Source organism: Adiantum capillus-veneris, chromosome 3 (genome assembly GCF_014529385.1).
Source record: "Adiantum capillus-veneris isolate H3 chromosome 3, ASM1452938v2, whole genome shotgun sequence".
Lineage (NCBI taxonomy): Eukaryota > Viridiplantae > Streptophyta > Polypodiopsida > Polypodiales > Pteridaceae > Adiantum > Adiantum capillus-veneris.
Window position 1 is genome coordinate 137,454,683 of NC_140933.1, and position 72,089 is coordinate 137,526,771.

The following is a 72,089-nucleotide window of genomic DNA, read 5'->3' on the forward strand; positions in this document are numbered from 1 at the left end:
ATAATCATTTTCAAAACCAGCCATAGCCATAACGTCCATAACTATAACCAAAACCATGATCAAGACCTATATGTGCATGTCTATACAAGAAAGAAACACAGAGATGTGTCTATGTCTCACAAAACATATATAGAAAAACCACTGATGACTCGCCCATCACAACCTGCACATAAAGGGACAAGTCACAAAATTAGTATGATATTACTTCACATATACTTAATTAATTAAGTCAACTCACACATATTATTTGTCTCGATCAAACGTCTCACCTCAATCGATCAGCGAGACTCTAAGGCCTCCAGTCTACAGTCTCTCCTACGGTAGCAAGATCATTCAATACATCATAAATGCCTTTTCGATATCCATCTGTCTCCTCCTAGCGTGTCGGGGCTCGATGCATTGCAAGATTTTGCGTTTATTCAAAAACCAAAGTAATTAAGAATACATGATTCATCGCTCTTGAAAAAAAACGCCATAGCTAGGATTGGATTGGAAACTCACAAACTCATAGCAAAAGGTGTCGAAGCCTCCGTTGCCAAGATGAGATGTGCCCCTCGTCTCCTTATGGCTCGCCACGTCCAGACGTTGTTGTCTAAACCTCATGTCCGATGTCTCCTCCTCCTCCCTGATCTGCTGCCACTACTCATGTGAGATGCCCTTAGGCTTCGACGAGCCCTGTATGAAAGCTCGACGAGCTGCATCTCGACGATGTTTCACGGTGTCCCGTGCAACATTCGTGATCCACCTCCTCGGAACCTCTTCTAAACCCGGAGCAGGGCGATACTCTCTCAGGATGGTCTCCACTATATAATTGATTTTGCCGTGGTCCTGAGGTGCTAGAAAACTGCACCTCTGCGAGCTGGCAAACCTACTCTTTCATCTCACTCCCGACACTATCCATGTCAACCTGTCCATCTGGTTGTACAATATAGACCTTGAGGGCACTAGGATCGTGTGCCCCCCAAGGTGTCCGAGGTGTGCTAAGAGGTGTGTCTGCATTGGACGGGGATCGTGAGCGGGAGGGATCGAAGCATCCGTGGAACCTCCTCCACAGCAACCACCACCTCCACCTGACGATCATCGAGATCAACGAGTGTGCCTGTGAAGCGGAGATGCTGACGTACCCGCCTCTGTCGTACCCATAGGTGTCGAGGCGGTCATGATGGGAGATCTCGCAGGCGTCGTACCCATAGGCGTCCCCCCCTCCCATAGGCGTCGGACCCTCGGGTGTGAAGCCCCGAGGCGTGGTACCCGTACCTCTGGCTATCCAATACTGAGACGCCTGTGCCATCTGAGAGGGCGTCATCCGTGTGACGAAGACCATAAATGCATCTGCACTCATAGAACCGGGATCTGGCGACTGGTCTGCCATACTATAGTGTTGCACAAAGAAAGTAAAAGAAAGCGTAAGAACACCTTTGTTTAAATTAAGAAAGAGCTTGATTGTAAATCTTACAGGCCTCGACTAGTGAGGCATCATCGATAAGATCTTGCACCGTATCATCGTCTATCTCTAACTGCAGACATAACTCTGCCCCAACTCGTTCTGGCAGATTGTCTTCATCCATTGCATCTTCATCTACAAGTGTCATATCTGCCTCGTCTACGTCATCCCTCGTATATCTGTCAGCTTCCTCTGCCATACCTTCATCCATCTCATCTAATGTCACAATAGTATCTGCGTCGTTTGGCCGACTTTCCTCGAGGAGCTCTTGTCCTTCAAATACTTGTTTATTTCTTGGAGCAACCTGAACCACAAACCACCATTGTGGCTCTCGAGGGTCCGGTACAAAGAGCACTTGCTCGCAATGTTCGGGGAGCGCAAACGTGTCGCTTGCATCTGTCCAAACCTTTGTAGAATCTATCTGCACAAGCTTGTTTCCATCTCTGCGTACCGTTGCATTGCGACCAGAAGTAATCACCTTGAACCACTTCACATCCAACAAAAACATCTCAAACCGTCTAAAGCTGACTTTCAAGATAATTTTGACACCAGAATACGGTAATCCAGGTTGCTAGTGCTCTTGTTCGTGTCTCTGGCACTAGCCCAACTCTTTTGCATGAAACTAACCATTACCCCACTGTCAAACGTGTTTCTTCTGCTGTCAATTTGGTGTGTTCTAAAATGCTTTCCATGCGACCACAATGCCATGTATCTATGATACCTCCAGTCACATCCAATAGCTAGCTCTTCCTCTTCTGGAGATATGGGTTCTCCGATCTGTCGAGTTGCTCTCACTGTCTTGTCCAACCATGCCATTGTAGGGAATTCAGGTAGAGGAGTGAGATGGTCTGGCAAGGGTAAGCCTCTAGTTGCTCGGCTTCGCCTGAAATCGTGTCGCTCCTTATTGCGTCTCTCTTTCTCTTCTTCGTACATTTCAAGCCATTTTTGCATTGGCTCTGAATTTAGTATACAGAACTTCATGATCTTTTCTCGCATGGCGTCATCCATTTTCTTCAGCACCCCTTGCCCCTACGGCTCCGCTCCCACCAATCTTGCATCCTCCTCATCGCTCCATAGTCGAGGCATTTCTGGGTCAGAAATGGATAGAAATTCGGCCGTCAAGAAAGAGACTCTTGCACCAGCCATCCTTCTGCCATGCTCCCCTCTGGACGTGCTTTTTGGCGAACAAAACCCTTAAGTGTTTTCATGAACCGCTCTAGAAAAAAAATCCAACAGCTGTGGACTGTACCTCCCACTGCAACCTCATCTACTACATGGACGAGCAAGTGCATTTGGATAGTTAGGCAGCTCATGGGTAGATACTTCTCAATCATGCAAACTGCCTCAATGGAGTTAGCCCTTGAGACTGCAATGGATTCCTCTCGTATCTCCTTGGAAGAGATCCACCACACTAGCTCTGAAATCTTGTATATGCAGGACCGCACTTTCTCCGTTAAACACCCATTGATCGCAATTGGAAGAATAAATTGCAAGAACTTATGCCAGTCGTGCGATTTCAGTCCTGACAGTTGATCGTCACGGGTGAATGCTGTCTTGAGACACCGCATGCATCCTGTTGGCGTCCTGAACTCTGAAATTACCCTTTTGACTTGTCGTTCCTCGCTTTTTAGCAATACCCATGGCGCTCTTGGAAGCTTTGTTTGGCCTGTTGCATTGGTGAAAGGTCACAGCTCTGACATCTTTCCAACTGACTACAAATCATCTTGTGAAGCTCGATTGTCTTTCATTCCTATGATTGTCTCCCGGAGGAGCTCTCCCACATTCTTGAATATATGCATTGGATCCAGCAAATGGTTAATTAGTAGATCACCCCAGTACGGCAACGTATGGAGAATGGACAAACGCTTCATTCTTGGAACAGGTTGCCCCTCATGTTGCTCCCATCGGCGACGGCACTCTTGTACATGCATAGGACGACATTCGATGCGACCAAGCTAACCTTCACACAAGTGATGGCCATCTGGAAGACAACGATGGTGGCCTTGATAAATTGTCTTTCGAAGCGAGGCAGAATAGCGCACATCCAAAGAAGGCCCGCAAATTAGACATGCATTGTATCCCGAAGTTGTAAGCCCTGCATATATTAAAGCATGATTCAGTACTACAGAAGTGCTTGCGAATAGCGAGAATTTTGTAAATCATCCACCATTACCAGAAGCTTCACCGTATCTTGGCCAATCATGCATAGTCCACATAAGAAGTCCATGGATCCTTGCATGTTGTTGTCCTGCTGGTTCAACCGCATCTGCTATGTCGATCCCATGCCATAACTCTTGGAGCTCGTCCACTAGTGGTGCGAGATAAACATCCATGTTTTTCAAAAACAAAAAGATAACAAGCACCTTCTCGCCAAAGCAAAGGAGGCTGAGCACACTCTCACTACAAACATGACCAACCTTGCCACTCAAGTTCAAAAAGCAACCATCACGGTCTCTTCCAAAGTAGAAGAGTGCATGCAAGAACGTTGCCAACATGAAGGACTAGCACTATCTGTTCGAATTGGTGGCTTGCCCTCTACTTGGTGGGGAGAGAGCGACGAGTGCACTTCAACACTAATGAAGCTCAACCAAGCCATCCACCCAACCGAGTTGACCCCAACACAATCGAAAAGGTTCTCTACGACAATCGCACCAATCAAGGCATTTTGGTCTTCAAGACTAAATGGGCATGCATCGCACTTCTACAACAAGGACAACTTCTCAAGGGCACCAAAGTATGGATAAGCGACGCCTTGACGACCCCCCCCCCCCAACTCAAAGTCAAGAAACAAGAGCTCCAAAAGGTTTGAGAAGCACGAGAAGCCGGTAAATGGGCTGTCTACTAAGGCGGCAAAGCCATCATCGAGGAATTTTGGACTCCAAAGACTCCCAAGCCACCTTCCCCTTCTTCCCCTCATAAGTGACATCTGTCACAATTTTGTTGTATCCGCATTAGTCATGATTTTTCATGTACTCCTCTAGTAAGAGGCTCGACCATGTATGTTTTTGGTCCCATACGTCATATTTGACCTCCAAGGATGATAATGGAATCTCTCTCTCTCTCTCTCTCTCTCTCTCTCTCTCTCTCTCTCTCTCTCTCTCTCTCTCTCAATAGGTCTTCGATGCAAGACTCGTCGGATAAATCTTCGAGGTCTCTTGCGATTGTTGCTTCTGCCCTAAAATTGCACGATATGGACTCTTTATTGCACCACATATTTCCACAAATTTTGACCATCAAGAGCCACTTATCAGCTCCACACACCCCACATGATATGTTTGTTTTGGTCCATAGGTCATATTTTACCTTTAAGGATGATAATGAAATCTCTCTCTCTCTCTCTCTCTCTCTCTCTCTCTCTCTCTCTCTCTCTCTCTCTCTCTCTCTCTCTCATATGGAGTATCTTTTGACACATTGGCGACACCTGCTCTTCTTTATGGAGTTGAAGTGTTCGGCGGGAGCATCTCAAAGTCTACATGGAAAACTTTTGTGAATGCCCAAAAGAGTTCTCTTACAAACTTTCTCCAAGTTAAGACACAAACACCACACACACACACATATATGTCAAGATCTTGAGCACGAGATGGATGCAAGACATAAAGAAGTGGTTTTAGAGATGGGATGCATTACACTTGCTACATGATGCTTCAATAGACTCCCAAGTGAATGAAGCTTTTCTACAATGCCAATGTATTACAGCTTGGGAGGAATCTCGTGGGTCGTCGTGCTTCATACATTACACCACCCATATTGCCCTCAACTACAAAACCATGTTCTTCATGGAAAGAGGAAACCGTACTCACCCTTATATGCTTGAGCCTCTCCCTTTGTCAGTGATACACAGTGTCGTAGCCATTCGGCTTAGCTCCCACTCCCTTTAATACAAGACAGGGTGTCGGGTAATGGAGAAGAGTCAAATCGACTCTATACGTTATGCTCACTGCAAGTTCAAGGGTCTGAGTACCACACAGTTCTAGAGTGCTCAGCTTTTGCTCGCATCCGAACTTGCTTCCCTCATATTTTGAGCCATGACTTAGACCTACACACTTTCCTCTCCCAACCATAGTGTGGGCCCTCCATTGCGCCTCTCATCACCATAATGTTGGAGCATCGAGAATCACATAGTACATCATATGTATCTTTGGTCCCATAGGTCATATTTGGCCTCAAAGACAATAATAATCTCTCTCTCTCTCTCTCTCTCTCTCCCCCCCCCCCCCCCCCCCCCACCTTGGGAATGCAACTAACAAAAATGTGCTAATAAAGCTTTGGGTGGCCTCACCGCCCGTCCAAAACCAGTTTGCAACGCCAAATAATTGATCTCGGTAACATGGTACATTCTTTTGTTGCCTTGGGGCCTTTTTCCATATTATTGAAGTTTAGTGGGCACCTAATTGTAAAGCACCCGTGCTCATTTAACCTATGCGAGATGGTGGACGGGAAGCAATGCTCGTAACAAACCTAGGTTTAGACCTGTGTCACGTGCAGGCCGACGGACAAGCCAAAAAGAGCTTGTATGGGCGGCCATTGTGTCACACAATAGTGGAAAGTTTATTTAAAGTAAATAATTTTGCCATTTAGAGCAACGAATTTGCTAGGAGGTTGGAATAAGACACTTGTGATTGAAGAATGTCTTCAGCTCGAAACATGTGGGAGATCTTCACACGCCTTCTTTTGCATGTCTACGAAGTTGCTGAGATGGGCGAGGGGGTCAAGTCGCCCCACTTTGCTTAGTAACAAACATGTCAGTTGGTCAATACCAACTTGTCATGTCAACAACACACACGTCCGGGCGGATGCATGTGACAAGGGCCTTAGTGTGATCGTACCCACAAAGTTTTGAGATTTACCTCTAAATTTAAAATTTGAAATGTGGTGAGAAAATTAGTAAATGTATAAGGCTTCTCACTCCGGAACATGAGTTTGGGCTAGCTGCGAGGTAGACGACGCGAACACTGCAGCTTCACCTGCTGCTTGGACCATCACCATGATCTACATAGTTCCGTTTCACACCACGCTCAGCGTCCCCGTCACCATTAACGGCGTCACAACTCAGAGTGAACTCGGACATATCTATCTTCAACCCTACCCTCCATTCTGCTCAACCAGCTGATCTTCCATCTTCATCTTCTGCCCATGCATGATCTGTTCTTACAACTCTCGCAGAAGCTGCCTTGGTAAGATCAGTTGTTACTTCTTGCGTGCATTATATTATGTGCGGCCACTGCTTCTTTTGGGGGGCATGGTCGTACAAGCACTTCTGTTTCCATGGAGATTTTAATTTATGATCCTTTGAGGAACCTTATCTGATTGCCATTCTTGCTTGGCCACGTCCATCATCAGAGAGATTCGAACTCAAAGAATCAGAATAACTCAAATCGTCTGTCAGAGAGAGGTTAGAAATCATTGTGGTGTTTCTGGTATCCTCTTGAAAAGTTGAAGCTCTGTGGGTCTGTAACATCAATAATTGCTCAATAGTATTGTTCAAGATTTGAATGTTTCTCAGAATTGCTTGTGATGTGCTCAAATCTTCTCCACGACAGCTTTTCAGGACTCAGCATGTTGCAAATGCCCTTGGGAGATTTTACAATTGGAGGATACCTGTATGATACATATATACCGATTCATTTCATCAGTAAAATTCATTACCTGTGGTTCTGTCTCCAGCCCCGTATGTGCATCAATTAGATGCAGTAAAAGGAACTGATCGTACGATTTCTGTTTTCCTGAAAGTCATACATCATCAGCAATACTGAGGTGGCTTCATATATAAATTGTTTTCAGCTCTATACATTTTGTTGAGCATATATGTCATGTGCTAAAAATCTCTTGAGAAGAGGATTTGCGCACAAGGACACACAATACTTCACAAGGAACTGATAAAAGGACTGATCACCATGTTATTCATGACGTATCCATGAACTTTGATGGCCTTGTTCATAAAAGGCATGCGGTTACCATCAAGGGATCAATGCGCATGAATACCTAACATGCTCCCTCACTAGAGTGATTGATCAGGCTTTGTACGCTTCAATGGCTTTTGCAATTTGAGGGTATTTGTATAGAAAGTTCTCAGAGGACTTTGGTATTCTGGGAGGTTTGTTTAGGTTTAGACAGGACATTTTTAGTTCTTAATCTGTCTAGTCGAATCTTGGATGGCACTTTGTTTTCATTCTCAGAGGAAAGCCAGTTTTGAAAATCCCAAATTTCTATTTTTGGTGCTACAGATTTGCTTGTTTTTGGCAGAATTAATCATCATATACAAATTGGTGGTATTATCTCATCTAGGTTTCATTTACCCAAGCTGTTTGTTATTGTCTGGTTTGTCAGGGTCAATTCCTAATCTGATCAAACCCCACAATGAATTGGCGTTCTTTGCTTCTAAGGCTTTGACAAATTACAGCACATGCTTAGTGACGAATGGGGTTGGGTGCTAATCAATTTTTGAGAAAAACCTTTGAAGCTTTGATGGAAATGCTGTAGACTGGTGCAGCAGGTTTGTGATTTGCAGCACTTGACAAAATGGTTACATATCTCGAGTTTCATTTCTTTTTCTTCTGACCAGGATATCTATTCACTTATGGCAAAGCATTTCTTCGATACCATCACTAACCTGTCATTAGAGTTTACCAAAGATAAAATTGGGCATATGGCATCTTCTAGATTTCCCTCATCATTTTTACACACAGTTGACATCGTTGAACTCGCTTCTTCTTTGAGGTTTGTAATTGAGAGTAGTCATTTCTATTTCTCGAGTGTTTTGAATTTTGTGTAGTCCACTCCCTAGATAGGAAGCTCCTCGATCACTTTTCTCTCTGAAGTGCACCACATTTAGCGAATATGTCAACTGTGGCATGGCCAAGCACGACATCTTTTTTCAATAGCCCGTGACTAACAATATCAGCCTGAATTCTTATGCCCATCTTGCATACAGCCACATGCCTTCAAGATGCACGCCTACGTGCCTTCCTTGCCCTACTCTTGTCGCACACATCCCGATGAAAGTGCATTCCAAGAGACAATATTCCGGACAGGAAGCTCCTCAAGCACTTTTTGTGCTTTCTCAAGCACACCACAGTTGGCATACATATCAACCAAAACAGTGCCAAGCATGACATCTTTTTTCAATAGTCTTTGATTAAGAATAAAACCATGAATTTTTTCTGCCCATATTAGCATCTTACAGAGAGCCACATGCCTTCAAGATGCATGCGTATGAGATTGCATTTGGAGGGAGGCCCCTTCGCATCTGCTAAAAACATACTAGAGCTTACTGGTGGGGCAAATCTTGCAATCAGTGCATTCCAAGAGTCCACTCCCCATATACCTCCAGCACTTTTTTGTGCTCTCTGAAGTGCACCACATTCAGCAAATATGTCAACCATGGCATTGCCAAGTACAACATCTTTTTCCAATAGCCCGTCACTAACAATATCAGCCTGAATTCTTATGCCCATTTTGCATACAGCCACATGTCTTAAAGATGCACGTCTACGTGCCGTCCTTGCCCTACTCTTGTTGTGCACATCTCACAATAAGTGCATTCCATTCCGGACAGGAAGCTCCTCAAGCACTTTTTGTGCTTTCTCAAGCGCACCACATTTGGCATACATATCAACCAAGACAATGCCAAGCATGACATCTTTTTTCAACAGCCTTTGACTAAGAATAAAATTGTGAATTTTTTGTGCTCATATTAGCATCTTGCATAGAGCCACATGCCTTAAAGATGCATGCGTAGGTGATTAGATTTGGAGAGAGGCTCCTTGGCATTTGCTCAAAACATTCTAGAGCTTACTCCTGTGGTGCAAATCTTGTAATCAATGCATTCCAAGAGTCCACTCCCCAGATAGGAAGCTCCTTGAGCGCTTTTTGTGCTCTTTGAAGTGCACCACATTTAGCAAACATGTCAACCATGGCATTGCCAAGCACGACATCCTTTTTCAGTAGCCCATGACTAATAGTATCAGCCTGAATTTTCATGCCCATATCAACATCTTGCATAGAGCCAGATGCCTTCCAAGATATTGCACGTGTATGTGCCTTCCTTGCCACAAGCATGTTGGACATGTCTTGCAATGAACACACTTCAAGAGATGGCATTCTAAAGAGGATGCTTATCAAGAAATTCTTGTATTTGGTGAAAAAAGCCCAGCCCTCCTTACAACAGTCATGTCGGGCAAGTCTTACAATCAACACTCTCCAAGAGATGGAATTCCAAAGAGGATGCTTATCAAGAACTTCTTGTGTTTTTGTGAAAGGCAACACCTTCAGCGTTCATATCAATCAAAGCGTTGCAAAGCATTACATCTTTCTTCAAAAGCCTCTAAGTAGCATTGTCATCTTGAATTCTCATCCATGTGACGGTATTTGTGTAAGGCCAACACCCTTCAAGGTGCAAGCATAGGTAATTGAATTTAGAAAAAGGTCGTCTCTTCGCATCAAGTGAAAATAACCCAGCCTTGTGGAACAAAAACTGATTCAAGGTGCTCGCGCACTGCAAGATCTAAACCAAACATAATTTTCACATATACATACCATCACACAAATTTCATCACCCTCAAACTAAGCGCGATGGTAATGAAGCACGTGCTTGAAGGCTTGTTGGATGTAGTTTGATGCATAAAAGGCCGCATTCCTTTTGAATTCATTGTGGCGAGACAAAGGGGAAATGTCATGTCTCAAAAACTTACCCAAATGCCCCTTCCTCATGCCATGGAAGAGTTGCACAACCTCATCATTGCATCATTCGGATCATAAACTTCACGATGGCTATCACTAGCCAAACGATTATTTGCAAAGTTCATAGATCTAGCTGTCAAGAACGCTTCTCTGGCAATGTGTGCCATGGAAGAGTTGCACAACGCCAGATGTAATGATGGGTTGCAATGATGGGGTTGTGCAACTCTTCCATAACACACATTGCCAGAGAAGTGTTCTTGACAGCTAGATCTATGGACTTTGCAAATAATCATTTGGTTTGAAATAGTCATCGTGAACTTTATGATCCAGACATATGCAATGATGGGTTGTGCAACTCTTCCATGACACACATTGTCAGAGAAGCGTTCTTGCAGCTAGATCTATGGACTTTGCAAATAATCGTTAGTTCGAAATAGTCATCATGAAGTTTATGATCCGGACATATGCAATGATGGGGATGTTCACCTCTTCCATGGCACGAGGAAGTGGCACTTGGGTAAGTTTTTGAGACATGGCATTTTCTCTTTGCCTCGCCGCAATGAATTTAGTAGGAATGCGCCCTTTTATGCATCAAATTGCATCCAACAAGCCTTTTAGCACCCACTTCTTTACCACCGTGCTCAATTTGAAGGTGATGTAGTTTGTGTGATGGTAATTGTTGTAGATCTGAAAATTATGCTTGGTTTAGATCTTGTAGCGGACAAGAGCACCTTGTTTTTGGTTCGCCGATTGATGCATAAGAATACATCATTGAATGACAACGATTTTGTGAAGCCAATTTCATAGGAACTTATCCTTCACACAATTATGATATTGTGATTGGCCCCCATGCTTAATAAGAGAACCAAAGTATGAGAAACTTAAGAGTGCAATTTCTCCGTGATGCTCCATTTACACAAGTTGCATTTTGCACAACACGAGCCCCATCATGGATAGAGGAGTGCTTTCACCACTCTCTATGTGGAGCTAAAGGCCAACTAAACTTTAGTGTTAAATACAGTTTTGTGCATAGTATAATGAAAAAAACTTGATTCAAAGTAAACATTTAGTAGAAGCTATCCATAAACACGTATGCACACGTGCACACGTACACGTGAGATACATAGAGAGAGAGAGAGAGAGAGAGAGAGAGAGAGAGAGAGATTTTGCACAACACGAGACCCATCAGCTTTCACCACTCTCTATGTGGAGGAGGCCAACTAAACTTTATAGTTAAATAAAGTTTTGTGCATAGTATAACGAAAAAAACTTCATTCAAAGTAAACATTTAGTAGAAGATATCCGTAAACACGTACGAGAGAGAGAAATGAAATGATATATTAACGTCTACAAGAGGCCAAAATGACCTATGAGACCAACTGATTACAATGATGAGTCTAGTACCAAGTCTGGGTACAAACAAGAAAATTACAAACAAAGAACTGATAGGAGTGCTACCGACTCCTATGGGTGGCTGGTAGGCTGAGCAATGGTATCACCATAAAGGTACAAAATGGGGAGAAGTGTCACCATGATACAATATAGCAGTAGCATGAAGCCTATCCCGATCGACATTCTGGGTGTCGTGCTAGAATCCTGTGGATCCTCTGCCGCAATCTCCGCCGGTGCTGCGTGGCTCCCCTCCTCAGTCGCGGTCGTCTCGATCTCCCTAACTCTGTAGCTCGATCAATGAGAGTACCGCTGATGTGTGTATGGGTGGGACCCGAGCTCTCTGGTGGTGGTGTCCCCTCTGACTCTGTGGTACTCAGACTGAAAAAAATCTGAGATGCGTCTCTGGGACTGTCTCTGTCTTTGCCCATTCAATAGAGCGTCTCTATGTCTCTGAATCTCAAGTAGGAATAATCCGAGACATCTTTGATCCTGATATCTCATGACTCTGTCTAACGAGTCAAAACCATCTCTGAATAGACAATGAAAGCGTCCACGTATCTCACAGTAGACTGTGCAGTGACATATGTAGTGAAACTCTGTCTCTGGCTCTGCATGGCATAACTGACATATCCTACTGTCTGCTGGTATGCCTCTGAATCTACCTGTCTCAATCCCAAGCTGGTGTGAAGATGTGCGAATCTGGCCAATAGCACATCGTAACCTATGAGATAGATGTGTGTCCATGTAACTGGGCCGTGTGACAAATCCGTCTGTTGTGAGTTGAAGAAGATGTTCTCTATAGAAAGCCCTCTTCGTACCCAGCTCCCGTGATGGTTCTATCCATGTCCTCTTGCTATCAAGCTGGATAAGATCCTGCCGAATGAGTCTAGTAGTCTCCATCCGTGTAAGAGCCAAGGATGGTGCATCAAGAGAATACTGGAAAGGGGGCAGCCTGTCCATGCTGAAACCATGCCTCTGAAACCATGAGCTCATCTATGCATACCAACATGATGTATCTCCCTGTAATGCCAGCTGTCTGGATGACTCGAGAGCAAGCCTGGCATACCTCTCCCTGGTGGTGTCCCATAAGCTGTGTACAAATGATACTGATCTGGTGAGTGCCTCAACCTCCATAGGTGGGGCAGCCAGCTCCGCTCGTATGATGTCATGTGGGACTGAGGCCTTGGCTCTAATCAGCCTAGAAATCATAGATATCAGGGGTCTCTCCATATTACTCCATCCAGCACTGTCAATAGACGGTCCCCAAACCTGAACCGCGTAGTGCATAACTGAAGCGACCAAAGTATCGAAAAGCCAGAGCTTTGTTCGAGGTTCCTAGAACTGAACTTGCGAACAAATCCTCTCTAAACCACCTAGGGCTGCATAGGCACGAGTCAATCTAGTGTCTGCTGCCACTTTCAGTGTGAACCTTGGTCCACTAAAGACCACCCCAAGATATGTGTATGCATCAGTGTACTCCATACTGTCCTGTCCATATGTGAAAGTAGGTGCTGATCTCCTAACCCACTGTGGCGTGGTATTAAATACCATGACCTTGGTTTTACCAAGGTTGACAGACAATCCACTATCCTCTGCAAAACTATGCAATGCATCCAAATGTCTCTGCAAACCCTCTGGCGATTCTGATATCAACACGATATCGTCAGCATACAATAAAAGAGGGATCCATGTCCCTGCAAGCTGAGCACCTCTATCTCCTCCTCTGTCAATATAATCAGAGACCCCATCAACATACATACCAAATAAAGTAGAGGACAGTGGGCATCCCTGTTTCACTCCGATGGTGGAGTGAACTATGTCGGATATCCCCTCTGATGTGCGTACATGACCCATCACTGAACTGTACAATGCCATGATCCCCCACATCAGCTCTGTGGGTACCCCCAATTCCATAAGCCGGTGCATCAGTCTGGCCCTCGGTACTGTGTCAAAGGCTTTGCGAAAATCCACAAAGCTGCAGTATATCCGTCTACCATGTGCTCGACCCTCCTCAATGATAGCTCTGAGTGTAAAGACATGATCTAGTGTGGAGAAACCCCTTCTGAAACCAGCCTGCCCAGGTGCTCGTATGCCCATAGTCTCTGCCCAACTGCTCAGCCTATGCTCGAGGATGGATGCATATAACCGTGCCAATGTGTGTCTTGCAAAAGCTCTATGCTGTGGGAGAAAGCTTAGTGTCTTCACTACGTGGACTGTAGACCGTCTCACAAGATTTCTCATGGGAGTGAGTTATCTAGACGATTACTAAGTACTTATTGGGTTTTGGTTTCTACCCCTAACTTTTGGAAAGGGTTCATGATGCAGGTATAATTTTCCAAAAGAAACCTGTAAATTTCAATAGCCATAGGTCATGCCGATTTCTATCTCACCATGAGGCAGCTCACCAGCCATATCACCTTCCCAACTTCTCCTTTAAGTGCACACCTTCCATCTCCTCAGTATGGCTAAAAATGTTTAATATATTCCCTCTATAGGGACTTCATAGCAAGAAAGCAATATGCTCAACAACAAGGAGTTATTATTTTTTTGGTCTCCATGGAATTCTTGGGAGCTGTGAACGGTACGATACAGTTTGTTGATTAGTGCCAGATGCACGCTCATGATTAAAGGCATTTTTTCTTCTATTTCTTGTCAGAGCGACATTAAATAAGCATCGTCTTTATGTATACGTAGGACATGTAACATATGTTTCCCTATTTCTATAAACAGGGTCATGGAGTAGTGGGTCACACTCACTCTCTCTTAACTTCTTATGTAGGCCATTAGTAATTTTCACCTTGTTAATAGTTGCAAACAAGGAGTTCACAAATAAAAGTTGGATAGACATCCTTTTGACACTCAGGATCGATTAGCCAGCCTTGATAATTGTATAACTTTAGCAAAATTGTTATGTTGTTGTACAACAGCAAAGCATCGTAAGTGGAATTCAAGTAGTATGTGACCTCGATTTCACCACATTGGAGAAACTACACGCATGGTGGCATTGTCAAATGTACAAAAAAAATGGCCTGCTGCATATTTGACAGGGCCATCTGATCAGCTTGTCCGTGATATGTGTAATTACTTTCCCATTATGACATGCTATTTGTCTGTGAGATACTATGTCTTCTGTGTCACCATCAGCATCGTTTTCCTGTTAATCTAATAATAGACCATCAGCTTCCACCTACTGTTTCTTCAAAGCCTCTGTTAGTCCCTTGATGGTTTTGGGAGTTGTTCTGCAACAACCTCCTATCAGTGAGGCGCCTGCTTCTTTCCACTTCCACACATAAGAGACGAAGTCAACATCCGACACGCCAGTGGACGGCTGCAAATGGTAAGAAACAGATTACCAAGCGAGAAACTAAACAGAGGAGGGAGATGATTCGTACAAGCAAAAGAAGATACTTTGCATTCATCCAAACTTACATATATAAAGAACATAAGAGTCCAGCCACCCTATTTGCAAGTATTCCTAGCCTCTAAACAGATGCAAGAAATAAGGGATGAATCCCCATTTGATTATGAAACAATGAAACGGCTTCATGGTTGCCATGTTATGCTATTACATCCACTGATTCTTCACCTCAAGGCCGGCCACAGACACAAAGGTTACCAGGCACAGAGATGTACAAATACAAGGCACAAAGCAATAACACATTCCACAGGTATTCAGGCGATTAGCTTGTTCTAAGTACAGATCTCAATGACAAACAAAACCCAAATAACACTTAAAAGCAAGAAAACTACTTGGTAACACCTTCTTTTCCAGATAAGACCACACGAGTACTACTTGCAAAACCATTTTTTAGCAATTTTTGGTCCATAAGTATCACACAAACTACAAACATTTGTTGAGCAAGATTAAGTCCACTCACCACCCACTCTTTCTTGTCACCATCCCATGTCTCTCCACTGTTTGGATAAATCACAATAGGCTTTGTTGTCACCTGCATGGACGATGTAATGCAGATACACATATGACTCTCTCTCTCTCTCTCTCTCTCTCTCTCTCTCTCTCTCTCTCTCTCTCTCTCTCTCTCTCTCTCTCACACACACACACACACACATAATAAAAGTGAGGCTTGACCCTTCGCATTACCTAAAAATCAACCATCGGTCCATGTACAAGGAATATGGGAAAATTCCTGACGGATGTCATGGGGAAAAATCCCATAACAAACATCTGGGGATAAAGATACTAAGCAGGTGTTGAAGTGTAGCTATTTGGATAGTGATCAAGTCTACAAAAATCTGCCCAAAGCTCTCCCCACCTCAGGTGTAAAAACGAAAACCACCAAGTCTAATTTTGTTTATCTTACTGGTATAAAGGATTCACTGTAAAAATCTCCTGTATCGATCAGCTCACAAAAGCCAGGGGACTGTTAAACCGCTGGGCCGTGCCTCCAAAATCATCCATTCTAACATTTCCTGATGGTAAACTCCAAAAAAGGATGTGAATCTATGGCACAACCACTCACTATCCACCTCAAAAGCCAAGGGAAGGTACCAAAATGCATCTCTCTTTGACCCAACGAGCTTCCCTAAGGCCCCTCAGAACTGACTCAAACAAATCTGCACACTACCTAATATCCATAAAGTAATTGGCCCCAACCATTGCTCCTATAAGATATCATAGACAGCCTCCCTCATCCAGAAGGGCTCTCTCTGGGCTGAGGAAACTATGACGTCTTCCTGATAACTGCAGGAATAGTATGTCGACAGAGATCTCCATGGACCAATTGCGAAGAACGAGGTGGCAAGATCTCAAAAAGCGGGACATCTATTGGAGATGCAAAGCCTACAGAATAGTCAAAATCCTCTGCAAACTGTGTAGACTCGCTCTCTTGTGCCCCTTGAATAGGGCCCCCTGTGAGAGACACCTACGACTGCAACTCCAAGAGATCCAAAGCATGCTAGACTGGTCTATCCTGGGGCAACAGGCTGCTCTTGAACTGCCATTGCTGGCCCTCCTGTATCTCTCTATCCAATTTCCCTGGAACCTCCTCTCAATCCTGGTCTGGTAACCTCTCCTCCGCAGGTCTGTCTAGGAGTTGCTCTGCCTCTGCCAACCTCTATCTCACTACCCTCCTCTTAACAAGGATAGGCTATGCTTGTTCCTGTCTACCTACATGTCTCTGTCTCTATCTCTGTCACTGTGTCTGCTCTACACTGTGATGTTGTTGAGCACTTAGCTGCTACTGTCACAATCCTCTGCGAGTGCAACATCCCTCTCCACTCGAAAACTGTGGAAGGGATAGTAGCCACCTTTGTAGATGGCACAGATGTCTCGATCTGCACTGAGCGCATGAATGGTATGCCAAAGATAGAGCCCATCTGCCTCAACATGTCCGGTAACCTAAATTGTGTTGGTAGCTCTGGAAAAGCTATTTTTACTGGATACTTTGGAACCTAGCATCTGTCTTCAAAAGCAGCCAATGAAAAGTCCTCATACCACACATGCAAAAAACTAATCTATCCCCAAAGCTGAGAGGAGTGCGGCTAATGACCCTAGAGGCAAGTTCCTTTGATGAAAAAAAAGCAATGAAAGCACATCTGCCAAGCAAGATGATTTCCTCTACTTTGCCTTTGTCCGAACGAGTTAGTGCAAGAAATCCACTCTCAGATGATGACACGAGCATAGGAACACCCCACCAAGCGGCCAACATCCCCTCTTTGACAGAGAACATAAATTTGATCACCAATCTTGCGTTGTAGATCTTCTAAAATAACCATAGAAGGTGCCATAATACTTGAGAGATAGCCAATGAAAAATACTTCAAGCCGTATCCTAGACGCTTCCCCTCAGACCCAAAAGTGCAAGAACGGGGTGGACAGGTTGGGTAGTGGATGGTGGGGGTGAGTAGGTTGGGCAGCGTGAGCAGCAGGTAGGATCAGACAGATAGCTGACGGGCAAGTAAGGGTTGATAGGGCTGCATGCAGAGCGGACAGGATGGGTTTGTGTCACAAACTGATGACGTGGCATGCCAAATGGATTCGACCCAAACTAATAAACTAATAAGTTGGAACAACTTATAGGGTCGGGACATCAGATTAATATAAAAAAGCACTGGCAGACAGGTTGTACGGATCACCGCGATTGACAGTACTGACATGGCAGCGTACGGATTTCCATAAATTCCACCAACCGGCATCGGCTTTTTGGGAGAGATTGCTTTTGAGTTGAAAGCTTTTCATGTAACTGCTTTTCCATGGCCAAGGGCCTTTAAATAAGACTCCCGGGGCACTCTCTGGCTGAGTTGTGTACGAGTCGTTGAGTAGAGAGGATTGTACTTTGCTCAAGCATTAATATAAAAAGAAATACCGAAAGGGGCGCCAATCTTTGGGGCCAATCTCACTGGGCACGGAACTACGCCGGGCTGTGTCGACTCAATTGAATTGTGATTTAAGTGTGAAGTATTTTTAAAGTGATTCTCTCTCGTGTGTCGTGCTAGATTCTCCACTTGGGGTGTCCAAGTCTGTTTTACAGTGGTATCAAAGCTCAACAGATTTCTCTTCGGCCAAGAAACCCGATCCCTTTTCGCAGCACAATGGCACATGGATTCTGGTGATGATTGTCGCAAGAATCAGACGAACCCTCCTGCCACTTCTGGAACAGGAGGCAGCACAGAAATGTCAAATGGAACAGCAGATAAAGAATACGGGCCACCTCGGCTTATCGAGTATCAACTAATGGAGATGCAACGTCAACAGTAGATTGATGATTGCGCAAAGCAGATGCTCGAGTTTGCGAAGGATCCATAGTATGCCAAATTTTTGACCCGACACCCGATCGATGAAGTGCATACTCAATGGCAGAAAGCCATTAATACTCCACTAAAGTCAGCCCTCAAGAAACCTCATGTCCCAAGGATGCTTACCGAAGATGAACTTGATGACGTTGTCGAAAGACGAGTCAACCAACTTTTGGGGGCGAAGAAGAAATCGAAGCAACAAGGGAACTGACTACCCTGATTATTTGGACCGTCATTCGTCTTTTGCGAATGCAAGAAAACAAAAGAAGCATGTACACTTTGAAGGATTGTCGAGTTCGTCCTCATCTTCTTCTAACAGTTTGGATAGCTCTGCCTCTTTTGATTCGAGATATGAGGACAGGAAGGGCGAGAGACGAAGAAAGAACCAGAAATTTGGAAAGAACAAGAAGGCGGCCAAGAAAAGCAGACCCTACCGCAGATCTTGACATTTTTCTGACAATTTTGACGAGGATTCATCCTCTTCTCAGAGTTCGGACTCCGATGACCATATGTGTTATTCAAAGAAGAAGCGCTTTTACAGAGCCGACCAATATGATTTTCTCAAGGAGAAGGGCAAAAAGACCAAGGAATTCAAGGCTAAAAAGTTTGAAACCTTTTCAAGGTTTCGAGATGCTCCCAAGGCTTTAGCCTTTATTCAACAGTTTGACGTGTCTTTCTCTAGAGAGCACTACTCAAAGCACTCCAAAATTGTCACGTGCACATCTAACCCTATGTGCATGTGGACAAGCTACTTCAGGTCCAGGGTTCAGATCAGCTTAAGAAGTGTTTTGGCACCTTTGTGAGCCTATGCGCAGGCCGTGCATGTCCAGGCACGAGTAGTTGCATATTCTCTGGTTGCACACAGCATGATCATCAACATTACAGTCGATAGCCATCATGAGCATTTTACGGTGCACAGAACCCACTTTCCCTCTTTTAGCCATTTTTCACTTATTATTAGTAAGTGACTTTGTTGCGAAACTGGGTAGGGCAAATTTGCTAATCTCTATAAAAGAAAACTAGCGCTAGCACTTTCTGGCAAAAGAGGCAGAAGAAGTACCTACACTTGCAATGCACCTTCTCAGCAAGACCGGAGAACTCCCTAGCGTTTTCAACCATCAAGACCAACCTGGCATTTGTGGACATTGCAGATCACCCAACGTTTTCAGACTACAACAGCTAGCGTTTTCAGATTGCAGATTGCAGATCAGCATAGCGTTTTTGCTACAACCACCTAGCGTTTTGCAGTTCCTGGCGACGGTTCAGCCCAAGCACTTCAGCATTTTCAGTTTTCAGCACTTACACTCCGCAATAGCAGCCCCAAACCTCGCAGATCTCACCTACCCGCAGCAGATCCTCGCCGCACGGTCATATCAGCCAGCGTTTCCAATTTCAGCCCGCTGTTTGCAGATTTCAGCATCTGCGTTTTCAGCGCATCGTCATCGCGTCGTCGCCATCACCATCGCCGTCCTCGCTGACACAATGTCAGAATTCAGCAAATATCAGATTCGCAGATTTCAGCCCCTAGCGTTTTCAGTTTTCAGCCCGTCTCGTCGCCGTCGTCATTGTCGTTGACATCGTCCGCAAGTCCATTGCATCTAGACCATTGTACCAGATTTGTGCAATCAATAGCATATACCTCTCTCGCCATAGAGAGTGGGGCCCTTGGAGGAGGGCTCGACAACATTCTGGTGTCGTATTCTTCTCTCTCTCTCTCTCTCTCTCTCTCTCTCTCTCTCTCTCTCTCTCAACACCTTCATTCACAGTGTCATCCACTTGTTCGTGATCATTTACAATCTCTCATTAAAAGAACAGAAGGCTCTCCTTTCCGTAAGTAAAAGGAACCCTCGAGCACATTTTGGAGCACTCATCTTGAGCAAAGTTCAACATTCACTTCCACTGCACCTTACATTGGTATCAAAGCTTTGGCAGTGTTTCTGTATCACTCAAGGAAAGAACCACAGAAATGTTTTGCTTGTTGCGGTCGCACGTAACCCAAGTCCACTTGGGCGTGTTGATTCCTAATCATGTTTTTGAAGAGTGACAGTTAACCCAAGAAAGAAGGGCTTGTCCAGCCTCCCCTTGTTCCTCTTTTCACTCATTGAGAGCGGACCGTGCACTTCGCGGCCGGCCATCGACGTGAGGTGGGAAAAAGCAACCTTGGTGTGAGCGCAAGGCCGCCAAGGGGTGCGCGCGCAGGGAAGAGTAGAGCTCGGGTAAGAGAAGATCCTTCTCTAACACAGGTTGCAAACTAAAGAAAGACCTCAAGAACCTCCAGAACCCAAGGACTCAAGAACCCAAGTTCCTCGTGGACTTAAGTACCAAGAACTCAGTGTATGGTCATCACCGGAAGCGGAATGGATACTTTGTGTGAAGGTGATGAGCGACACCCACTTGGCCCGAGCCAAAGTAGCCTAGCAGGTCATCACTCTACCTTGTTCTCAGGGGGGGATGGGGATCATTGACCAAGCACAGCACATCAGAGCCCTTCTTGGGAAGTTTGTTCTCAAAGGACTGCTTCTAGGGGAGGAGACCTAGAAGGAGTTGTTGCTTCACCGACTTCGAGCTCGAGTGCCTCATGCAGGAGGCCCTTGGGGCCCTTCCATCAAGTGGATATTCACAGAGATGCGCAGAGTTTGTCTAAGAAAGAGGTTGGAGGATCGTTTTGCTGTGAGCCTGCTTCGGTTCTGGAAGCAACTAAGGAGTGGCTTGGAGCAGCACCAGCCCACCTGCACAGAGAAGCATTTGAGACAACCCCTTGTTTCGAACCCCATGGTTTGTACTCAGAGAGGCCACCTGGTTGGTAGTAGGCCTCATGTTTCTTGGGGTCCCATGGGCCATGGCAGAGGGCCCAGCCCGCACTCTCGGCGATTGGCTTCAATTTTCAAGTTTGCCAGAGGAGGTACAGAGCATCCATCTACGAGGCATGATGGGGGTGTAGAGCACGTGCCAGGACATTACAGAGGCTTTACCAACTGAGTGGCTCACCCCTCTAGAGACAGCAACTCCTAGATGGATGGGGACCTTCACGCAACTGGAGGTCCTCATCGCAGTTCGTGCTTGCTCAAAGTTCGTACCCCCACGGCAAGGGTCGACTACGCAGAGTCTCAATAGAGGCTCCACAGGTTGCAGAGTGTTGTTTTCAGAGGATACTAGTAGTGGGCATTTGTGGGAGGGCCTGTGTCACAGATCCTAACCCAACAGATCTTCAGACAAGCCACTGGAGGCTTTGGGCTTGGGACAGCTGCCCTCTAGCACGAGTGTAGTGGGACCCTGGAGAGTGGTTTTGGAGAGACCCCTTCTCTTCATCCGACCACCCGGGGATCCCTTTCTTTCAATACACTGTTCAACTGGCGTGTCACATACTGGCAGCACAGAGAGAGGCTCGTCCTGCTGCAGCACTTACATTGGCAGGAGGAGGGTCTCACAGCCGAGTTCTTGTCAGGCTTTTGGAGCGGTTGTGGGATTCCAGACAGCCGAGACGAGTCACTTTGTTCCACTAGCTGATTACACACAGAGCTACAGCAGTGGGGAGCTGACTAGAATAGTGGCCTTTCGGCAGCCTGTGCAACTTGTGACCATCCGTTAGAGAGTCAGTGTCGCTGTCTGTGGGACTACCCCATGGCACAACAAGTTTGGCTTCGGGTTCTCGCTGATGCTTGCTCTTTCCACAACGCGACAGTACACTTGGGGTGCTGTTGCCTCGTCCACCCTTACGTGCCCTCTGCGCTCCAGTTTGAGCTATCTTTCACCAGAAGGATGATAGTGATCCACGAGGGTCGACCTACACTTCAGCCTGCTATAGAGCTTACCCCCCAGGTGTGGTGCGGTGAGAGAAAGGTGTGTGTGTTGGGAGCTCGTCTGTGGCCTGACACTCCAGTTCATTTGGCAGGCCCGTTGCTTCCGCAACTTCGAGGCTCGCCCTGTACCACCGGCAGAGACTGTTTGTGACTTTTGGCTGGAGATGATCCATACTCTCAGGGGTCAATTCGAAAGACTTCAAGGAAGCTTCGACCGCATGCGGGAGCGCAGAGAGGCTCTCTCTGGCACCCAGGTCCCTTCTTCATTGTCCAAGGTGTGCCCACATGGCACTACCGGCCACCTGTGTGGCTCTTTCCTTCTCCCATTTTGTGATTTAGCCTCATTGTACATATTTTGTTTACTCACTCGGAGAGTCTCCCAATGCTTTTGATGTAGCCCTCTCTAGTAGAGGTGGTTTGTAGCCTTATGGGTAGCTTTTCTCAACTAATGGATCTTTTTCTCGGAAAAAAAAACTGCATACCAAAAACCAAGACCACCACCAGTGGCGATGTGGAAAACTGAAAACTGAAAAGCCAGGGGAAAACCCTCTCTAAAAAGAGTAAAAAGTGCCCTGGCAAGCTTAGGGGGAGAGGATGACAGCAGCCTCTGAAAGATGGCCACTCCCACCAAAAGCTTGCTCTAAAACTGCATACCAAACTAAGAGCGGTGATGTGGAGTAAGGAACGGCTGCCATGGCAGTAGCTTGATGTCAAGCAAGGCCTGCCAACTCGAAGGGGACCAAAAAGGATGGCCCATAGAGTGCTATTTTATCAACACCTAGGCCTCAGAGGCTTTTGTCACTAGTTTCACATACTCCTTTGACATCACCCTAACTATCTTGGGAGATAAAAACTTATCCCACTTCTGTAAGGCATCGCCTTGGAAGAACCATATGCTATGCACGAGCAGGGTGTGACAGCGACCAAGTATCTTTTGCTGGAACCCAGGTACTGCAAAACTTGCTTCAGTCATCTACTATCTCCCACCTAGAAGCTAACATCACCCTAACTATCTTGGAAGATAAAACTTATTCCACTTCTGTAAGGCATCGCCTTGGAAGACCCATACGCTATGCACGAGCAGGGTGTGACAGCGACCAAGTATCTTTTTCTGGGACCCAGAACTGCGAAACTTGCTTCAGTCATCTAACTATCTCCCACCTAGAGGCTAACTTATCGCTCACCACACTTAACTGCCTTTGAAACCCCCCATGATCCCGAAAAGGAATGCCATACCTATCCAAGGGCATTGGTTCACACCCTGTTTCCCATTCTCCAGGGACAATACCCCAAAAATCTTTCGCATTTACACCACAATTCCATTGAAACAGACACAACCTCCAGAAGAAACTGAAGAATTTGGAAATATTGTAATCTACCTCAACTTTCGCACAATTCAAGATGTCATAATATTATTGAAGGAGCATGCTGTCACTGTAGCTGATCAGGCAGGTTCTCGAGCTGGCCCTAACATTGATGCTATTCTTGCTCCTCATAGAAGGAGCAACGAACACAGGTCCACTAACAGGACAATAATAACAGAAGTGTGAGTAGATCGTCAGCTTTGCTTGATGATGTTCTCGATCCCACTGTAGACATGGAGGTTGCAGGTGCTTCTACAAAAGGTGATGCTCGAGCTTCGGGCGAATAAGCACCCACTAGTCCAAAGATAAAGCCTCAAGTCTTCAACCCCTACTACCGAATAAACCTGACTTATTTGACTCATCGTCAGAGGATACAAGAGGACAACGATGTAGTAGTAGTAGCAAGCACCCAGCCCATAGAAAGAGGCTCTGCAGACGAACTAGTTTACAGGTGCTAATTCGAGGATTACTTCTCTGACAGTACTTTACCCAAATTGGTCCAATCGCTTCCATATTAAATCCACATGTCTGCAATCCTTCTCCATGCTGCAATGCAGCTAAAATTAACCAAACTAATGTGAAACTACCACCCCTCCTTGATCCTGATAATGTATCTCTCGTTTGTCAAGAAAACTCTTAAGCACTAAAGTAGATTACTAGTTCAAAAGAAAGAATTTTTTACCTCCTTTGCAGCGAGAATCAAACCATGGATGAATCGTGGAGGGGTACAGTTAATACCAACAGCAATAACACCTGGTGATGAGGCTGCTAGCTTCACACATTCCTCAAAAGAGTCTCCGCTCACTACATTAATTCCATCTTTAGAATTGAAGGTAATCCAAGCTGGGATGTCGATGGATTCTTCTCTCAGCAAATCAACATAAGCCTGCATACAAGCTCCAAAGTCAATAAAAGCAACTTTCACTAGTAAAAAATAGCTACTCTTCTATTTATGTTTGTAACTGCTCTTGTAGTTTGGATATACCTGCGTCTCGAGCCTGTTTGGTGTTGTTTCAAAAGCTATTAGATCAGGTTTTGCTTCCACCAAAATCTGTAAACGACGTCGATGAAAGTCTTTAAGACTCTCTAGAGTGATCTCCGGACCATAGTTGCCACTACGTAAAAATAGCAACTTTACCAATGAATCCTTCCCTTACTTTAGAAAGAATGAGACAACCCCAGCAAAAAAGGATAGTCAATAAAATCAAATGTCACCCTGAGTAGTACCTGTACTCAGAGCCATCTGCTAGAAAGGCACCGTAGCTCCCTATTGATGCAGACACTAAAGCAGGCTGCAGTTTCACATCATTAATAACTGCTCCTTGACGATATTTCCAAAATGCATCCCTTGCCTCCAAAGCAAGCAGAACACTTCGTCGCAATAATTCCTCAGCTTCAGAAAGTGATAATCCCTTCGAGCAAAACCCTGGAATGGTTGCCTAGGTGTGCAGTAAATGTGTCTATAAGTCGCATGTGACCGCGAGAAGAAAACTTGGTTCATCAAATAAGAAATTCTTTGTGCCTAGGCAGCCATGAAGGCACAGAGATGGAAGCAAGATGATGCACAAATTCAAGGCAGACAGCAAAGGAAGATTTAAATCCTTGCAAAGACTTGGACAGGTGATGGCTTGAGAGCTGCACACATAACTGAAGCACTCAAAGAGTATGATTATTCAGAACTTGCAAACAAATCTGATGATACGCATTTCTCTTTCATATCGGCAAACATAGAACAATCAAACCGCATATAAAACAGTCAATATGCACTCTTCTTCCTACAACAACTTACGAGATTCTAGTCACCGTAAACTGACTTCTCTTTTTCAGTCATCTATTACCTGTGAGCATAAGTAATAGCATGAAACCTCTGTGTGAGGATTTAGGTCAATCCTATGTCTTGAGATCACACAGGACTGATCGATGCTACTCCAGAGAACCTCAAGACAAAAATTCCAAGACCTTGAAGACTATCTAACTGTCAATCCACACGTCTGCTCCGACAGATACTGCCAAAAATTGCTAAGGAAGAACATGAATATCTGCTCAAAGAGATAATTCAAAGCACCCCCATGCACCAGATTCCGTTCAGAATTTTAAGTGGACAAAAAGATAATTCCAACAGGCAATGGCAAGAAGATTGCATAGAACTCAAACCTTATACTCAGAGGATGAATGTACCTGATAAGATGCTGTGATAATAATTTGCGCCCCAGCTTCCAAAAACTCCCAATGCACCTGTTTCCAGAAAGTCACCTTTTTATAGACGAATCTGTACACGTTATCAGTCTTCACAATCATGGCAATTACTTCCCCTATTGAAACTGTTATTGCTAGGCAAACCCTAGTCAAGTGGATAAACCCCACACGCAAAGTAAGTGATCTGTGTCTCATATAGAAAGAGGCAGAGCAAGTCATGCGATTGTTCACTCATCAAGGTCCTCCCAACCTTCACCCCAAGTACACACTTCATTGGTAATCTTGTATTTTCCATTCAGTTATGTAACACCATAACAAAGCTCGGTCATTGAGGGTCAACATGGTATGAGAGTGAAACCAGCCCATGGGGCGGTAGGCTTTGGCTTTCACCCAAAATTCTTTACTTTAGACACACACAGAAATCACTTTGGAAAGGTAACCTGCGACGGGAATTAACACTTAAGAACACACATGGCTCGGAAGCTAGAAAGCTCCGAGCAGACGCCGACAACCTGTAGGCCCCAAAATTGGCGCCCCTTTCGGTATTTCTTTATTCTTTAAGAGGGTAATCACAAAGAAGAGTCTTGGGAATGTTTTGCCTGTATCCAGCTAGATACCACCTGTTCTCGCAAAATTTTGGCAACATAACAGCCCCAAAACTTGCCCAAAACCAATTCCCCTGTTGGAACTCACTTCCACTCACATAAACCCTCAGATTTCTGCCCAAAAACAGTAAATTCAGCACGCTGTATTTACTGGTTTTTGCCCTGTTTTCAGCCCTAAACAGTCCTTGAACTGTCCTCTAGCAGTGAGGCACTATTCCCAATGGTTCTTATGGCTGAAGAATAGTCCAATTTCAGCACATAACCAGCACTGAAAACGCATCTGTACGGTGAGGTTATCACCCTCACCGGTGCAGGCTTTTGGAGCAGCAGGCATCGGTGAGCTGCTCCCGTTCCTGCTCAGAGAGGCTCTTGCCTCAGCAAAAACGCATATAACCACACAGTTGTACATGAGTCAAATGAAGAGCCCTCTTGTGGGGCATCACATTACTGCATGTAGGGGGGAGAGAGAGAGCAGTGTGAAGTGTGCAGGACATGACTTCTTGCACCACACTATACATGAGAGGGAAAGCTTGCAGTCAATAGCTCTTAACCTGTGACAGCTTGCAATTGACCTCTCTCTTAGCTAGAAATCGAACGCCGAGTTTTCTGCATGAGGCAAGTACACCAAAAGGTGCCACTTGGCACATTTACAAGCATTTTCCCGTTTTGGGCTTCCCGTTTAAAAATATCCCGACAGGTTGCCCAGTTGACTTTGCAGCAGAGTTCTAAAATGTTCCCCTTGTCATTCCGGAGGTAATGACGCGAACAGATTTCGTGGCCCACAATAGCAATTCCCTAAATTTTAGGGGATGCTTCCGTTGGACTCCCACTGGTCATCTGACCATCTAAGATGACCATCTATCCCCATTGGGACCACATCCAAAAATGCAATGTGGCCCAGCTGTTGGATAGTTTCCCTTGGTGACTCCACCTTGGCACCATGCCTTTATTGAGTTCACTTCCTAGTAACCACCAACTTGCTAAGTGCGACGGGGGGACCTACATGACCTTGAACTGAGCCTAGACATCCTCTTACTATACGAATTCCAATGCCAACCAACTTCCCGTCTGTGTGGAAAGAAACCAACAACTAAGGTTAGCAATTGCCACGTCCTCGTGACATAGTTAACAGTTGCCATGTCCTCGTGTCACAAAGTGATGACGTGGCGGACAGCAGAAACCCTAAAATTCCTACAAACCCTAATTTCTGCCACAAACCCTAATTTCCAGATATCGCGGAGGCTATTAAAAAAATTATTTATTTATTTATTTTTTTGGAAAATGATGAGCGACGCGAATTTTGCTTTTTTTTATTTTAAAAAAAGAGAAAAGACTCTCTAAGAGAGAGAGAGAGAGATCTGATGCTTTTGATTTTAAAAGCTTTTGGGGCTCTGCTTTTGGGCATCCCTTGTAACCTTTAAATTAGTGGTGAGGGCCTGAAACCGGCCTATTCAATCCAAAAAGGGCGGTAGACTTTACTTCAAACCTTGATTTAGCTTTCACCCATTATTAGTCGTCTATTATACCTGCACTATAGTGACACAAGAGAGGGGAATGGGATACAGATGCTAGAATGCACCTGTATGAGAAGACCGACACCAGATTGGCCCCTAACTCAGGCGCCCCTTTCGGTATTTCTTTATTGTTTAAAAGAGGGAATAAACGCTGTGGTTCTTTCCAAGCTGCCCCGCACAACCTTGGCTGAATTTTGACTGTTCTGGCCTGATTTCGGCAACATAACTGTACTAGATCCCTTCACGGTCAGTATTCCCACGCATTAAATGATTTTCCCGACGCATACGGGCACTTTGCAAAACCTGGTGAGAATCTGCAGCACGCTGAATTCTCTGTTTTCAGCCCTGAAAATGCGCCAGATCACCTGTACAGCGATCCCCTTGCGTCCCGGAACCTCCTGGGGGTATTAGGGTCCGTTTAGGGCCAAAACCCTAAACCTGCAAAAATACACAGCAGGCTGTAATTCACTGTTTCGGGCTCCGTTTCGCGTGCCAGTCGCATCCGTAGCAAGTCCTCGAGCTCCCGCACCTGTAGGGCTACTTGCCCTTTGAATCGGACGAGATTTCTGGCGTGAAACCTCTCCGAATTCACCTGTACCTGCGGGGGGATTAGCCGCTAGCTAATCCAATACCTGTACAAGAGGCTCTTGCCTCTGCAATCGCGCATGAACCTACACAACTGTACATTGGTCAAATGAAGAGCCCACTAGTGGGGCATAACATACTGCCAAAGGGGGGAGAGAGAACAGTGCGTAGCGTGCAGGGCATCACTCCTGGCACCGCACTGTGCATAAGAGGGAAAGCAAGCACTCCATAGCTCTTAACCTGTGACTACATTGGTCAAATGAAGAGCCCACTAGTGGGGCATAACATACTGCCAAAGGGGGGAGAGAGAGCAGTGCGTAGCGTGCAGGGCATCACTCCTGGCACCGCACTGTGCATAAGAGGGAAAGCAAGCACTCCATAGCTCTTAACCTGTGACAAATTCTAAAAATCAGCCTCCTCTCTCATTTTAGGCGCCCCCTCTCTGGCCAGGAGTAGCAGAATGCTCACAGAGTGCCACATGGCACATTTTCCGACTATGGACATTCCCGGCTAAAAATATCTCAACTGGTGCGTCATTTGACTTTGCAGCAGAGCAAGAAAATGTTCCCTTTGTCATTCCGGAGGTAATGACGTCAACACATTTTCAGGTCCCAAAATAGCAGTTCCCTAAATTTTAGGAGATGCTGCCATTGTATCTTTCTAGGTCATCCGACCCTCTTTGTACATTGCGGCCACATCCAGAACTGAAATGTAACCTCTGTAACAAAGGATTCCACTTTGGCCCCACTTGGCTAACCATAATCCTTGTCCAACCTTAGTGCTCTCTTGCCCTCAAGCCTGGACTCCCTCTGGACAGTTCCACACTAGCTATGCAATGTAGGGCAGTTAGATTTCCCGAGGGGTGTTTCCAAAAAGTGAAAGTAAATAGATAATAAGAAAGAAATCAACAAAAAGGATAGATAGTAGTCACACGCTGGTGACATACCCCCCTCTTGAAATCTCAAACGTCCTCGTTTGCATCTATGTCGTACATGCTTACTGTCAACACTGATGTATTCAACACCTGTCGACACATATACGACACATACATGCTCATTGTCAACCCTGGTGTATTCAACACCTCGTCGACTCATGTATTGCTTGCGTGTGAACCGTGTCCCAATGACATAGTGGTAGCTTCGCACTCTGCCATTGCTTTGAGTCACTAACTTTCCAATGACAAAATGGTAGCTGCACATTTTGCCACTGTCTTATAGTACACGTTGGATCCCGTAACACTTTCAAGCATACCCAAACCGACAGTTTAAGAATGCAGTTACACATGTACTCTTTAATAGAAGCAATTACTGTATCCTTGACAAACTGACAAGAAATACTCACTTCTATAGCACTAACCAAACTTTTGGACATTCCATAAGAGCAATTGCCAAACTGACAATCTGTACAGCTCTAACATTCAAGTAACAGGTATTTCATTTGAGCTCACTTTAAATACCATGTATATCATTTGTTTCAGAAGCCATTGTCACACTGACAATCCATGTAGCTCTGAAACTCATGGGGTCAAGGTAGGTTGCAAACCGAAGGCTTCAAGGTAAAGTGATAACACAGTTGGTGACTCTACAAGTTCACCTTCTTCCATCCACTTAGCATCCATTGGTGGATAGTTTCTGAACTTTACCAAGTAACGCCTAGCAACCTTGCCTTTCACTTTCCTTTCTTTGTGTGCCAAAATCGGTTCAGGGACTAAGATCTCGTCAAGTTCCTCGACTTCCGGCTGATCTTCAGCTGGCATATCTTCTGGCACATCACCCACATAGGGTCTGAGAAGACTCACATGAAACGCATTGTGAATCTTCCAACTGTCAGGCAATTTCAGCCTATATGCAACATTACTGATTATGTCGCATACTTGAAAAGGCCCATAGTAACGCATGCTGAGCTTTGGAAACAGTCTTTCCTTGCCCTTCATCTTCTTTAACCTTGCCTTTTCAAAGCGTAAAAGCACCCAATCACCAAGTGAATATACCACTTCACGACGGTGACGATCAGCTGCTTTCTTTTGCTTTGCTTGAGTCTTTTCTAAGGCGACTTTGACCTTCTTGTACATTTCATCCATGTCCTGAATATACTTATCTGCTTCAAATATCTTGTCTTTTGTATGCAGTATGGGAGGAACTTTCTTGCCACCTTCAACAATCTCAAAAGGTGCCTTGCCAGTTGATGAATGCACTGTATTATTGTATGCATACTCCACCAATGGCAAATACTGCTCCCACTTTCCTTTATGCTCTGACACATAGCACTTCAGCAGATCTAGGACAGTAGAATTTGCCTCTTCTGACTGCCCATCTGTTTGAGGATGAAATGACGAAGAGAATTTGAGCGTGGTGCCCATATTCTCAAGCAAGCCTCTCCAGAACAAACTTGTCATGCGTGGATCACGGTCGCTAACAATCGACTGTGGCATGCCATGATACGTGAAAATATTGCTCATAAACAAGCGTGCCATCTGATCTGGCTTTATCTTCTTCCTGACAGGAATAAAATGAGCCTATTTGCTGAATCTGCAAATGATGGTCCAAATACCATCGTTTCCTGTCTGCGTTCTCGGAAGATCAAAGATAAAATCCATAGCAATACTTTCCCATGGTTTATCTGGAATAGGTAGTGGTTGCAATAACCCTGGTGCCTTTTGCCTGTCAAACTTGACCTTTTGGCATATTAGGCATTCTCGCACAAAGGCATCCACATCTCTTCTCAATGTAGGCCAATAGAAGAATGTCTCAACCGCTTTAACTGTAGCATCGATGCCACGATGCCCTGCATACGGTGGGGCATGACTCTCTTCCATAACTTTGCGTCGCAATGGCTTTGTGACACACAATCTGCCATGCATCATCATGAACCCGTTTTTAAGAAGATAGTGTTCATGACGTTGTCCTTGCATTAGCTGCTCAAAGACCCTTGCAAAATCTTCATCATTTTCATATTGTTCTCTCATAAGGAACACAGCTGAAATTTGTGGCTTCCTTGACAAGGCATCAGCCACAACGTTCTTCTTGCCTTCCACATGCACAATCTGAAAATGAAACATGGAGAGGATATTTGCCCATCGCATATGCTTCTCAGATAACTTTGTCTGTGTCAAGAAGTATCGCAAGGTCTGATGGTTTGTTTGGACAACAAAGTCTGCACCTAGCAGGTAGTGTTTCCAGCTTAAGAGCGAATGAATCACAGCCTGTAACTCTTTCTCATAGACCTGCATGGTCATCTTTGGCCCTTGCAAAATTCTGCTCTCATAGGCTACTACCCTGCCATCTTGCATTAGCACTCCACCAATGCTACTACCACAGGCGTCGCACTGGACCACAAATGACTTCCTAAGATCTGGCAACACAATGACTGGATCTGAAGTCATCTTTTCCTTTAAGAGATTAAAAGCTGAAATCTCTTTCTGTGTCCATCTAAAAGTGACTGCCTTCTTTTGAAGAGCATGTAAAGGTGAAGCAATCTCAGCGAAATTTCGGATAAACCTTCTGTAATAGGAGCATAGTCCTAAGAAACTTCGGACATCGTGCACCGTCTTCAAATTTGGCCATGACTTGATCGCTTCAACTTTTGCAGGATCCATTCTGACACCATCCTTTGAGACAATGTGTCCCAGAAAGTGAATCTCTTCCAGGAAAAATTCACTTTTCTTTGCATTGATGAGCAACCTATGACTGCGTAGCTCTTCGAATACAATGGCCAAGTGATGCCTATGCTCCTCTTCATTCTTTGAGTAGACTATCATGTCATCAAAGAATGTACCAACAAACTGCTGGTGTGGACCGAAAATTCTGTCCATCATCCTATTGAACGTAGCACGAGCATTTGTGAGACCAGAGGGCATCACTAAAAATTCGTAAAGGCCAAAGGTCGTTCTAAAAGCAGTCTTGTGCACATCCTATGATCTAATGCGGATCTGATGGTACCCACTCTTTAGATCTATCCTGCTAAACATAGCTGCTCCTTCTAATTTGTCCATAATATCATCAATTCTAGGTATAGGGAACCTATTCTTGATGGTATTCTTGTTCAGTGCACGGTAGTCGATGCACATACGCCATGAGCCATCCTTTTTCTGCACCAACAACACTGGAGAACAGAATGGAGATGAACTGGGCTGAATCAGCCCCTTTTCTAACAACTCCTGTACTTGGCCCATTATCTCTTTCTGCTGAGCCGCACTAACCCTGTACGGAGGCTTATTTGGTGGGCTACTGCCTGGCACCAAATCTATCGCATGGTCCTCGGGTCTCTCTGGCGGTAATTGAGACGGTAATGAATCGGAAAAGCAGTCACTATACTGTTGTAAAAACATTGACCTTTCTTTATCTAGCACAGATAAATTTGATTCATCACAGTCTGACACTTCACGTGCAAAAACCAAGTACGCAGAAAGATGCTTTTTCATTACAGAAGTAATAGCAGAAGCTGATACAGTGGGAATAGACTCCCCTTTAAGCTTTACATCCAGAATGTGGGTCTTTCCCCTGCTCTGTACAGTGATCTTTTTGTTGTAGGCATCCAGGATTCCCTGTACACGAAACAACCAAGGAATACCTAACAACACATCACATCCGTCCAGTGGCATGATGTAAAATTCTTCAGCATCTACATAGGACTGGATATGTAGGCGCAATTTTCCAATGATGGGTGTCACAGCCTCTGTATGGCCAGGACATGCCAAACCTGCTTCTGCTGTATACCCCATCTCTTCAGGTCTGATTCCCAACTTTGAAGCCAATTCTGGGGAAATGAAGTTGGCTTTGGCACCTGGATCAAAGAAGATAAGCATTGTTTGATCCCTGACCTTTCCCCATGCTCTGCAAAGCTCACTTGCATCTGAATTTGGCTTGTCGCCCACCATATCTGGCACTAGACCAGCCATGGGCTTCTTTCCTTTCCTGTCCTCCTTGTCTTCAGAATCAGCTGGCCTTTTCTTTGTAGGACAGTTGTAAGCAATGTGGCCAGGCTGCTCACAAATAGAGCATTTGTTCTCTGTCCTCAGGACCTTCTTTTGCTCTTCTAACTTGCGAGGAAAACGTCTTTTCCATTTCTTTGCTGGTCCTTTTTCTGATTCAGCCGTAGCTTTATCTTTCCCTGCGTTGGCTGACTCCTGAGTCCCTTTAGGAGCCTCATTGGGAACGTGCTTCTTGCCTTGACGCCAGTGTTAAATTCACAATCTTCTCCCTTGAGCAAACCATTGCCAGTGTTTGCTACCTCGATGAGCTGCGTCAAAGTAGTGACTTTTGTCTTCGTACAGTACTTCCTCAATCCTTTAGGTAGGCCACAACAGTATTTTTCAATATGTTCTGTCAATGGCACAAATCTATAGGAAGTTACTGGAAGTAGAGCTTTCCAAAACTTCCGATTGTAATCATCCAGATTTCTGCAAGTGGCAGCATTAAGCTGGTGCCATTCTGTCATGACATCTGCTTCAAAGTCATCAGATAACCATGCTGCTGCAAAAATCTGCTTGAAGTAAATCCATGTGGACGGAGCTTGCCCTTGAAGCAATAAAGTTGTCCACCATTGTCCCGCATTCCTTGTCAAGAAAGTGGCTGCCTTGCGGACCTTTGAAGCCTCTGTAAAGTTTCCCCCTGCATAGGCCTTGTCAAACTGCTGGAGGAATGAGAGAGCCTTCTTCCTGTCATCTAACCCTGTAAAGGTCGTGAAAGACACACCTTTGCCACCTTCTTTGTACGGAGTTGGCCTCTCCAGCGACGTTAAATTGTCATATGGAAGTGACTGAAACATGGGAACACTGTTAGGGTTCATTTGTGTTCCTTGGCCGCTATTAAGTTGACCTGGAAATGCCATATTTAGCTGCTGATTTGTAATTCCAGCCATACCAAAATTTGCCTGTGGCATCCCAAATTGGCCCTGAGTGCTCTGAAACCCTGGTTGCATACCCATGACACTGTACATGGGGTTAGGCATCATCGTTTGAGCATCCCCAAACACTGTTCCTGGCGTATAAAACTAATTTCCAGGTGCATGACAAGGCATGCTCTCGAATACCGATCCACCTCCAAAATAGCCAAGGTGTACTAAAGGTGGTGGGAAGACCTGTTGCATAGCCTGTAGGTTGCTTCCCTGCCCATTAGAACCAGCTATAGGCTGCTGAAAGGTGGCGGGCTGAACTGGTACAGCTTGAAAGACTGGCATCTCAGCCACTTGTTCTTGCACCTTAGACACAAGTTATGGAGACTGCATGTTCTCCGTCAAGTGTACAGGTGTTTCCATTGACTGTGCAGTATGACTCACCTGTGCTCGAGCCTTAACAGGCTTTTGAATATGATCCAGTGACCCAACTTGCTGAGACGAAACAGGAGGTTGCAAAAAGGCTAAAAATCTCGACGTCTGCATTACTTGTGTGAACATAGCCACAGCAGTAGCCAACTGGGTCCTGAATATATCGTCATCTGTCTGTGGTGGTCTTGAGGACTCACCCACTTCATGTGTCTGTTGACCCTGTGAAGAGGAAACCTCTTCAGTCACATCATCTGGTCTGTCAGCCATAATTGCAATTTCTTGTGTCTAGTCTATGATCCCCTGTGTCTTCAAGCCCAATCTGACCAAGGCTCACTTCTATGGGAAAAAGTGATTTAATCCCGTCGATGGAACCATGAAACCGGCCTGTTCAATCCAAAAAGGGCGGTAGACTTTACTTCAAACCTTGATTTAGCTTTCACCCATTATTAGTCGTCTATTATACCTGCGCTATAGTGACACAAGAGAGGGGAATGGGATACAGATGCTAGAATGCACATGTATGAGAAGACTGACACCAGATTGGCCCCTAACTCAGGCGCCCCTTTCGGTATTTCTTTATTGTTTATAAGAGGGAATAAACGTTGTGGTTCTTTCCAAGCTGCCCCGCACAACCTTGGCTGAATTTTGACTGTACTGGCCTGATTTCGGCAACATAACTGTACTAAAACCCTTCACGGTCAGTATTCCCACGCATTAAATGATTTTCCCGACGCATACGGGCACTTTGCAAAACCTGGCGAGAATCTGCAGCACGCTGAATTCTCTGTTTTCAGCCCTGAAAATGCGCCAGATCACCTGTACAGCGGTCCCCTTGCGTCCCCGAACCTCCTGGGGGTATTAGGGTCCGTTTAGGGCCAAAACCCTAAACCTGCAAAAATACACAGCAGGCTGTAATTCACTGTTTTGGGCTCCGTTTCGCGTGCCGGTCGCATCCGTAGCAAGTCCTCGAGCTCCCGCACCTGTAGGGCTACTTGCCCTTTGAATCGGACGAGATTTCTGACGTGAAACCTCTCCGAATTCACATGTACCTACGGGGGGATTAGCCGCTAGCTAATCCAGTACCTGTACAAGAGGCTCTTGCCTCGGCAATCACGCATGAACCCACACAACTGTACATTGGTCAAATGAAGAGCCCACTAGTGGGGCATAACATACTGCCAAAGGGGAGAGAGAGAGAGCAATGCGTAGCGTGCAGGGCATCACTCCTGGCACCGCACTGTGCATAAGAGGGAAAGCAAGCACTCCATAGCTCTTAACCTGTGACAAATTCTAAAAATCAGCCTCCTCTCTCATTTTAGGCGCCCCCTCTCTGGCCAGGAGTAGCAGAATGCTCACAGAGTGCCACATGGCACATTTTCCGACTTTGGGCATTCCCGGCTAAAAATATCTCAACTGGTGCGTCAGTTGACTTTGCAGCAGAGCAAGAAAATGTTCCCTTTGTCATTCCGGAGGTAATGACGTCAACACATTTTCAGGTCCCAAAATAGCAGTTCCCTAAATTTTAGGAGATGCTGCCATTGTATCTTTCTAGGTCATCCGACCCTCTTTGTACATTGCGGCCACATCCAGAACTGAAATGTAGCCTCTGTAACAAAGGATTCCACTTTGGCTAGTCAATGACCCCACTTGGCTAACCATAGTCCTTGTCCAACCTTAGTGCTCTCTTGCCCTCGGGCCTGGACTCCCTCTGGACAGTTCCACACTAGCTATGCAATGCAGGGCAGTTAGATTTCCCGAGAGGTGTTTCCAAAAAGTGAGAGTAAATAGATAATAAGAAAGAAATCAACAAAAAGGATAGATAGTAGTCACACGCCGGTGACAGTGCCTTCTCAGGGCATCTGGACGCAGAGTCTGAGAGTGAAACCCTAACCACTCTCTTGTACTTTGATCTAATGAATATAAAAAGAAATACCGAAAGGGGCGCCAGTCTTTGGGGCCAATATCTCTAGGCACGGAACTCCGCCAGGCCAGTGCAAATCTATTGTGATCTGTGAATTGTTTTGAAGTGGTTATTTGGTGTGGTCGCGGTTGATTCTTGACAAGGACCCGAAGATGGCAAAATATATGAACCAGACCTCTTTGGAAGAGGTATAGATGGAGTGGCAAAGAACCACAACACCACTCCCGTAACCCGCTCTCAAGAAACCTTCTGCCTCCAAGAAATATACGAAGAAGGAACTGGAGAACGTGGTTGATGCACGGATTGCTCAGCTTTTTGACGCGCAAAAGAAAGCCAAAAAACACGGTAAAAAGGCAGAAGAAAAGCACTGACTTTCCAGGTTATTTGGGTCGTCGGTCGACTTTTGACAAGGCAAAGAAACAGAAGAAGCGTGTTCGATTTGAAGGAGTACCCAGTTCTTCTTCTTCTTCTTCTTCTGACACGCTCTTCACACTCGAGCGAAGAAGACAGAAAAAGCAAAAAAAGCGAAGCAAGAAACAAAGCTTCAGAAAGGGCAAGAAAAAGGCAAAGAAGGCTACATCTCGCCCAGAGATTGACAGTTCTACTGAGGGCTCGTCTACAGACAGCTCAGATTCTGATCATGGAAACTTTTATGCGAATAAGAAGAATTTTTACAAAGCCAACCAGTATGACTTTCTCGAAGATGAAAGCAAGAAACTCCGAGAGTTTAAGGAAGGTGGCCACTCGATCAAGTTTGATACTTTTCAGGATACTTAGAAGCTTCGAAGGCTTTGTCTTTTATACACCAATTTGACATCGCTTTCGCGGGAGGACGCTATTCAGAGCACTCCAAGATTCGGAGAGCTACCTCTTACCTTAAGGGGAATGCTCGTACTTGGTGGTGCACGCTTCTTTTAACAAGAGTGCGCCTAAATGGCTGAAATTTAAGAAGCTTTTTATTTCTTCTTGGTTGACGCAAGAATATGAACGAGATGTACGAGCTGCTTGGAACCATCTTCGGATGACCAAGAAAGATACAATCAATGCTTATTGCGAAAGATTCTGGAGCTCTTTTCTACCCACCTCTTCATTCAAGAAGATCTCGTTCAAAGAATAGATTGAGCGGTTTACCTTGGGTCTACCTACAGAGATCCAAGATCACTGCTTGGAACAGAAGTCAGCTTCTATTCAGGAGTTGATGAGTCATGCGAAGCGGGGCTTTGCCATTCACTCTGGCAGTCTTACCTACCCCATAGATGAGGCCATGACACAACGAGCCGAACAGACTTCTGGGAATGAAAGTAGAAAGAAAAAGAGCAACCCAGAGAAAAATGATGCACAACCCAAGCTTACTCTTGAGGAGAGAGCTCGCTTCATCAGAGAGGGAAAGTGCTTTGGATGCGGGGAACATGGACATATCTCCGCGAAGTGCCCTAAAAAGGCACAGAAAGAACAGAATGATAAAGACGACGACAGGTCTGAGAGTTCGAGAGCAGCTGAGGAATGTGGCAGAAAAGGCAGATAGAAAAGCAGAACTGGTACCACATGGCGTGGGACCTGCACCAAATCTAATGAATGAAAATACAAACTTTGCCGCTTTTGGGGAAAAGTGAAGGATCAGGAAGCCCTTTTGAAGGAGCCAAGGCCAACTTCTTTTCACTTGGAATTGGCGGCTCGATTTGGAACTACGCCCGACAGACTGACGCCACAGGCGGAGGTAGTTCGACTGGCACCCGGATGGGATGTTGCCATTACACCGAGCATTGGCAAACTTCGTTTGCAATGACCGGGGTGTTCAGGGCATGCGAGTGACGTTCTACTCGGAATCCCTTGGTACCACAAGAACTACGCCGTGGTTGACTACCGGGCCGAGAAAGCGACTTTGATAAATGAAGGGCTTAGAGATTGTACTTGATGAACTTCAGTTTTCTTACTCATTCTTTTGAGAGAACTGAACGATGGATAAAGGTTGAATATGTTTTGACCTGAAGAAAAGAACGCCAAGATTTTTTCTCCACGCTCATGCCGATTGCTTTTGAGAGGGCCTGAAGATCATACCATTGATCTGATATCTAGAAGCACGCCACCGAATCGGCCACCTTATCGTGTGAGCCGAGTACAGAATGAAAAGATTATGAACCCAGTGAAAGACCTCTTGGAAAAGGGTCTTGTCCAGCCTAGTACTTCACCGTATTGCTCTCCAGTGTTGTTGGTTTTTGAAGAAAGACGGATCTTGGAGAATGTGCATCGATTATAGCACTCTCAACGAAATCACCATCAAGAACAGATTTCCGATTCCTAGGATCGATGATATACTCGACAAGTTACAGGGATCCTCGTGCTTTAGCAGGATTGACTTGAAGAGTGGATATCATCAGATCAGGATAGCGCCACGAGATGTCTACAAGACAGCTTTTCGAACGGCTTTTGGGTTATTTGAGCTTTTGGTGATGCCTTTTGGCTTAACCAATGCTCCTGCCACATTTAATCGGATGATGGACAAGATTTTTCGAGAGTACAGGCTATTTGTTGGCACTTTCTTTGACGACATCATTGTTTTCTCCAAGAATGAGACAGAACACAGAGATTATCTGCTTCAAGTCTTTCAGGCATTACAAGATCACACGCTAGTGATTAATGCAAAGAAAAGTGAATTTTTCCTACCAGAGATACACTTTTTGGGACACATTGTGTCAGCAACAGGAGTGCAAATGGACCCGACCAAGATAGAGACTATCTGTGATTGGCCCGATTTGAGGAATGTCCATGAAGTTAGAAGCTTCTTGGGACTGTGTTCGTACTACAGGCGGTTCATACGAAAGTTTGCACAGGTTGCTTCCCCTTTGCATACCTTGACACAGAAAGGAGTACCTTTTTCGTGGGGACCCACAGAGGTGACTGCCTTTCGGACATTGAAAGAGAAATTGACTACGGGACCTGTTTTGACTTTGCCGGACTTGCAGAAGTCATTTGAAGTGTATTGTGATGCTTGTGGTCGTAGTCTGGGTGCGGTCTTGATGCAAGAAGGCCATGTCATAGCTTACGAGAGCCGTTTGTTCTCTAGGCTGGAGATGACAGCACAGATCTATGAGAAAGAGCTTTTGGCGGTTATCCATGCTCTTACTCAGTGGCGGCATTACCTACTCGGAGCGGATTTTACTGTCTTTACAGACCATCAACGTTTGCGCTACTTCTTGTCACAGAAGCAGCTTTCGGAAAAGCAGATGTGGTGGGTGAACATCTTGTCACAGTTCCACTTCGAGATTGTCCATGTGCAGGGACAGAAGAATGTGGTGGCAGATGCTTTGTCTCGGAAACCGTTGGTTCTGGCTATTTCCACGATACATCATAGGAGCTTCGAGGATATGGTCGATCAATGTGCCACAGATACAAATTTTGCAGATATGTTCACACGGATACGGGATGGGGAGACAGTAGCTGGATACTCCCTTCGGGAAGGCTACTTGATAAAAAAGACTATGTTGTGCGTTACACAGCCGTTGAGAGAAAAGGTTATGACTGAATGCCACTGTCCACCTTTTACGGGTCACCGCGGCATTGCTACCACCATGAAAGGGGTAGAGAGATATTTCTTTTGGCGGAGACTCAAGCAGGATGTGGAAGAATTTGTGCGCAGTTGCTTGGTATGCCAGAAGGTCAAGTTTGACAGGCATAAGGCACAAGGATTGTTACAGCCTTTACCCATACCCACCCGCCCCTGGGAAAATATTGAAATGGATTTCATTTTTTTTATCTCCCGAGAACACAGAATGATCACGATGATTTTCCGATTACATGGCACGTCTGAGACGATTCTCTCCGACATAGACCCCAGATTTATGAGTTGGTTTTGGAAGGCAATTTGGGAGAACATTGGCACGCAGTTGCAGTTCTCGTCATCGTTCCACTTGCAGACTGACGGGCAATTTGAGATTGCCAATTCAGTGATTTTAGATTTATTGAAGTCTTGTATCTCGGATCAGAAGACTCAATGGGAAAAGAACTTACCTTTGGTGGAATTTGCCTACAATAACACGATACACTCTTCGACGGGGAAGACGCCATGTGAGATTGTTGAAAGTGCTGCGAAGGTTCCATCCTTCACGAGCACGAAAGATTAGAAATTTGAAGCGGATGAATATTCGCGAGATTTGGATACGGCTTTTGCCAAGGTTCGCGAGACTTTGCAGGAGTCTCAAGAACGACAGAAAAAGGCAGCGGATCGCCATCGTCGCGACTTGAAATTGAAGGAGGATGATTGGGTGCTCTTACGTTTTGAGTAGGCACGCCTACGAAAGAAAAAGAGAAAGGAGAGGCTTTTTCCAAAGCTTAGTATGCAATACTACGGACCTTTCCAGATCACTGACAAGATAAATGATGTCTCCTTCCGATTGAAACTGCCAGATACTTGGAGGATTCATAATGCATTGCATGTGAGTCTCTTGAACCCTGTTGGGGAGCCTGATGAGCAACCCGAAGTGGAAGAAAAGGAGGAAGTCCTTGTTCCTGAACAAATTTTGGCACATAACGATACGAAGAAAGGTAAAGTCCGAAGGCGGGTTCTTGGTTTCGTTCAAGAACTTTCCTGCATTTGATGCGAAGTGGATGGAGGAGGAGGACCTGGCAGATACTCCTCGGATTGTGAAACTTTACCTCGATGTTTTGGTTTAGCATAGTCTACTCCAAACGGAACCCAGAATTCAGCTTGGCCGGAGATCTGGTGCAGTGGGATGCACAAGAGGGGAGTTAATCCACTCCTTTGTCGACAGATGCCTTGATTTTGATACTAAAGTCACTGATGTCTTTTTGAGCTTCAGGGATACTGAGAGCTGACAGTATTCTGCTGGATGACTTTATGAAATGGAATTCCTGATTATGATATTGATTTGTTCTTGACTTCTTGTGAGTGCAGGAACTGATAGCCAAAATGACTGCAGCATTTTGGTCTGATTGATCTCGAATAGACATGGTTGCCATAGGGGTTAGTCAATCTGACATTGATGAGGTCCCGATTGGACCTAGATGTAATTGCTAGCTACATTGCCGATAAATCATGGTCTAAGATCCGAATGAATGTTGAATGTCATGTGATGTCATGTGATGTCTGGTGATGTCCTGTGATGTCGTGTGATGTGACTGTCGATTTTGTACATGTGCTAGATGTGTGTTCCTAGTACGTAGGTACTAAGAGTCAGTGTCTGCTAAGACGGTTTATGGCTTTTGTCGGTTTTGCAGGCGTAATCGCGGTTGATTACAATGCTTTCAAGAGGGGGGTATGTCACAAAGTGATGACGTGGCGGACAACAGAAACCCTAAAATTCCTGCAAACCCTAATTTCTGCCAAAAACCCTAATTTCCGGAAATCGCAAAGGCTCTTAAAAATATTTTAAAAAAAGTTTTTTTTTTTTTTTGGAAAATGATGAGCGACGCGAATTTTGCCTTTTTTAATATTTTGCTTTTTTTAATAAAACAAAAAGAGAAAAGACTCTCTAAGAGAGAGAGAGAGAACTGATGCTTTTGATTTTAAAAGCTTTTGGGGCTCTGCTTTTGGGCATCCCTTGTAACCTTTAAATTAGTGGTGAGGGCCTCACTTCTCAAGGCATCTGGACGCAGAGTCTGAGAGTAAAACCCTAACCACTCTCTTGTACTTTGATCTGATGAATATAAAAAGAAATACCGAAAGGGGCGCCAGTCTTTGGGGCCAATATCTCTAGGCACGGAACTCCGCCGGGCCAGTGCAAATCTATTGTGATCTGTGAATTGTTTTGAAGTGGTTATTTGGTGCTGTCGCGGTAAATTCTTGACTTGGAGTGTCCAAGTCTGTTACACCTCGTGATAGAAAGCCTGGTGACGCTTGGTCTTCATTTGGGTGCAAGGTGTGCCAAATTCTCGAGGCACTCATAAGGGTAGTTGCTACCCTATTTGGTGAGTCTTGCACGAGGAGCTTGTTTGGGAGCTCAACAAAATCAAAACAGAGATCATCTTTTATTTGCATTGCATGACACCTTGTAAGTATGTGCATGGCCATTGGCTTAATGTGTGAACCCATCATCAAAGCTTCAAATTCAACATTGCAGGTATCAAAGAGCTCCTTGGATGGGAAGAAATTGTTGGCATTGAGAAAAAACCTCTACACTCAAGGACACAAGCGGGGGGGGGGGGGGGGGGTGTGTTCCACAAAATGATGACGTGTCATGACCACACCCAAGGAAGATCAGAGCAAGAGCCGACTAAAAAGGAGTTGAGCATCCTAGGTGTACTGCCTGGATTTCGCGGCGTGAATCGCAGGGGGCTTCATGGATGGTATTTACATGGCATTGTACGGCCTTCAGATGTGGTAGTGTACTGATAGGGCTGATGTGGCAGGTTCAACACTGTGCCAATTATAATAAACATATTACTTTCATCTGCTCCTATGAATAAGAGGCCAAGGTGCCATTAGCACTCAAATGTTGTATCAGATGGTGGGAGATGAAGTGTGTGGTCATAAAGAACGATTGTTAAAGCGTTAGTTCACCAATTATATAAAAAAATACCACCAGGAACACCTAGTTGAGGGGCCAGTATCTTTGAGGGTGGAACTCTACCACTCTATGTCTTGTCTAGAATGTTGAAATATTTCAAGTCCAACATAAGGAAAGAAAAGTGTTAGTGAAATTTAAGAACTACCCGGCATTGGATGCGAAGTGGATGGAGGAGGAGGACCTAGCAGATACTCCTCAGATTTTGGAACTTTACCTTGAGGCTTTCGGTTTAGCTGCATCTACATCAAAAGATCCCGTAGATCAACAAGGTTAAATCTGGTGCAGACGGGACTGATTACCTAGATGGAATAAAGCGTTAGTTCACCAATTATATAAAGAAATACCACCACGAACACTTAGTTGAGGGGCCAGTATCTTTGAGGGTGGAACTCTGCCACTCTATGTCTTGTCTAGAATGTTGAAATATTTCAAGTCCAACATAAGGAAAGAAAAGTGAAAGGTAAAGTGATTCGGCGGTTCTTAGTGAAATTTAAGAACTACCCGGCATTGGATGCGAAGTGGATGGAGGAGGAGGACCTAGCAGATACTCCTCAGATTTTGAAACTTTACCTTGAGGCTTTCGGTTTAACGGCATCTACTCCAAAAAATCCCGTAGATCAACAAGGTTGAATTTGGTGCACACGGAACTGATTATCTAGATGGAATAGAGCCACTGATTTTCCTTTGGATTTCAGGGACACTGCTGTGCTGATAGTATTCTGTTATATGACTTGCGTATCCGTGCACATATACTTGGCATTGTTGGCCATGGTGTGGGAGGCCCATGTGATGAGGCCCCAGCCGGTGTTGTAGAGATTGTCATAAGATTGCATGCAAATGCAAGGCCAGAGGGAGAAGACAAAGTTGCTTTTGTAGATGCATTGGTCAATGATTGGGAAGGAGATGCCTCTCAAGCTCAAGGAGCTGCTTCAATGAGTATGCATGATAAGGGAAGGACTAATGTAAGTGGCTCTTTCAAGTCCAATGTCGGGTCCTCAAGCAAGAAGAGGAAAGCACAAAAGCAAGCAGACCGAGCCTTACGCAGGTTTTCTTATGCTGAGGATGTTCCTACATGGAAAGTAAGGAGCCCATACTTTTTGCACATGGTGAAAGCGATTAGACAAGCAAGTCCTTCGTATGTTCCCCCCCTCTTACCATGCTTTGTGCACCACAGAATTAAATGAGGAGATCAAATTAGGAAAGGCTGAGATCATGGGTGTGTTGTGCGCAAGAAATGGAAAAGACATGGATGCTCTATTGTGTATGATGGATGGTCTGACACTAGGCGCAAGCCTATCATTAACTTTTTTGCATGCTCTATTCATGGGTCAATGTTTTTGAAAGCTGTAGACGCATCTGGGGAAACAAAGACATCGGAATACATTTTTAAGCATCTCAAACAAGTTATCAAAGAGGTTGGCCCAGCAAATGTTGTACAGGTATGCATGAACAATGCAACCAATTGTGTTGGTGCTAGGGAGATGATTGAAAGGGAGTGGAAACACATTTTTTTTACCAGATGTGCTTTCATTGCTTGGACCTTTTGTTTGAGGACATTGGCAAGATTGCTTGTGTTGCAAAAGTGCTTTAGGATGCAACAAAGATTGTCACATTAGTGACAAGAAAGTCTATTGTATTGGCATTGTTTCGGCAACTTAGCAAGAAGGACTTGGTGAAGCCATCAACCACTCGATTTGCATACTACTTTATTATGTTGGCCAATCCTGTGGATGAGAGATGCATGCAAGGTATGCGCAAGCTTATGATTGATGAATAATTTGTGAAGATGAAGAGATCCAAGACTAAAAAATAGAAGTAGAGGCTCAACCTCCTGGCATAAAGGGGGACATTCAAATTGTGATCCTCAGAAAGACCTTAGGGCATCGCTTTGATTTGGCTTACACCCTATAGGGCAGTGCGTCTATCTAGCTTGCACCCTATAGGGTAGTGCTATTTCTTTCTCTTTTCTCTCTCCCTATTTCTCACAATAGCACTAAGCTAACTAGACAAATCCCACAAGCACTTAATTGGCCTATGCGTCAAATTACAAGGGCTTGCAACCTTCGCCCTAAGTAAATGCACTTGCATTTGTCATTTGGTGTAGTTCTAAACTTCAGAAATATTAACCAGCCACCATAGCCAAGCATGCTTCAGCTTTGACATCCTTCATTCACACAATATCCAAAAGCTTCAACAGAACAATCAATCAATGTGCAAAAGTTAAAAATTTCTTACATGCTAACATCTGATGTGTCATCGTAACTTTAAAAAAGCTTAAATCCGGATGCTATCTGATGTACTTAAAAGCAAACTGAATCCTTTTGAAACATACAAAACTCCTTCCCCTCTTTGGGAGCGGTCTCACCCAGGAAGCATCACGTAATAAGTGTTACTCAGAAAAATGCTTACATCAGGATGCTAATATCTGCTGTGCATTTAATCTTTTTGCAACATACAAACTCCATTTTCGACTTTGAGGGTTGTGAGGCACCACATTCCTTGAAGCATGTTTAAATCAGGATGCTAGTCCCTGAAGTACTTGAGGGTGCACTAAACCATTTTTTACCATATCAGACTCCCTTCACGACTTCTACAGCAGAAGCGTCAGAAAAAGCAGTATCTGTGATGCCTACCTAGTGCATGCTTAAAAGACACCTGGAATCCCACGCCACTAAAATGCAGACTTTCTCAATAACGCAGGTAGCATGCAAACCTGTCTGATAAGCTCCGCATGGACACACAACCTCCAAAATCCCAGGCCACTAGAATGAATAATTTCTCAATAATGCAGAATGAGAAGGGTAACATGCAAACCTGTCTGATAAGCTCGGGATTGTTCAGAAGGCAAAGAGCGCTCCAGAGGGGATCATTGATGTTAGCGCCCAGGTGCTCGAGGTGCGTGGCGAGGCCACCATCGATGATGAGGCAGCCACCGGCCTGCTTGAGGAGCTGTTGAAACCGTTGAGCGCGCGTCATCAGATGCAGAGGCATTTATATACAGAGAGAGAGAGAGAGAGAGAGAGAGAGCTCCTCGAGCAGGGAATCCGGGAGAGAGAGAGAAGAGAAAGTAACCAGTACCTTTATTAAAGCAGAGGTTTTTTGCTTTTATAACAACGCAGGTTGATTGCACGTCCCGCATTTCCACGTGGACTCATCCACTCTTCTTGACCCCCGGGCCCCACTCTTTTTGACTGCATACACTGCACCTTGAGAAAGGTGACCCCATACATTGCACCCTACTGCGCTGTTTTTACTCGTCCATTTTTGTTCCCCCCTTTTGTAAATTCGGGTAGGCATGGGCACACTGAGTTCCACTCAGTGTTCGGGAAAAATGTGTCTCTGCTTAATATCGTGCCGTTTTCAATTTCTAAAATGCTGGTTGAGGGCAAGGGGAAAAGGAGAAATTCTGCCCCAAAATAGAGAAAAATAGTCTAAAAATCTAAAAAAGTAACCTAATTTTCTAAAACTTCCTCTTGGCAAATTCAAGGAAAGGAATTTTGTATGTTTGGAAAAATGATTTTTCCCGAACAGTGGTTCCACTCGATGCTTGTAGGATGTACCAGTTGGAGGAAATTCAAAAAATGTTGGCATTAATTTGAAATGGAAATGGGACGGGTGGGAATGTGAGGATTGAGAAGGGGGAGGCAAGGCACGTGGATCCCATGCATTTCTTCTCTCTCTCTCTCTCTCTCTCTCTCTCTCTCTCTCTCTCTCTCTCTCTCTCCACCTGACTGAAGTGGAGATGATGGACAAGAGGGGAGAGCAGGGCATGTGTGTGTGTGTGTGTGTGTGTGTGTGTGAATTCTCTGATAAGTCAGGTGATGCTGTGTAGACACTCGTCGTGGCCGATGTCCCCGAGGGGATCTTGTTGCAGACAGCTTGTGACAAAGAGATGGAGATGACCAGATGCACAGACCTTTGTGCACAAGGGAGTGGAGAAAATCATGCACATGGGAGGGGGCACGAGGCAGAAGGGCGAGAGAGGAGGACACGAGACAAGAGTCCATGCGAGCGGATATTCTCCCTTCATAGATTTTATTTACTGGCGACCCAGTAGTAGAAAGCCAGTATGTAGTAGGGGGTACCCAATTGTAGAAATTCAAAACATGAGCTATTAGTGAAAGGAGGGAAAAGGGAAGGGTGATTAGTGGAAGGGGAAAAGGGAAGGGTGACTGCATTCTCTGTGACACACGCGTGGCTCTCTCTCTCACCTTCCCCTTCTGGATGGCATCGTCTCTCTCTCTCTCTCTCTCTCTCTCTCTCTCTCTCTCTCTCTCTCTCTCTCTCTCTCTCTCTCTCTCTCTCTCTCTCTCTCTCTCTCTCTCTCTCTCTCTCTCTCTCTCTCTCTCTCTCTCTCTCTATGTACTTGCGAGAGCGGATGCCCAGGCTGCTTGTCGTAGTAGACACACATGCTCTTTCTTTCTCTCTACAAACAGGCAAGCCTGCCTGCGTTCATGGCATTCAACTTGCCCTTTGCCTCATCCTTTCACAGTTAGCCGAGAGAGATTCGAAGGAGACTCGATGCTAGTAGTAGGGGGTACCCGGCTGGGAAAAATGAAAAACAAAATCGAATCAAGCGAGATCCGGTGGCGGACGTCGAAATAGGCAGAGATCATAGGAGGGTGAGCAGGTGTTGGAGACGACGGGCAGACAAACACCATGCGCAGAGTGCAGCAGAGCAAAGGGACGGGTAGATGATTACCATGGGATCAAGCAAGATCCGGTGGCGGACGTCGAAATAGGCAGAGATCATAGGAGGGTGAGCAGGTGTTGGAGACGATGGGCAGACAAACACCATGCGCAGAGTGCAGCAGAGCAAAGGGACGGGTAGATGATTACCATGGGATCAAGCGAGATCCGGTGGCGGACGTCGAAATAGGCAGAGATCATAGGAGGGTGAGCAGGTGTTGGAGACGACGGGCAGACAAACACCATGCGCAGAGTGCAGCAGAGCCAAGGGACGGGTAGATGATTACCATGGGAAAAATGAAAAAAAAAATGAATCAAGCGAGATTTGGTGTCAAGCGTCGAAGTAGGCAGAGAGAAGAGGTGGGTAAGCAGGTGTGAGAGGCGACGGGCTGATGAACACCATGCGCACAGTGCACAAAGCAGAGGGACGGGTGGACAAACACCATGCGCATAGTGCAGCAAAGCGGAACACGACCTGCACAGTAGCAACAGAGGCACAGAGGTTGAGGGTTATCTTTTTCTATTGCATGGCTTGCCTTTTGGAGCAGCTGCACGCATCGATCAAGTGGTTAGGGGAGCATAGAGTTGGTCATCATTCAATCGGCGAGAGATCGAGCCTAAGTTTCATTTTGTAAGGGTAGCAAATCCCTAGCTAAGTGGTAGGAAAGAGAATCTAGAGGAATCTTTGGTCGAACTGAATAAAACCAACAAGCTGCCAGTAGTTAAGCTGAGATAAAATCAAAAAATCAGGGGAATCTCAAATGATGCGGGGATGGGGTGCAGAGGCGGGTGGAAGCAAAAGGCGAGAGGGGGCAAAGACCATGTAAGCAGGGGACAGAAGAGGGGGAACAGAGGCGGAGGGGGCAAAAGAACAGGCAAGCAGGAGGCGGAGGGGACAGAGACGCGGGGGGTCACGTAAACAGGATGAGGGTGGTCATCAACTGTTTTTTTTTTCAATAATGTGGAAGCCATGGAGCGTCTGGGCGATGGCCTTTGTGGTATATGGTAGCGGAGGTAAAATCCTGGCCACATCTGCCCGGGTTCAAACCACCGTTTTGCTGAGAAACGGGGAGCACTTAACACTGAGGAGGAATCTTTGGAGGATTCCTCATAATAAGTTGAGACCTTGCTAGCAGGGGGTACCAGCTGGCGAAAATTCCAAAAATGAAAGGAATCTTGGAGGGTGCCCATGAACACGAACTCGGTTGTGAGAATTGACAGGCGCAATACTGAGGCCGTCCGGTTGAGGGCAGCGAGGCAGGTGGCAAACCAGCGAATGTTGGAGGGGAAATGAGGGGAGGCAGCGGATGCTAGGCGAGGGGACAAATGGCGAGCAGCAGGATAGGGGATAAGTAAAATATTGTTTATATATAGAGAGAGAATCGCACAGGAGATAACCATTTGCGCATGTTTGAGTGGTTAGCAGTGAGATTTTGTTATGTTAGGTGAGGTTGTGGGCTCAATTTGCGCAGCTTGAAAGTATTAAAAAAAATTTGAGAATCTCACTTGATGGAGGTGGGGTGGAGGCGTCGTGAGAGATAGAATGAAATTGATGCGAGCAGAGGCAGAGGCGGAGAACAGATGAGGAAGTGTCGGGTAGGGGGTAAGGGCCATGCGTAGGAGAGATAGATTTTGCAGAACACTGAGTGTGTTGGGGAGTTGCAAAGAATTATTCTTTTTTATATTTATGTGGGCGCAATGGAGGCACCGAAGTGCATTTGGTGAGGTGGTCACCGCAACGCTAATAGTAAACAAAACTCACCCACGCGAGATCGAAACCTTCTAGAGAGTTTTTGGTTGGCACCCATACAAGGGTTGGTTGAGGAGTGGAGTGGTTTCTGCAAAGTTTCGGTCAATCAAAATACAGACGACCCAGTAGTATGTGTGCAAGATTTAGGAAAAATCGAGCTAAGTGGAACCTAGAGAAGATTCCATGGTTGGAGAGGAAGGGAGAAGGTGAGGAAGAGATGGCGGGTGGAGAACGTGGTAGTAGAATCCATGGCACGTCACTTGATAGGTGCCTCTATCTCTCGCTCTCTCCCAAAGCTATGGAGGCGGTTTTGTCTCTCTCTAGAGGAAGGCAAACCGACTTTTGCTTCTCTCTCTCTCTCTCTCTCTCTCTCTCACACACACACACACACACACACGATCTGTTGAGAGTGCCTTTGCTGGGTCTGCAGAGGAGGAGCAACTATCGCTCTTGCAACAATAGCTCTCTCTCTCTCTCTCTCTCTCTCTCTCTCTCTCTCTCTCTCTCTCTCTCTCTCTCTCTCTCTCTCTCTCTCTCTCTCACACACACACACACACACACACACACACACACATGCGTGCGCGCATATGCGATCTGCTAAGGCCTTTTCTGGGTTTGCAGAGGAGGAGGAGCCATCGCTCTTGCAACTGTAGCTCTCTCTCTCTCTCTCGGTAGGTGTGCTGATGTGGAAGGGGGGATAATCGGGGGTATTCGAGTCAGAAATGTGATTTCTTTTTTAGTTGAGCGAATAGGGTGATGAGGTTTATTGAAAGAGATTGAAAGCATGTGGTTGCACCCATGATGGAAAGAAAAGACTCTTGAAAATCAAGGAAAAGCCATCACATCTTTCGGTTGAAAGGTGAAAGAAATACTCCCCTTTGAAGTTGCTCTAAATAATACCTTAACCCCTTCAATTTTGAATGGGTTAATGGGGTTATTGGCAAGCTTCTACATTCACTCATGGCTTCCAAAATTAGTGAGATTCTTGCATCCCTATCCACCCACTACCCCTACTCCTCTTGGGTGTGACAACCCTGTGCGAGTGGGGCCAGTGAGGAGATAGAGTATACCAACAATAGAGAATGCACAGTTTTTACTTGGTAAACCTAATGTGATTTTTCACTTCCTCGACACAAGAGTGAGCCACGTGGAGGGAAAATTTGTCATGAAGGTCGTTGAGGCTCGCTATTTTTACTTGGTCAGCCTAAAAGTTTTTGTTGAAAGGAGGGTAGAGGTATTAGAGTTCAGGCATCTCTCTAGATTCCTCCAATTGGTCCCAGTTTCTCCCAGGGACAGGTGTTAGGGAGTGAGTACTGTTCTGTGACTGTGCGCGGCCAGTGTGAGTAGGTTTCTCATGTCAGGTTGTGTCTAGCTGTGTTTAGCCTTGGGTTTTGGCTTGGTTCCATGGCCATTAGGCTCCTGCAGGCTGGGGGCATTTTTCCCAACCTTTCTAGTATTTTTTCCACTTCCCATCTGGCATCTGGTGCTCTCTTATTCTCTATTCTCCCACTTACCAAGTCGTGGAGATTGGTGGATAGCTAGCCGGCCTGGTATCTGGGGGTTGAATAGGTGTGGGTAGGCCACAGGAGGTGGGGTGTGTGCGGAGCCCTATGATGCAGGACGCCCCCATTGGGCAGCCCTAGGAGGTGTATGGAGGGCATGGCGGGCATCATCCCTAGCATTTTTGTTGGCTGCTCCCATCCCTAGCATTTTTCTTCACAATGAGCAAGGCGGCACCGCCAGGCACATGATGGCCAGTAGGGCCATTCCCCTAGCATTCTTCTTAGAGCATCTATACGGAGACAATGTGATCACCATGATGCAAAGCACCACAATAGAGGTGCATGCACTGGAGAGGAGGTTCCATGCTCTCTACTCGAGACATTATTCCCTCTTTCTCCAAATCTATTCTCTTGCTAGGAGGAGATACCGCCAGAGCCTCTCTTTCACAGGAGGCTAAGGCAGCCCATGTTGAGACGGTGATAGTGGTCTCGCATGAAAGAGCAATTGGCAATGTCAGTAGCAGTCGTAGTTGTGCATACCTCAGGTCTATCCAATTGGCATGTAAGAGCTATGTTGGACCACCCTTGGTCACATTTTGTTATCAACATGGAGAGCCTTTCCCGAATCTCTCTCTCTCTCTCTCTCTCTCTCTCTCTCTCTCTCTCTCTCTCATTCCCAGATGTCCTGTCTCTTTCTACCTAAGTGATCTCTCTTCTCCACAAGTGTGCCTTGTCCACGTGTGTGGCATTGCAGGCGTTCTAGATTAGAGTCGAGGTGACCACCCAATCACGAGCTAGTTCTTGTCTGCATCACATCTTTTGTTACCACCTTTAACATGGTATCAAAGCGCTATGGTGATATGACCACCTTGGATGCTCGAACTTGGCTGATCTAGTACCATTTTTGACTGGATTGAGAGAGAAGAACCTTGCTATTTTTTCCTACTTTTCTCCAAGTTTGGGGCAGATTTGGGTATGTGGAGGCTATGGATCCTTGTTTACGACTTCCCCATCTTTACCCTTGTTTACCTTAATCTCTCTTCACCAAGGGGAAACTGATGGAGGTTGCAGGATGTGTAGCAGTGCTGGATTGCTTTGGATTTCCCATATGGAGTCATGTTGTCGCACCTTCCCGCAAGGGGAGCAAGAATGCAGTCATTGGATCTAGAGGGGGAGCTATTCATTTGTAGATTCTTCTTCAGAGAGAAGTGTTTCGACAGCAATAGAATATTCTTCAACACTTCTAGAGCAGGTTTCTATGGCTATGTTTCTTCAAGGAGATGGATTGGGAGATTTGTTGTGCCTTTTGCAAACGCACGTCTTTCTTGGAATTGTTGACGGACCGATGGGTAGCAGGTTGATGACTCGGTTGCACTTTTGTACCAGATTGTGGATTATGGATGACAAAGGGGAGTTATTTTCTTCTTGAAGAAGAGGATGTTCGTTGATTTTCTCTTGTCCATCTATGGATGGAAGTTCCAGTTTCGACTTTTATTGACTCTTGCTCATCTGGTATGCAGCAGCTCAGGTGCATATTATAGTGCATGTGTTGGAGTTGGTTTTGACAGGTAGAGGGGGATACTTTTCTTCCTAGAAGCACTTCTTGTTTGCATCCAACTTTCTTGGATGAGGTTTAGATGTGGAACATGTGGTGCCATTAGTCGACAATGAAAACAATGCAGGAGGTTTTGTTGGAGTGTTGACTTCTCATACCTCCATGTTCTCTTCTTCCCAGATGGTAGTATGGCCCTACAAATCTGGTCATTCCTTTGCCCTTTTGTGAGCTTACCAGTACCAATTGTGGGACAAGTTTGTAACCTTCTATGGCGGGTAGTCTTGATGTTCAACAACAGACTTGTCGAGATCCTTTGGATGATAGGTTTTCACCTAGCGATGATAGTTGGTGGGGGAGGTTACGAAGTGAGCTCAACGAAGCGATCTTTTTTTTTCCATCCCACCACCACTACCTCCCATTGCCGCCCCTTGGCGCCCATCGCCACCCATCATCCTAGCCCACCATTGGTGGTTAGTGGTACTAGCTTACTACCACCATGTGCCGCCCCTACTCCTACCACACTGCCCATTGCCGCCCCTCCCTCCAGTGGAGTAGCCAAGGACCTCTCTCTCTCTCTCTCTATCTTCTTGACTCTCTCTCTCACTATCTATCTTGCTTTCTCTCCCAGACTCTCTCTCTCTCTCTCTCTCTCTCTCTCTCTCTCTCTCTCTCTCTCTCTATCCATGTGTGTATGTGTGTGTGTGTGTCTCTGTGCGTATACTTTTCTATGACGTTAAAATTCTCCTCTCTTTCTCTCTCTCTAAAAAAAACCCAAGACATTAGTGATTTTGCTAGTGCCATCGGAATTTTTTGTTAATCAGACCCTCTCACCCCTCCCCCTCTCCTGATCCGTCCAACCCATTCCCTCTCTTGCCCCCCCCCCCCTCTCTCTCTCTCTCTACGTCCGCCCCTCCCTCTTCCCTATCTCCGGTCCTTCCCCTCCCCCCCCTCTCTCTCTCTCTCTCTCTCTCTCTCTCTCTCTCTCTCTCTCTCTCTCTCTCTCTCTCTTCCTCTTCCATTCAATCATAAATGGAAGGATTGCACAATGCGTCGCTTGGAAGTCGGAAAGAGGGCTTATTATGCATTTGAGAACATGTGCAATGCTGGAGAGATCAAGTGTTGGGCTCTCAAAAAGTACCTCTTTGACACATCGGTGACACCGGTGCTTCTTTATGGAGTGGAGGTGTGGGGTGGTAGCATCAGGAAGTCTACTTGGAAAGCGTTTGAGAATGTCCAAAAGCGTTTCTTACCAACTTTCTCCAAGTCAAAGGCACAAACACCTTGCATGCTCTTACTTCTTGAGTCCGGATCGCTTCCCATTGAGGTCTTGGGCATGCAAAGGGTTGTGGAATACATGCTTAAGTCACAACTTAGCCCTTTGTATCGACTTCCTAGAATCGCATATGAAGTAAGTCAAAAGGTCCAAAAGACATGCAAGAGCAAAATACAAGTTTGGGGTGGATGCTTGACATCAAGAAATGGTTTGGAAGATGGGATGCATGTCACTTGGTCAAGGATGCATCGATCGACTCCCAAGTTAATGAGGCCTTCTTACAACGCCAATGTATCACGGCTTGGGAGAAATCCGGAGGTTCTCGCTTCAATCATTACACCACACACATTGCTCCAAACCACAAATCTCTCTTCTTCTCTGAACAAGGTAATCGAACCCATCCCTAGAACCTTGAGCCCATTCCATCGAGTGTGATCTGCACCATTGCCTCCATTCGTCTTAGCTCCCATTCTCTAGGTTGAGAGACAAGACATTGGGGTACTGGCGAGGAGTCTCATCGACTTTGCACCTTATGCCCTCGTCAAGTGCAAGAGAGTGAGTACCACAGACTACTTGAGTGCTCAGCTTTTGACCACATTAGGTCCTCTTTTCCCCATATATTCAGCCATGAGCTCTCCCTACATACCTTCCTCTCCCAACCACGATGTGGAATCTCTATCACGATGCTCATTTCAGCCATTTTTGAGCATCGAGAGTCACTTATGATCTCCACTCACACCACGTGACATGTTCATTTGGTCCCATAGGTCATACTTAACCTGCGAGGACAATAATAGAACTATCTCTCTCTCTCTCTCTCTCTCTCTCTCTCTCTCTCTCTCTCTCTCTCTCTCTCTCTCTCTGCCCCCATCACACCACCCCTTGAGTCCCTCCAATCCTAGAGAGAAATGAAACAAAATAAAATGAATTGTTATATTAACTAAAATGCTATATTAAGTGTTTTCATAAGGCAAAAAGGACTTATGAGACCAAATTGATACAATCTTGGTGGATCTAATACAATGCATGGGTACAAAGTAAAATGAGAGAAAAAAAGAGAGAGGGGGAAGGGGGGAGAGAGAGGGAAGGGAGGGGCCAGCGGGGGAGGGAGAGATAGATAGATAGATTTTATTATCTTCCTCGGACGTCAAATATGACCTATGGGACCAAAGTTACATGTGATGTAGTATGTGTGTGGCTGATGAGTGATTCTTGATGCTCCAAAATTGTGGTGAGTTGGAATGGAAAGCCCACACTATGGATGGGAGAGGAAAGTGTGTGGGTCTAGGTCATGGCTACAAATGTGAAGGAAGCAAGTTCGGATGTGACCAAAAGCTGAGCACTCTAGAAGCGTGGTACTCAGACTCTCGAACTTGCAATGAGCATAATGTGCACACTTGATTGACTCTTCTCCATTGCCCCAACGTCCTTTCTGGCATCAAAGGGAGTGGGAGCTAATCGGAATGGCTGCAATAGTGTGTATCGATGACAAGGGGATCGGCTCAATCATGTAAGGGTGAGTATGGTTTCCTCTTTTAGCAAAGACCATGGTTTTGTAGTTGGGGCCAATATGGGTGGTGTAAAATATGAAGTGTGACTCCCTGGATTTCTCCGAAGCCGTAATACATTGGCATTGTATAAAAGATTCATTCACTTGGGAGTCTATTGAGGCATCATGTAGCAAGTGTAATGCATTCCATCTTCCAAACCACTTCTTATATCTTGCCGAGAAGGGGGGAGAGAGAGAGAGAGAGAGAGAGAGGGGGAAGGGAAGGGTTGTGGGGGGGCAAAAAATGTGAGAGGGAAGAGTGGAGTGTAGTGTCTTTATTTATTTATTTTTAAATGAGGGAAAGAAAGGGAGTGCAAGGGAGGCTTATATCTCTAGTGCTTTTGGATTACTTTTTTTTTTTTTGAGGGGGGGGGGGGGGGGGGGGGGGGGGCTAAACAAGGAAAAAAAAAGACACACCCCCCCCTCCCCCCCTTCTCTCTCATTTTACTTTGTACCCAAACATTGTATTATATCCACCAAGATTTTATCAGTTTGGTCGTATGGGTGATTTTGGCCTTTTGAAGACATTTAATATAACATTTTCATTCCATTTCATTTCATTTCTCTTTGGGATTGGAGGGACTCAAGCGAGAGTGTGACAGGAGGCAAAGAAAGAAAAAAGAAGAGGCAGTGGGAGAGAGATCGATAAGGGGGGAGAGAGAGAGAGAGAGAGAGAGAGAGAGAGAGAGAGAGGGGGGGGGGGGGGACAAAAATTGTGTGAGAGAGAGTGTGTATTGTTTTTTTACTAAAAAAAATAGGGGCTCACCCTCTACAACCCCCCCCCCCCCCCCCCCCCCCTCTCTCTCTCTCTCTCTCTCTCTCCTCTCTCTCTCTCTCTCTCGGGTCCCTCTCCTTCTCCCTTTCCCCCCTTCTCTTCTTGTCCACCTCCCCCCCATCTCTCTCTCTCTCTCTCTCTCTCTCTCTCTCTCTCTCTCTCTCTCCCCCCCCGCGTTGTCGTGCTGTGACATGTACATAGTAGGAACACATGCTACAAGAGTTATCTTGTAACTTTTTAGATATACAATTATATTTCCTATAATGTACATATGCATATGTAAGTATAAAAATAAGCTTTCTATCTCATCTTATTATTTATCTCAAGGGTAATGTATTCTTACTTTACCATCAAAAAATACTATGGGAAAAGTGTCAATAGCTCCACCTCTTTAACTTGGGACAAAAAGCATTGATTCTTTCTTTCTACCATCTCATTATTATCTCACACCCTATCTAGATCCTATATCTAGAGTAATTTCCAATCTATATATATTCTATGTATTTTTCATATTTTTCTTATATTTCTTTTTAAATAGCTACTAGGAGGGAATCAAATCCTAGTGGGACACTAGGTGGCATGATTTCAAAGATACACTTATTTTAATGCATTATTGCAAGCATGATTACAAAACTTTGTCAAGGAGCAATGTCATGCTTTCATATGGCATGAGGTGTCCTTTGGAATCAAATGAAAGTCTAGGCTAAGGGGACCACATGAAGACTTTTGCTGCCAGAAATGGACCCTATTTTGATGAATTTTTTACACAAGGTTCCAATCCGAATTGGAAAATGATTTTAAAATGAAAATCGTAGCTAATGAGCTGAAGTTTCTGCCCATATTTTTACTTTTTTATTTGGAGCTACGTTTGAGGAGATATGATCAAAATACTGGACCCCAGTCTGCCCACATCATGCAGGGACAACTCATTTTCAACTTTTCCAATTCCTGTTCACACTGGCTCCTCTCTTCTTGTGTAAACCCTTGTGGGTTACCTTCACCTATAAAAGGGGACCTCTTCTTCCTTGGAAGGAACTCAGGCATTCAAGCCATTGATGAGAGGAATTCTTGAGGGAGTAAGTAGTAATGCCTAATTGTACTTAGCCATTAACATAAGCCCAAGCCTACACTTTCTCCTAGAGGGAGACTAGCCATTCTTGCAACAAGCTAACCTTGGAAGATCAACTCTAATCAAAGAAGGTCTTGCACTTGGTGTATCAATCAAAGTGGAATTATCCACTCTTCTTCTCTCTCCCATCAATAATGGTGCCAAAGGGTTTCAAGTAAGATGTGTTCTACATTGATGCTTTCTTGATTTCTTGTTGTTTTCATTTTCATTTCTAATCCAACATAATATATATATATATATATATATATATGTATCTAATCTCATCTCCTTAACCAAACCTATCTTCCTCACTCTTAGTAATTCATCCTCTCTAGGTTCTCTTGCTACAGGTATATCTCTCCCCGCAGTATCCTTATTGCCTACGGGCAAGAATAGGGCTTGGGAGGGAAACTTCTCATCTCTTCACTTCTCTCATATCTACATTTCTCACATACTATCCTAGATGAATAACCCACATGACGATCATTTCTATCGCTTTCACTCTGTACGATCTATTAGAATTAACGTATGGATTAGCCGTAAAATACACTTTCAACAACGTATAGTGTTTCTCTTCGGCCCTGAAAGGCTCAATGAAATACTTCTATCACCGGATCCCATCATACTACCTCTCATAGACTATAATTTTTCTTTTGATGTAAGCGTAGTTATCTTGCTATGAACCAAGAGAATTTGTACACACAATTAATCCCAATCACTAGACAAAATATATATATTATGGTAAGCACAAAACTACAATTCCAAAGAACAATTCGTAGCCTATTTGGTCAGCCAAGATTGAATGCCATTAACTCATCCATTAACCCTTTCATATTACCCATGATACGATATGACCATAGCCTTGATGTTTTCATCTTCGTATTGTTTTGACATTTTCTTTTGCGTTCTTTCTTTGTGTGTGTGAGTGCAAGGGAGAAAGAGAGTCTTCTTTGATTGCACTTCTTTCCAAACCCTAGTCTTCATGGCATCTATGGTTTAAGTCCTTCATATAGTTTTTGTTGAGTTCTCTCACAAACTCTCACAGCCATAAGCCCGGTGCTTTCCTGGCAAGACCGCAAATTTCTCGACAGCGTGCTCCCTCTCTTTCTCTCTCCCTGTCCCCTCCTCTCTCTCTCTCTCTCTCCCCCTGTCATTCCTCTTCTCTCTCTCTCTCTCTCTCTCTCTCTCTCTCTCTCTCCCTCTCTCTCCCTCTTTTACAAAAAAGGCACTAGCGATATTGGTAGTGCTTTGTTTTTTTTAAAAAATAGCTCTCTCCACCCACTCTCTCTCACTCACTCTCACACACACACACACACACACACACACACACACACACACCAGGACGGGAGGGAAGGGCATGGTGGGCAAAGAGAGAGAGAGAGAGAGAGAGAAGGGGGGGGGGGGGGGGGGGGGGGGGAGGTGGCGGAGGTGTTGGGGTAAAGGCGGTGTGCCTCTTAGCTTTGTCGGACACGTTAGAGACGTTCGACCCCTAACTACTTGTACACACCTTATTCTTTTTCTTTACTAGATAGAATAATAAGGGGCTATCTCACACACATAGGGTTGAACTGCTCCACCCACATCATGTGTATGTTGGAAGTAGGGTTATAGAGAAACACACACAGCTTGGAGAAGACAAAGGAAGCTCAAGGCACACAATAGAGAGTGTATTACTTAGTGTGCAATGGAAAGATAGGTAGCCCTAGAGTGATGGGTGTATATACAATGCACGGGGGGAAAAACCTCCTAAAGAGGGAAAAAATGCCCCAGGGGTCCTAGTGTGTTCACACATATCACTACCCCATGTATATGGTAACAAATCCCCCCTGGAGTGATGCGGTGAATGAGAGCTGGCACATGAGTAAAGGGAAGTGCCATGCCCTGAGGACATGATCATTCCACAAAGAGGAGTAAGCCCAAAGCTTTGCGGAAAGCTTCGAGCTTCTCATGAGACAATGCCTTTGTGAAAAGATCTGCAAGGTTGTCCTGTGTTGGCACATAAGCCAAGCTGATCTCTCCTGCTGAGAGCCTCTCCCTGACATAGTGGTAATGCACCTCAATGTGCTTTGTGCGAGCATGAAAAATTGGGTTCCTCGCAATTGCCAATGCGCTCTGACTGTCAGTGTAGATAGTGTTGGCAGTGTCCTGTCCAACACCCAAGTCATCCATAAGGCGTCTGAGCCATACACACTCAACCGTACCTGTGAAGACTACCCTGTACTTAGCCTCACAACTCGAAGTGGCCACAGTAGGTTGCTTCTTGCTCAACCATGATATACATGAACTGCCAAGCATGAAACAAAAACCACTTGTGGACACTCACGTGCCAAAACAACCAGCCCAATCTGAGTCCGAAAAACTATGTAAATGTGACTGCAATGATCACCCCTTGGGATCAAATAATCCAAGATGTAAAGTGCCACTAAGGTAGCGAAAAATCCTCTTAACAGCGTGCCAATGCTTAGACCCTGGGCTATGCATAAATCTGCTGACCTGTGACACTGCAAACTGAATATCCGACCTCGTGTTGCATACATAAATGAGGCAGCCAACATCAGTTTGATAAAGAGTGACATCAGCAGGATCGCCAGCCTCATGTAGACTCAGCTTCAAACCTATTTCCATGGGAGTGGAAATAGGTTTGCAATCCTCAAGTCCAAACTTACATAGCAATGTCTCTATGTAACTTTTCTGACACAAGGCAATACCACCATCACACTGCTTAAAACCGTATGCCCAAATAATGATGCAACAACCCCAAATCTTTCATCTTGAAAGTAGCATTCAAATCAGCCTTAAATTCAGCAATATGTCTCTCATTTGGTCCTGTGATCAGCAAATTATCTACATAAAGAACCACAATGAGAAGTACATCACCCTCACGCTTTACATACAATGTGTTTTCTGTTGGACTGTTACAAAAGCCTTGTTTGAACAAACGAGTGTCAGCTTTCTCATACCAAGCACGAGGAGATTGCTTCAACCCATACAAAGCCTTGTTACATTTTCACACTTTGTCACAAAACCGTGAGGCTGCGTTAAACTTCCTCAAATATGTCACCATTCAAGAAAGCAGTAACAATGTCTGATTGATGTACATCCCAACCAAAATGAGCTGCCAATGCACATAGAAAATGCACAATAGTCATACGACAAGTGGGAGCAAAGGTCTCTTCATAATCTATGCCTTTTTGCTATGCATAACTCTTTGCAACAAGTCGAGCCTTATGGCAATCGATCTCACCATCCGGCTTGCGTTTTAACTTGTAAACCCACTTCGTACCAATGGCCTTTTTGCCAGGAGGCAAATCACATAAAGTCCATGTGTCATTTTCTATAAGTGCATCATATTCTGATTGCATGCGGCCATCCAATTTTTTGAATTCTGTGCTTCATCAAAAGACAGAGGCTCCTCAACATCATGTAAGCTAGACACAACCAAAGCATAACAATCTGATGCATAAGATGCATGGCAAGAGCCTGAACGAGTTTGAGTAGACAAAGGTGCATTCAATTTACTGTCACACAAACTGTGCACCAGCCATTTTGGCATACCTCTAGCCTGTTCATTTTCGGCCCTTTCCTCATCAAGTACATCATGTACATCTGCATCAGTAATACGCTGATTTTGTAACATTTTCAGAAACCCCCATAGGCTGTACATTTGCCTCATTGGAACTTACATTCGTATTTCCACCACTGAAAAGAGGCAGCAAAGTGTCATAAATGTCATGTGAGCTTACATTACTGTCTTTAGTACATGACAACAAGGACTGAACAGAATCTTCCACAAACACTACATCCCGTGAAACCAAAATACGTTTTGTTTGCAAATGATACAACCTGTAACCTTTGCTTTCAGCACTATAACCAACAAAAATACATTTGACAGCCTTATCATCCAATTTTCTGCACTGTGTTTGTGGCACCAAAGCATATGCCAAACAGCCAAAAACACGCATGTGCTCAATTGAAGGCTTTCTATCATGCCATGCTTCATATGGAGTAATAGACTGCAAAGCTTTCATAGGACACTTGTTTAGTACATAAGTGGCACACATGATGGCCTCAAGCCAAAAAGAATGCAGCAAAGCTTGACTTTTGACCATACATCGTGCCATTTTCATAAGTGACCTGTTTTTCCTCTCAGCAATACCATTTTGTTGAGGTGTATAAGGCACTATACATTGGTGTTTTATCCCACGACTAGCCAGAAATGCATTGAATTCATGAGACATACACTCCCCCCCTCGATCGGAACGGAGGATGCCCATAGTAAATTTCGAGACATTTTCAGCCATAGCCAGAAATTGTTTGAAGCACATAAAAACTTTGGACTTCGCTTTAAGCGAAAATACCCATGCATGCCTGGCGTAATCATCAATGAAAGTCACGAAGTATAGGTAATTGCCCAAGGACGGAGTTTGCATGGGCCCACAAACATCACTATGCACAAGCTGCAACGTGCATGTGGCCCTAACCGAACCATCCTTTGGAAACTTAGAACGCTGCATTTTACCTAGAATACAGCCTTCACAAACATGTTTGACAGGTGCTTCTAGAGGTGGCAAAGAAGCAACCATATCAGATTTTTGCAAACGCAGCAAACTGGCAAAATTCAGATGACCAAAACGTGCATGCCAAAGTTTTGCATCTGAAAAAGCCCTTGAATCTGCAAATGCATTTGCAAATTTTTTTTGATACTTGTCATACAAAGTGAGCTTATACAGCCCATGGCACAAAAGGCCAGATGCAACAATTTCATCACCAAAACTGAGATCATGAATTGTTCATCTGTCATCCACAAATTTGACTACAAGTCTAAGTCTAGCAAGTGCGGATACAGAAAAAAGATTCTTCTTGATCCCAGGGACATAAAGTGCATCAACAAGTGTGAAAGAACTGCCATTAGCAGCAGTAAGCACAATCTTTCCAACTCCCTGGACCGGATAAGAGGCATTGCTGGCACAAATGACTGAATTCCCATGAGGGACATACTCGAGAGAGGTGAAAAATTCACGATGTGAGGTAATGTGCTTTGTAGCACCACTGTCGAAATACCACACATGTGCATCTGCAGCAATTGACAAGCATACATCATGGACAACAGGATTGTAAGTGCACTCTGTGCTAAAAGCCCATTCTGCATCAACATCAGCATTACAGTCTCCTTTTACAGAAGACTCAACAATGGTTGCATTTGTAGTGGAACCACCCTCTTTCTTCTTAGCCTCTTTGGCCTTCAACTTAGGGCACTGCTTGATCAAGTGATCATTAGCTTTACAATAATGGCAACGCATCTTCTTTTTACCTTATCACCAGAATTTCCAGACGGATTTCTTCCAACAGAAGTATTAGGAATATAAGTTTTGCCACTCGCAGTAGAACCATAAGAAGTGGCTGCATTGTTGTTACCACCCTTTCTTTGAGAAGCAATAAAAGCTTGTTCAACTGCACGCTGCCTAGTCCTGTTTTTTTTGGAAAGTGACTCTTGCAACAGCAATGTACATAATGCATCAAACCTGACAATTTCAGGATTTCCTTGGGTCATCAGTCTCCAAGTACTAGCAAAAGTCTGGTAGGAATATGGTAAGGCATCCAAAACAGTCTGCACAAGGGAACTGTCTGAAATGACTTCACCTGCACAAATAAGTTGCCCATTGATATCCTTGACACCATCAAGGAAAGTGTCCATATCATCTTCCTCATGCATAATATTCGACTCCAGCTCTTTACGTAGCAAAGCAATTTTAGCCTCATTGCGACTTGCATAAAGACCAACCAATATATCCCAAGCCCGTTTTGCAGATTTTGCTGAACGGATGTGAGGAACAATGGTGCACTTCATAGAAAACTCAATCAATGCATGAGCCTGCGCATCCTTTACATCCCAACGAGATTGTTCTACCGTAGGCAAAACAACTCTAATAGCAGCAATCCTTGCAGCAAGATCTGCAACATCCTTAACATCGCCTGCATCCTCAGAACCAGGACGTACATCAATGCCCTGCACAATATTCTAGACGCCCTTTGGCACAAGAACATGTTGCATCATGTAATCCCACATAGGGTAATTGTCCCCATCCAACCTGTCCTTAGCAGCAAACATCTTGAACACATCTCTGTTGTTGTTAGCCATGGTAAATGCTGCACATAATGTGAAAACTGCCCGAAAAGAGGAGAAACGAAGCGATAACAACACGTGCTATATAGCACAAACCGTAGAAGACTGTACGACACCTGTTATGCAAAAAATGGCACCGACAAAAATTCTGCACAAAATGATGAAATAGCATGTGCAGACCTGCCTATAGTGAAAATGGAGGCCGAAATGAGCCTGAATAAAAAATCTGAGCAGACTAAGCTCTACGATCACCCCCGAAATTTTTGTCGACCTGCGAAGGCTTGCCAAACCTCACTGTAATCGAAGAAAGTGAGCAGGCGTGTGCTGGAGCAACTGGCGACTAAGCCCAGGAGGACGTAACCTGCTCTGATACCAATTGTTGGAATTAGGGTTGCGGAGAAACGCACACAGCTTGGAGAAGACGAAGGAAGCTCAAGGCACACAATAGAGAGTGTATTACTTAGTGTACAATGGAAAGATAGATAGCCCTAGAGTGATGGGCGTATATACAATGCACGGGGGAAAAAACCTCCTAAAGAGGGAAAAAATGCCCCGACGGTCCTACTGTGTTCACACACATCACTACCACATGTATATGGTAATAGTGTACTCTCTCTCTCTCTCTCTCTCTCTTCCCTTCTCACTCTCCATACACGCACCACATTCACGCACTCACAATTGGTATCAAAGCGCATGGTGATCACGGAGAGCACGACGAGTTTGAGAGCTTCAATGCGATAGCTTGCTTGCTCTCGGTGGTGGAGAGATCAAGAAAGATTGGATGCTTTGTGAGAGTGCAATGGGAGCTTGTGATCTTGGTTGAGAGTGATGTATGCTCTTGTGGAAGCTCAAAAAGGAGTGTGGAAGATTGTGTGTAAGTGAAGGTGCTTCCTACAAACTGTGTATGCAGCACATTATTTTTGAATTTGTTTTTCTCCTTATAGAATGAAGATCTAAGAATTCCGCTCGTGTAAGTCCATATAAAAATTCCGCTTGTCTAAGTCCATCTGTTTTGATGTGGTCTACAACTTTGCAGAAGAAAGTTTTTGCGAATTCCTCACCGTTTTGATGATATTTAGCTTAGACTTACTGTATATAGAAATTGCAGGTTTTCTTTTTTCACATAGTACGCGAGTTTGATGCACTTTTGGAATCACGGCAGATGCTTCAAGTGGGTGAAGATGCAATTTTAGCTCGTGCAGAGCTTGTGGTTTGAGAGTTTTTTGGTAGATTAGGGCAAAGAGTCACGGAGGCGTTTACACACCATGGAAGCGGTCTCTTGAGAGAGCGGTTTTTGGAGCACACAGGTGGAGTTTCTTTCACAGGTTTTCACTGGATACTTTGGTAGCGATTTTATGCTTGGATTCATGGTTTTTGCAGATCGATTTGCATAAGGTTATGGTGCATGGTTTATGCCCATTGTACATGCATTTTGGCGAGCACTTTCAAGTGCCGGTGAGCTTTCTTGAGAGCATTGTTTTCGCATTGATCAAGTTTTCAGATTGCAACTCTTTGGCGCTTGCTTATGCGCGGTCAGTATGTACGTTGAGTGCAGATTGCCATTGTATGTGAAAATGTGGAGCCATTTTGGCATTTCTACTCATTGGCGTTGAATAGTGTTATGGTTTATGGTAGAGATTGTACTTGAGTTTTTGCTTAGTTTTTGGGAAAACTTTGCTGGATTTTTCATAGATTCTCGCCATGGTTTGTACGTATTCTTAGTTTACTCTCTGATAGTTTAACTCCCACTCTGGCAGTTATCTGCAGTTTTTTGGCTTGTGATTTGTGTTGAGTTTTGACTCATTTTGCAAAGGAAATGATGTTTGTTTTTCCCTGTCACTCTTGCCATAAAAGTTTTCAATGTTCTGCCATCTTGTACAGTGGTTGATATATTTCCACTTTGATAGTGATCCATTGTTTACTCTCACTTTGACAGGTGTTGTCAGCTTGGACACAACTTGGTGTTCTTGTACCCACTCTCGCAAGAGTGAGGATTACGTAAGCTTGTGTGGCTACAGACTTTTCTAGTCACACGTTTTTGCAGATTTTTGCAGGCAGTTTCTCTTGTGGGATGCGTTTTTGAGCTAGTTTTCTCTCTACTTGCGTATATGGTTATGCACTTTATCCTCGGTTGAGCAGTTTGTCCTAGTTTATGCTTGCAAATAGCAGATTGTGGAGTCATTTTATGCATATGCGAGCATCGATTTTGATGCGATTGGTCATGATTTTGATCATTGTGTAGTGATCAAGTTACCTCCCACTTTTGTTGCCATTTTGGCGTTCTCTTATGGCAACAGATATGTGTGACAGTGAGAGACGGCAGTCTCGTTCTTGCCGATACATACGTTGTTGGCATTGTGGTCACACAAGGAACATTAGACGCCATTGTTTCAGACGTATGAGACATCAGCAGAGATGTATGCAAGATGTAGATACGTCTTTGACAGATGTTAGAGAAGCAGTTCCAGTGGCTGTCTATGACAGTGACAGTGATGTCATGTTTGCCTTGAGTGTATCTCTTGTAGATATGTCTATGGATAGCACACTTCCACAATGATTACTAGATAGTGGTGCTGCTTCCCATGTCACACCGCATCGTGACTAGTTCAACACATTTTCTAGTGGGAGACTTAGCTGTGTGCACTTGGATGATGGTTCGGCGTTTGACATAGAGGGTGCAGGAGATGTTTTTTTGTCTTTGGCCAGTGGTGCATCATACACGCTATGACATGTTTGCTACGTTCCTCAACTGAGACAGAGCTTGATCTCAATGAGATAGTTGGCATACTTTGGTTGTCAGATATTACTTAGAAAGCAGTCTTTCCAGATGCATTGCGGTTCATTAGTGATTGGTAGAGGAGCTCGTAGCGGCCTGGTATATCCTATACATGTGTCTGAGGTTTGAGACATCATAGTCTTGGTTTTTTTTCTGGCATGCTTTGAGCGAGAGACAAGACGTGTCTCCTTCGCAAGTGAGCTCCACCATGCTCACGAGACAGAGCATTTAGTTGTGCAGGATATGCGTAGACTCTGTAGAGATAGAGGTAGAGTGGCAGTGCTCTAGTGAGACACAACAGGTTTTGTCAGAGTTTGTGCAGGCAGAGGTAGAGCATGTCTGCTCCCTAGAGACACAGACAAAGATGACATACATGGAGTTCTTTGATATGATCATGTTAGAGGCTGATGAGTTGGTGCTAGGATGCACATTTTTGCCTATGGGTGAGAGGGACTTAGCTATCCCAGTGTCGGCATTGACACATCCATACATGATGGGTAGTCTTGATGATGCAGTACATGCCGATAGCGCAAGGGCGAGTACAATCATGTTTGTGCAGATTTCATCAGTGTTCGAGCGCCTCATGTTCGACTTGTTAGTGTCGAGGCCTGACCTAGCAGCTGCAGTGGGGGCATTTGCAGTAGGGATTGTCGGTCGTGCAATGACTGACACTAGCATGACGCTTCGTGGAGCTTTGCAGACCATACAAATTTGTCTATGGGATTTACATGTAGGCTCTAGCATGGGTACACACACTTGCTACCACCAGAGCCAATATGACTGCGTGTAGAGAGTGGGCATAGGTTGAGAGAGTCTCTCACCTAGTTTCTTGTACATACTAGTAGTTTAGCAAGTAGGTCTCACTTATCGGTGCATCACCTTTAAGTGGGATTTTGTTGGGGTAAAGGTGCTGTGCCTCTTACCTCTGTTGGACACGTCAGAGACGTCCGACCGCCCATCACTTATACACACCTTATTCTTTATTAGATAGAAGAATAAGGGACTCTCACACATAGTGTTGATCTGCTCCACCCACATTTGTGTACTCTCTCTCACTCTACACACACCGCATTTGCACACTCACAGGGGGGTGGAGCTCACTCTAGGAAGGGAGGAAAGGGAAGGGCAGGAGAGAGAGAGAGAGAGAGAGAGAGAGAGAGAGAGAGAGAGAGAGAGAGAGAGAGAGAGAGGTTATAGAGTGATAAGAAAAGAGAGAGAAAGAAGAGAGTAGGAGAGAGGAGGACTTTGGGGAAGGGATGGTGGTTGCTAGAGGAGGAGTTGGAGGAAGGGAGGGCAGTTAGAGGAGTAGATGGAGAGAGGAGCTGGAGGAGAGGAAGGATGTTGGAGGAGGAGGTTGAGGATGAGGAAGAAGGGAAGAGGAGGGAGCACATGGGCGGCAAGAGAAGGAACGGGAGGTAGGGAGGGTAGCCCTCCAAAAAAAAAACCTCACTCTATTTAGCTTGCTCAAAGACCTAACTCATAGTTGGTGGGGACATCTAGTTCCTACTCCCACAGTCAACAACATTTGGATGCTTCTTCCATACATTCCTTTGGAGAGATCCAACCTCGAGGGCAGCTCTTCAGGTACAGATCTAGCCACAATCGGTTAGTATAGTAGGTTCTTTCCTTGCAGCTTCTTGCCCAGCTTACTGGCAGATTAGATCATCCCTAATGTTCTTCATGGGCTTGTTCCTAGAGTTGGTGAGGTGGTTTGGGGCAGGCAACAATAGAGGCAACCTTTAAACACCCCTCAAGGCTCCCGTGCTGCTCAACCGGGGCTGGGGCTACCACAAACAAGCAGAACAACAACAAATCCATATCCAACAAGTGAAGGGGCACCACCTAGTTATAGAGAGAACTAGGATGCAAAAGAAGAGGATCCGTGGGCAATACAAGCGAGAAGGAAGGGTACACTATCACTAATATTAATGCTACAAATACACACACGAAACAAAGAGAGAGAGAGAGAGAGAGAGAGAGAGAGAGAGAGAGAGAGAGAGAGAGAGAGGAAAGTTTTGTGCAAGAATTAAGCTTCAATTAAAATGATTGACGCGGGTGTATAAACAACTTGGAGGAGAGTCAAGAGACACGATTAAGTTGGATGATGTTGCAATCTACACATTATCTTAAGGTTATGGAAACCCTCTCACCATACAACCCTCTTATAATGTTTTTCCAAGCAAAAGACCATATTAGGTATTTTGGTAAAAATCTCACATTATGGGAATCTCCAAATCGACCGAATTCATGTAATTTGGGAATTTTCCACTTAAAGTGGGAAAAATTGAGGTGTGTGGCTAGTAAATAAAGTGAAAATCTCATAGGATTGTGGTGTTGATAAACACCAAAAGTCAAGAGGATGTACAACACATGGATTTGAATAATAACTATAAATTACATAAAACAAAGGAAGATACAAAAAAGATTTTGTTTACAAATTGACTAGTATAGTCACAATAGAAGCTCCACATAATTCTACTCCACATTTGATACCATATCTGAACTTTGATCCAAGTGTGTCTGATGTGCACGAGTGAGGCCTTCTTTGGCTTTTAGAGCATGTCTTTCTGGAATCTTTATTCTAGAAAATGGTCCTTCTTTGTTGGGTCTCCAGGACCAAACAATTGCATCTATAGTTTCCCACACTTGTGGGTCCTTATAGTTGACAGCCCAATAACCCTTCCAACAATTACTGTAAGCTTGAGTATCTGTCATCCCACTTTTTCTCGCGCAAGGTGCCCAATATTGAATCAAGAGTTTTCTGTAGTTTCGTGATGTAGGCTCATTATCAATGTCAGATAAAGCCATTGCAAGCCACACTGGATAGATTTCTGTGTCACTCGGAACAAGCATAAGAAAGTCACCTTGGTGCACATCAGACATAGGGTCAAACTCTTCCCTTGGCCTATCTCGTTGAGGCCCACAAAAATGATCGTTCAACTCTTCAAGGCCTAGGAATCTTTCTGCTCCTTGTTGCAAATTCATTGTAGTGCTTTGTAGGTGAGAATATTCTTGAGTTTTTGGCCAAAACATTTCATACAAGACTCCCTATGATATGATTGCTTTTCCAATCTCTTCAATTACCTTACTCCAATAATCTATCACGGGTCTATAATATCGCGGAATACTTGAACCATTCCCTAAATTTTTCCAAAATTTTATATAGTTCTTTAGCCCCAAAATGACTTCTTCGTGGGCCTTGACATACTCCGCCATTTGTACTAGAGGTGGATCTCCATGTGGTAACATTGGCTTGCCTTCTGTGTCTGTTTTCCAAAGGCGAATACTTCCACTCCAACTTGATACACCTACATGTGCCTTATATTGCATCATTGGTGTCTCATCCTGCATAAAGAACCTGAACTGAAGCGGTTTGGAATGTCCAACAAGTATGTCTTGTCCATCACAAAGATAGCCATCACAATATTGCTTGAAATCGGGGATCTTTGTGAGAAAAAATGGAGCTGGAGATGAAGATGAGCTGTTTCGTAATGTATCCATCAAATGTGGCAAAGTATAGGTTTGTGTAACTCTCAACTTCTCTGAAAACCTACTAAACATGGCGTCTATGTCCTCATGTGTATGCCCAACCATTAAAAATCCCAGCTGGATGGTTTTGAAAACACCCCTTGCAACAAGCATTGACAAATAGGCAAATAAGTATCGATTTTTGTTTTCCCCTGCACAATTATCCAATTGTAGCAACAAGTTCTCTGGCAATCTGCGAAATGTTGACCCCAATTCCTCTTCTGCAATTTCTGACGACTGCACAATGGGCTCTTTTCCATCACTCAAGTTATGGTAGTCCAAAGCATCCCTTGAGTTCAAAGCATGTAGTAGTGAAATATTGCTCCTTGGAAGTCCATTTGTTACTAGATCACCAAGAGGATGCTTATCTATCCTCTCGAGGTTATGTAAACAATTAGCAATTGAGCCAATTGTAAGATTTGGATCAGCTGGCCACAAACCATTCAAGACAAAGTGTCCGTAATGACCTTCTCCATGTCCATGAGTGATCATGCCAATCAATGCCACCTGCAGATTATATCCTGAATCCACACCCTTGGGAACAATGCGTAATCTAGGAATGGCAGTCTTCTTTTGATCCATCTTATCATGGATTATGCATACATATTTTTGTGGTTGAGTTTCTGAATACGTGCGCCATGCATAATATAGGCTTCTGCAACTCTTTTGTTGTGCCATGTGAACTTCTCTCTCCCTCAAGAGAAGAGCTCTCTCTTCAAGAGAAGGTTTAGCTTCTAACCTTGCCTTGATTGAGCTACAAATATTGCACTTAGAGAACTCACTCGTCTTTGTTAAAGTGACATGTGGGTACTCTTTGTTCCAAATTCTACCAAAAGAAGATTGGGATAGCTTCTTCTCATAGCCCATTTGGTCAAGTGTCGTGTTGATTTCACATAAAATATCCACTTGTTTGTATGTTGATGGAATCACCAATTGAGTCTCTCTTGAGCCATCTAGCAGTGTTCTACTTCTATGTGGCATCTTCTCAGAGTTGTTTTCCACAAACTCATTTAGTAGTGCTCTTGCTAAACTAGTATGTTGAAGTCCCCTTCTCAATGTACATGTGTTCCCATGTACATATTGGCGCACACCATTTTCAAAGTTCTCCTTGTATCGATAAAATGATGTCTTTGGTATTCCATGTAGCTCATACCATGCTCTACAACAAACAATAGAGCCATTTAGCCTGAATTGGTATCGTGACTTCTCATCTTTCTGATAACATATAGAAAGAACATCATAAACATAATTAGTGCGTGATTTTTGAGACTCTCCCCAAAATTGTTGTCGTAACCTTGTCACCATATCACGATCTGCAAATTGGCAGCATTTTTGTGCACAACAATCAATGCATGATACCCTTTGAATTGATTTGTTTGAAAGGTAAAAAGTCGAAGCTGGTGCTGCTTTTGATTTTTGAGTCCTGTTCATGAAAGTGTATCGTCTCTTCCTTGACAACTGGACAACATTACTCCCATCAAGTTTTTTTCCAACATTGCCATCGTTGGATACATCCTCATATGTAGCATGCATGCCATCAACAGGAACAAAGCGTTGTAATGGGCTCCCATTCAACATTGTTGTCTGCTTGATGGGCCACTTTAGCAAAGTGATGCTACCCACTTCAACCACATCATCAATGCTTGCATTTTCTCTTTCAATACCCACACCCACACAATCAGGACCAAGTTCCTGAAAGTTGACATAATCATGTGGAAATACATATAAGATGGTCCCTTCATTCATGGTTTGCATCATTGTGTCATCTTTTAAAAGGACCCTCTGATTTCTCCAAGACTCTCGAATCATTGCTTCAAATTCTGGGCTTGTCATAGGTATTGCATCTGTAACTAGAGGATCAGAATGATCATGTTCTTCATCACCATTGTAGCTTTCGTGTGGATCAATTAAGTTCCCATTTAATACAAAAGATTGCAAAAGAAGCTTTGACCATCGAACAACACTCCATAATGAGCCTTGGAGAGATGAAGTATCCATTGTAGGAAAAGGTAGGACCACATCCTTCAAGCATTCCTCCACTAGTATGGAAACATTTCCCAGCCCTATCTTTGTACCACCACAAGTGGAATCTGGATCTGTTCTACACACACAACCAATACCAACGATTTCATTGTCAAGTATCATATGTACTTTCTCCCCAGATTCGAAGTCCATCCTGTAAGTAAAAAGATTACATTGTTAAATCCATAGTTATAGAAAAATACTCTTCAAACCAAAAATCATGCTACAACATGAAAAAGGTTTGCATAGGTTGGACAAGTGGTGAACCTTGAGACCAAATCCTCCTTGCTATATTAATGGAAGCAAGGTTGGACAAGTGGTGGACCTTGAAACCAAAGCCTCTTTGCTATATGAGAGCATAGGTTGGACAAGTGGTGGACCTAGTTGTAATACCC

General features: G+C 44.7%; 2 protein-coding genes across 2 annotated transcripts in view; one reads left to right on the forward strand and one right to left on the reverse strand.

Moving 5' to 3' along the window:
- LOC147461794 (uncharacterized) overlaps nt 1-7,674 on the forward strand; it is an 18,102-nt gene extending 10,428 nt beyond the window's left edge. Inside the window, exons 3-5 of the mRNA XM_086506374.1 lie at nt 6,785-6,836; nt 6,985-7,044; nt 7,109-7,674. Coding sequence (XP_086362500.1) covers nt 6,785-6,836; nt 6,985-7,044; nt 7,109-7,197 — 201 coding nt within the window. The 3' untranslated portion in view covers nt 7,198-7,674. The remainder of the gene's footprint in view (nt 1-6,784; nt 6,837-6,984; nt 7,045-7,108) is intronic.
- Nucleotides 7,675-14,362: 6,688 nt separating this feature from the next.
- On the reverse strand, nt 14,363-46,116 carry LOC147461795 (homocysteine S-methyltransferase 2-like). The gene is made up of 7 exons (XM_086509249.1): nt 45,858-46,116; nt 25,613-25,669; nt 24,662-24,873; nt 24,420-24,549; nt 24,117-24,320; nt 15,394-15,465; nt 14,363-14,843 (listed from the first exon to the last, which is right to left on the reverse strand). Exons 1-7 carry the CDS (start codon nt 46,032-46,034, stop codon nt 14,703-14,705), a joined length of 993 nt encoding a protein of 330 aa, XP_086365375.1. The 5' UTR covers nt 46,035-46,116; the 3' UTR covers nt 14,363-14,702.
- Between the last annotated feature and the right edge of the window lie 25,973 nt (nt 46,117-72,089).

What these genes read in the sequence shown, in the direction of transcription:
- LOC147461795 (XM_086509249.1), bottom strand. Translation starts at nt 46,034, where the DNA reads ATGCCTCTGCATCTGATGACGCGCGCTCAACGGTTTCAACAGCTCCTC. An exon ending in GCAGATGGCTCTGAGTACAG is followed by an intron (nt 24,550 to 24,661) that starts GTACTACTCAGG and finishes ATTTTTACGTAG; the next exon opens with TGGCAACTATGGTCCGGAGA. An exon ending in GTGACAAGAAAGAGTGGGTG is followed by an intron (nt 14,844 to 15,393) that starts GTGAGTGGACTT and finishes TACCATTTGCAG; the next exon opens with CCGTCCACTGGCGTGTCGGA.